The following is a 67,672-nucleotide window of genomic DNA, read 5'->3' on the forward strand; positions in this document are numbered from 1 at the left end:
AGCAACAGAAACAATTTGCTGCAATGTATTTCCCCCAGCAGCAAAAGCTGCATTTTGGTACCTGGAAGAAGCCAGACCCAAGCGAGGAATTTCCACCTGAAACAGCAGCTGATGATTTGATAATATTTGGGCAAACAGTGCCACCAAAAGGAAACGTGATAAACTACCCAGCCAAAAAATACCTTTTATTGGTGCTTTTTGAGCAGTTACTATGACTACCCTCCCTCCACAGACCTCTGCTTTGTTCCCCTGTCAGCTCCTCAGATAATGTTGAAGTGCATCCATCTCTATCAGAAACACACACAGCCCTCCTAAGGCTCTGGGCTTGAGAAAATATGTTTTTAGTCATTCAGCTAAGGAAGAGTCTCTTTTTAGCCTAGCAGCTGAAGATTCTTCCAGCCCTATACAGCACAATCATATAAAATTGCTTGAATACTAAATTGCAACACATGGAGAAATCTTATTCTTTGATGGTTTTTAGACAACATATTCATTCCCTTATATCCTGAAAAAAAAACCACTTTATTTACTCCAATTTATTTATTGCTGCAATACTTTTATCATTTTTTTTTCCAAAGCAGGCACTACCGATAAGAAATTAAACATTTCAGAGTTTGCCTGGGTCTTTAAAGTACCCATTACTGTAGCTGACTTTGCCCCAGGGTGCAGCTTGGAGGCTGAGCCTGATCCTGGTCCATGGCCCAACTCCGGCCACAGCTCTGGAGCATCACAGCCCCATCACAGATGAGACCCAGCTAAAGCCTGGATCTGCCGGACAGGGACAAGGGACTTCACATCCCATGTCCTTTACATCAAGCTGATGTCACAACTGCAAGTTTCTCCTAAATTAATGGCAAGCCAAAATAATGATCTGCTTTTATACAGGAAGATGGATTAAAACACTTCTCCGAGTCTGGGTTGTCCTGAATTTCTCTGCCGGGGTGGCTGCAGAGGGTGCTGTTATCCTGCATACACCAGCACCCAAATGTGGACTCCACCAGCAGGACAGATCCTGCAGCTGCTGCAGGCACCGTGTGACTTCGAGGGGGATATTAAGGAGTTTTACTATTAGGATGACAATTCAGGCTCTGCACAGACCTGTCTGCTACAACCCCACCTGACAACTTTAATATGACAGGGAAAGGCTGGGTCCTGTTGGCACATCCCATCCAGCTGCCTTAAGGTTGCATCTTGGAAACAAAGTTGTCATCTGGGTCCTGTAGGTCCTTGCTGGGTCTTGGCACACCCTGGGTGTCCCTTGAATGAGCAGTGGTGGGTTTGAGGGGGACCAAGCTGGCCAAGGGGGGTTGGTAAGACGAGGCTAATTGCTTAGAGCAGAAAAGATTAATAAGCTTCACACAAATCATATTTTCTTCGCTGGTGGGGGGGGATGTGTCTCTGTATTTCTTTTTAACCTGACAATGAGGAAAGCATAGCTTGGCTCTGCTGCAGTGCTGAAGTGTAAAAATACTCCTTTATCTCTTCATGGCCATCCCAAGGATCCTTGTACCTTGCCAACATTTGAATTTCATTACCAACGGCAACACAGTTGTTATTTATTTTACCAAACTAAAAATACGCCCTTTGTTTGTGGGGAATGGGCTGGGCACAGTTGGGCTGCGTCAGTCCTGGCCTTGGGGCTGAGTTGTAGCTTTCCTACAGCATCGCGTCTCAGGAGACAGTAAAAATTATTTCAGTCTTTTCCTCTGATTCAAACCTTTGTTTTCTGTTTTCAAAGGTATCTTCTTGCCCTAAGTAATGATAAAACCAGATCGTGCTGCCACTACCTAACACCGCCTTCTAACCTTTCCTTTGATTTTTCCTAATTTAGAGGAGATCGCCACTGGGCTGAGAGCATGCTGCAGGTTTCACTGCGTGCTGGCAGGGGGTGCTTCGGGACAGCGACAGGGATGGGGATGTGGATGGCAGGTGACTATAGGGGCCATAGATATCCTGGAGGAACTTTCGCAGGACTCAGCAGCTGAGGTCATTTTTTCATGATGGCTTTTAAATCCATTTCATTTCAGCATTCAATGCACATGCCTTACTCATCATCAGCTACACGATGATTTTAAAAGCTGGTTTCTTCCCTTAAAAATCCTGCCATGATTTTACTCCCGGTTGCTCTCGGGTTTCTTCTAATCCTGCCTCTCTCTCGAAGGCAGCTGCAGCTCTTGCATGCCTCCACTTGGATGCAGACCACCTCGAGGACCGTGTTTTTCATCATTTGGCTCACCACCTATGCAATTATTTTCCGTTCAGTGAGTACACGCAGGTGCCAGCTAGCAGATGCAACCGACAGACTGGTCTGAACGGGCCAAGGATGGTGAGTGGCCTTTTGAGCTGGGACTGTGACATTTTTACATATGGAATATTGTTACCTTCTCAGGTTTTCTGGTGGTGTTGTGTGTGTGTTGGTTTGTTGTTTTGGTTTGGTTTTAAATAATAGTTTCAGCATCATTTCTCTGGCTTTCTGCCTATCCATATTAGGAAGAGTAATGTCAGAAGAGTCAGTCCAAAGCTGATTGAATTTTTTTAATGCTGGATTTGTGGAGGAACAGGCACTGGGGAATGCAGATACTCCCAGGGGTAGGCTGGGACTGTGCAGGGAAGAAGCAGAAAGCTCCTGTTTCCAGCCTCAGCACCCTTCAGACAGGGCATGTGGCACCCAGCCTGGGCATTTAGATTGTAAAAAGCAGAGAAAAAAGACAGAAGGGGGTAAGATTCTCCCAGTGAGGGTCTTATAGGAAACAGCAGAAGACCAGTTCCCATAGTATCCCAAGACCATCCCACTCCATCCACTGTTACTGCTTAGTGGAAAAGCAGTGAAAAATCACATCAAAAACTAGTCTGGAGCTGCTGTGCATGAAAGCAAACAGAAACTTTCAGCTTGATTTATTTCCCCATAGCTGCTTGCCGCTGCACAGTGGTTTTAGTGTCTGTGACCCAAACCTCAAAGCCACACCTGTAGGCACCGTGTCTGGATGTGCTTTGACTTCGTCTCCATCACCCCTCGGACAACCCGGCTCCATCAGCAGAGCTGCTCTGGAGAGCCTAGAGGGAAATAGCTGCAGCAGGTATTGCTGAGGCTTCTTGCTGCCAGCCCCAAAGTTGCTCGGGGCCACTTTTAGCAGAGTTAATGCAATTAGTGCAATTAGCACCATTAGTGTTGTTAGCACACACTGGGGCCAGGATTGAGCCACCCGAGCTGTTGCTGCTCCCTCCCAGGTCACCTCCAGCACAGACCTGCAGCCAGGCTCCCCGCCTGTGTTTTCTCCTTTCCTTTTCCTTGGATGTGCTTTTTATGTTTTATTAAACTTTATTGTTCCTTGATGGTCCATAAGCAGCATCATCCTAGTTTCTGTCCCTTGTTTCCCCCATGAGACAGCAGCAGTGATTACTGAAAAAAAGAAAGAAAAAAAAAAGGCCATTTGTGTTTTTCTACCCAACTATTTCCTTGCTGGTGATTCAAGAGCACTGTAATTTCCCTTCAGCTCCTCCGGAGTTTTCAGGAGTTGCTTCTCCTGTCCATGTTCTGTGATAACTCAGTCTGAAAAACATCTGCACCCCATTAGGAGCAGCTTTGGGTGCATAAAACTGAACACAAAGGGTAAAAAAATGTTTGATGGCCGCGTCACACTCTCATCCAGGAAGCAATCTGGCAATCGGCACAGAGTCCCTGGGGTATCCAAGCTGAAAAACAGGCTCGACCCTTATTTCTCACACATCACTGAAGCTACTTACTCTATTGGAGTAGTAAAGCTGCTATGAATCATACCTAGAGCATGAAGAAGCTGATGTCTTTGGTGTCACCTAGCAGTGTTAGCTTCCTTTTTAGTAAAAATTACCTGGTGAAGTTCTATTGTAGTGTCACCATCCTGAGAGTGGGGCTTTGTACCCACTTTCTGGCTGCTATAGCAGCATTCACTTGAGGTTTTCTCACAAGCCGGAACAAATGGGTGCTGGAAATCTGACTCACTGCCAAGGGGTTTCAGGTAGATGTGATTTTGGTAAATTGGAGGCTATTTGGCAAATTACCCATTGGACAGCAGTGATTTGCCAGCTGTGCTCTGCAGTCATTCTCAGTCGTGCATCTAAAGTGAGGATGGTGCTTTTCATGGGCTGCAAGCTCGTCATGGGACCAGTGGGATACATCTCCATTGGACTTGAGTCCTGAGATCCTCTTGAGCCAACCACCTCCCATGGCTGATGTTATGCCCTGTCTGCTTGCTGTGGTCATTTAAGCATGCCCTTTGCAATCTTTTCTCAGGAAATTAAGAGCGATTCTCAATTTTGGTGATCTCCAGGTTTTTTGTGCTACCTGCTGATGCCCCATGATCCTGTTCTTCTTCAGATGACCAGCACACTCCTCAAGAGCTCTCAGCCCATTTTCTCTTGAGGCATATATGGTTTTCCTTCTCTTTCTGGGAATAAGCAGAGTTAAAGGTGTTTAATGGCCATTTGAAGATTTATTTTCCATTTGTAGTCTTCTGGTTTGAGGCTGTTTTGACTGTGAAGCTCCTTCCATGCCAATTGCTGTCCATAGCAGACTTGTTGCTGTCTGCTGCAGACCCCAGAGGTGGGTGAATCTTCTCACCATTTCTCTGGGCTGGATGTGGTTGTGCTGGGGAATTTCCATCAATTCCTGAAGAAAACTCATAACTGTGCACACAGCTATACATATATATATGTATATATTTTTTACCTATAAGCTGTTTATGCTTCCTCTGTGCCCACATGGTTTAACAACTTATTTTCCAAAGTCTGGCTCTAAGGTTGAAGTCTTTATTGGCTGAGTAATATTGTAGGCACAAAATCTGACCATATTTTACATCCTCCTCTGCTGTTTTTCTCAGTCTTTATACATGAACGTAATCACAAGATTCATGTTCCTACTTTCAAAGCACAATCAAAGAAATCGTATCCATCCAGCCAGGGTTCAGGCATGTCTGGGGAGGGCAATAAAATATTTAAAAAATGGAAAATGTTTTTCATGCTGCGTGTTGTTGCAGCTGACAGTGCATTGCTGAGAGCTCGGAGGAGATTCCTCTACATTTAATAGCCAGGACTTAGACGGATAACTAGAAATAAATCAAGATAAGTATAGTCCAGAGCCAAATGGTTTGCTACACTATGTAGAGACAGGATCATGGTTTGAGAGGCACAGTGGTTAATTTGTTTTCATGGAGTAATTACCAATTAATCATTTAGCTAATGATGTTGTATTATGGAATAGTTCTGAACAGACTTCAGTCCAATTATAAGGATTCAATTAGATCATTTAATTGAATGTTTATTCTTCCAAAAGCGCTGCACAAGACTTCTTTTTTTTTTTTTTTTTTTAGCAGCTGAACACGTACATCTAACTGGAAAATGGCACACACTTAAAATCACTGGCTGCTAAAGATGCCTTAAATTACACCCTGTTGTAATTAGGAGGCTGAGCTTGACCTCTGTGATAATGCCAGTTTTTTAAGCATGTGATCATTCTTTTAGATCAGGTGCTTTTTCCTGAAAATATTAGTATTTAAGGGGTTTTTTTACTTCATCAGATAGGGAAACCTAAAATAAATATTCTTTGGTAGGCTGACACATGACAGCATTAACAATGTGTTGAAACTAAAATTGCACATAATACGCTGTTTAGAAGAATGTCCTCGAAGTTGCTGCAGAAAATACCACCTGTACATAGCAGACTAATACTTAGCAATTCAAGTTCCCCCTTGGGGGTACATCTGCCAGATATAAATACTAATGAAAGTGAATTGTGACAGAAAGATTAAGATTCATTAATCATTATTATTAACCAGCATCAGGTGCTAACGGGGCAGCTGCTTGGAGTGAGACGCCATCACCTTGACCCAGTGCGCACATTTGTGAGGATGCCGTAAGAAAAATGAGGTCTTCAAAGGCAGCAATAAGCACACTGCTGCAAGATGAGATATATTTAGGGAGCAAATCCAAAGCTGGGTGGCTGTGGGTGTGTGCCGGGTCTCTGGGAGGATGTGCTGGGACAGGGTAGGACCTGGGGCACAAGCTCAGGTTTAAACAAGTGGCATCGCAGCCGTTGTCCCCACATTGCTGGGGTGATTCCCTCTGCTCTTGCCTCTGCAGATGGGACTTGCGCTCACGCCATGCGCTGATGCTAACTCTGCTGTCTGGGGAAAATACAGCTAGAGAAACCAGGAAAAGCTGCAGCTCCTGTGCTCCAGTGGGATACAGAAGATTTCACACACTTTCCCATCTGACACGTTGTTCAAACACTGTGCAGCTGTCAGACTCCTATTGTTCAGGTTTATATTGTGTTGGTTTTAATGTCTTAGCCATTGCAAAGCTTTCAAGTGGGAAAGAGAGGCCCTACCATCCTCCTCCTCCTCTGATCCTCCATTCCCAGCCAGGTTGGTGTCTATTTTCACAGCCCTCTGATCAGCCAGACAAGCTTAACTCCTTGCTCTCCACCTCACTCCCTTTGCATTACACATATTGCCACTTGCCTTCAAGTCTTGCTTCAGCAATAGTTTCCATGTTAGCTGTTTGCATTTGATAATTTTGCTCACAACTAGCCATCACAGGGTGTATTTGCTCCTTGGTGTAATTGCAACAGAAGTGGTTTTGTGCCACCTCTAGTCTTTGGCATTATTTATTTCTTAGCTAATAACACAAAAAGGTGCCTCAGTTTCCTCCCAGACTGCAGGAGATTGCCATACACATTGCTGTGCGCCATGCAATAGCTGTTACACAAGAACACCGTGCACAGGAGGTAGGTGCTCAGAAAAGCATAAACACAGTCATTGCCCTGTACAATGGGTATATGTATAAATAAATAAATTGAGAAACCAATTCTCCTCTGAGGAGTCCCAGAGCCCAGGCAATCCTGTTGTAAGGCTGTCCTGGGAAACTGGTTTCTCCATTTATTTTTACCAGTAGCAGAAACTAGCCCAAGGACACCAGCCTTGATAAAAGACTGCTAACTAAAATATGCACATGCAGTTTTCCACATATGAGACTAATGATTGCTGCAGAAGTCGGTAAAGTAAAGGTAAAGGCTGCATAACTTGGATCAGGTGCTAGCATTTCTGCCTTGCCCACACCTGCAAATCCCATCAGCTTGTGGCCCTGGGAAAGGCAAAAGTGCCCCCAGCAGCTGGGAAGCCTGGAGGGAGTTAATGAGAACTGGTAGCACTGGAGTAAGGACAGAGAGATTTATGGGGGATAACGCAGGTCAGTGGGCTATTAGCTCTTTTGCCATCCATTCCCACCTGTATTCTTAACTAAGAAAGGATTACAGACAGGTCCAGCCTATACCTTCAGTGCAACGTTTCTCATCATGTTTTGGAGAACAAAACTTCTCTGGGCAGAGACCTCACCTGGATTATATACACATTTGTTCTGGTGAGAATGAAGATATAGCTCGATATAGATATAGAATCATAGAACCATTTTGGTTTGAAGAGACCCTTAAGATCGTGGAGTCCAGCCATAACCTAACTCTGGCACTAAACCGTGTCCCTAAGAACCTCATCTCCACATCTTTTAAACCCCTCCAGGGATGGTGAGTCCACCACTTCCCTGGGCAGCCTGTTCCAATGCCTGACAACTCTTTCCATGAAAAAAAGATTCCTAATATCCAGCCTGAACCTTTCCTGCCACAACTTAAGGCCATTTTCTCTCATTCTGTGTCAGGATAAACGAATCAAGTCAGTTTGAGGGTCCAGGTGTGATGGGGAGCGCCAGCTGCTTTCCCTCCTGATGCACCAGCTTCCATGTGGATCCCTGGAGCTTGTATTCCTCACTTCTTCACTCCTTTGTATTTATGTTTATTCCTGCTGATGATTAGCATTCAGAACAGCCCTCTGGCACTACCTTAGTCGACGACGATGACACAGTGACGCAACGGCGACAACACGATGATGCATTAACGCCAAAGCAACAACAATGACGCATCGACAATGATGACTCTTTGACAATGGCAACACAATTATGACAGCGTCACGACCACCACAACAATGACGAGGACCATGACAACACGAGGACCACGACGACAATGACCTGATGACACTGATGACATAACAACATGATGATGACAACACGACGATGCAATGACGATGTTGGCAACGCGACGATGAAGTTGATGACATGATGACTATAGCATGATGATGACGATCACAATGACAAGACAACCATGATGGCGATGACGTGACAAGGATGCTACGATGACACAACGACAACGACATGGCAACAACGACCATGACCTTAGGACGATGATGACATGACGACAATCACGACCATGACAATAAGACAATGACATGACGACTACCAAGGGAACATTTCAGCCTATTGCTCTGTGTCAGATGGGGAGTCTGGAGCCCTAAGCCTCACATTACTGAGGCTGAAGGAGTTTTCTCATTGATGTTGGGATGCTTTGGGTCTAGATCTTAAGGCCTGGAGTACTTTACTGAAAATAACCTCTCATAACTGATTTCAGAGAAAAATTCCATGCCCTGCAATGTCTATGTGAGCCTTTTCCTCAGCTTAGGGGGAGGTTTTTCCCTGGAGATACGCAGATTAACAAATATTGTGACTAAGTTCTTTCCCCCCTTTCCAAATGAAATCTAACACCAGCTGTTGAGAAAGAACAACCTGTATTGTATCAAATCCCTAAAGACAGCTATGATCATTACCAGTTTTGTTATTAAAGGGCATACTTTTCCATAGTTTGTTTGGTTTGTCTTATGAATTAAGTTTGTGAATTCATGAGATTAAAAGCTTAAATGGGATCAATGAAGACTACACAGCATGCATCAAAGTAATTGTGGATTGTTTTTCAAACTCTGGAGGACCACTAGTATGTAAGTACTAAGGGTTTAGAGCAATAATTATGAATTTTTCAAATAGATAGATGAAAGGAAATACATTATCAGTACACGAGGCTGAACTGAACCGTTTGTCATTTCCAGCTGACTAGGACCTCTCTTGGGGTAAAGGTACGTGATGTCCTCTCTGAGGTAGCAATCTGATCCATGGAGCACTTTGAGAAAAATCATTTGCTGTCTGTGTACAGGATGTTAACTATGTGGAAAAGTAATAAAGCAGTGTAAGCCTTTGAGAGAAACACAGAAGCTTCCAACACTCCATCCTTTCCTTTTTACCTCTGAGCAAGACTGTATGGAAAATATATTAAAATCATGAGTTTTGTTCAGCTCCCATTTCCAGATGGCAACATATGATAGGATATTTGCTGGCTTTTGATTAAAATTAGGTTTTTCTGATCCAGAAGGGTAAAGCTTGTAATATTCTCATCTTCCAAATCCTTGATTTTTGATGTTCATTGTTCCCATAAATTTTCAAATATAGCCAATAGAAAGCAGCTAATTTCTATCTAGTGAAAGTCAGGCAGATTTACGGATTTGATGTTACGTAGTTTGAAGTATTTTAATATGCCAAATTTATGGAAATGTTGAATTTAATATTCTCAGCACAAACCACACCTGATTTTCATACAGATTTCTCTCCCTCCTCTGCCTGATCCCTTGAGTTTGGATAATCCCTCTATATTTTGCATGGCTTTCTTTCAGCATACCAGAGATGTAGGCCCCCTTCATGCTTAAAACCAGAAGCTGTTTCATACATCCTGACTCAGTTCCATCAGAGTCTGATTTGTCTTATTTTTCAGTGAAAAACTGGCAGAACGATACTGAGGTGCCCACGGGGATGTGGGGATGCAGAAGGAACGACAGCTGTTCTGGTCACATTGCTGGTTCCAGCCAGGGCAGCTGTGTGGATATTGGGATGAATTTTCACCAGTTTGGCTGACTCCAGGTTTTCTGAAACAAGGGTGATGCATCACTTCATCCTGAAGAACAAGGTCAAAGCTCCCATCCTCTGGTGGGTCCCAGTATCCAGCCGAAACCCTTCCCTATCTGTCAAAACCACCAAAGTGCAGAATGGGCAGAAATTGTTATCCAAGTCATCATGTACCTAAGATGATTGTAGCCTTCCTGGTCTCAGTGTCACACTTACCCACAGGAAAAACTGGTCTAAATATTGAGGTGAAATAGCTAAATATGATGTGTTTTGCTTCTTTGACTGTTAAGAGAAAATAGGTAACAGAGGTACATTTAGCTTCAGGCTGCTCTCTGAAGACAGCTATTTGAAGCCATTGATACCAACGTGCAATTACTACAGAAGCACACAAAGATCAATAAATAGTTGGAGTAAATGCATCTATTTTGAACAGAGAGCATCTACGCACATAGGAGGAATGGGAAAGAGCCGTTTTCAATTAACTTCTGTGGTGACTCAAAGAGGTGACATAGTTGGCAGTAAGGAGAGCGTTGCAAGACTTCACAATTGCAAAGGAAACACCGAGCTGACGTTTTTTTGGTCAGATCCTCATCTGGTGTAAATTGGTGAAGCTTTACCAAAGCCAAGTTGTTCCCGGATGCTGTTTCCCAGTTTTCCAGAGTCAAAACGGATGTTTTATAGAAGCTCATGGTTGCACATATTAAAGTAATCAGGAATATTTTCATTACTGACTGTGCAAGTGAAATGAAGACAGACATAATGGAAATGTGTTCAAATACTTTATTGACAAAGAATTTAAATAAAAAGGGTTTTTTTTCTCCTGTGTATGACTGTTGTGCACAGTAACCAGGTCTAACAGATGCCATTAATACAATAGAAGGATTGTAGTGGAGGGAAGAGGAAATGTATTTCCCAATCCCTACTGGAAATTATGTCTCTGCTTAATTCCTCCAAGCAGCTTAGATTTAAATAGTTGTTCGGTTTTTTGTTTTGGTTTGTTTTTTTCCCATTGACTATTTCCCATAGCTGCACATCCTTCAAGTGAGCATCTAGCTTGTGGGATTCACCACAGAAAAACGCAGTCTGAGCTGCATTCTCCTCCTTCGGGATGTTTTCTAGAGCGAGTTTATCTGGATTCCTTGAATTCAGGCATTTTCCTCTCTTTTCCTTTCTGCTGTCATTACACAGTCTGGGCTATCACTTGTTTTGTTTGAGGGGAGGAGTATTTTAATTCCATATTTATGCAGATTTTCACGTTGTTGTAGTTTTCAAGAGCTTCTCATTCACACTTGTGTTGACTCAATCTTTTGCTGACAAAGACAACCCCCTGCTTTGTTCTCAGCACAACAAACAGTTGCTGCTGAGACTCCAAGTATCTGTTTCTCCCCTTCCTTCTCCCTCTTTGATCACCAAACCTTCTATCCCAGGGAAGAACGTGTCACCTAGAACTGGACCGGGACAGAGCTCTTCCTCTGTCCTGTAGTAAGGAAAGTATCCAGTGGAGGGAAAGGGCTGATTCAGACCTGGCAGCCCACTGAAGAAGAAGATTGTTGATGAGCAATGTCCAGAGGTTCTGTCTCTTAGGAGATGGTGAACTCTTGGCTCTTCATCAGTCATAGAAGAAAATGCCCTCTTTTCCAAATCCAAACTTGGTGGGATGGTCTGAAAGAAACAGTGCAGGACCAAAAACTAAGGTCTCAAATGCATGAAAAAGCAGGGCTGACCCATTGGAAACCATGCTTTATTTGGGAATGCAGCAGTCCTCTGCAGCAATGGGATGGATCTCATCCAGAGCCAACCATGTCCCCACACAGCAGGGGTTTGCGGTCCATGGTGTTGTTTCAAGGAGCAGGGACCTTGCCAGGGCTGTCTCAGGGGTATCCTCCTTGCAGATAGCTCTACTCCTGCATTGTGTTTTCAGAACACAATTCATTATTGTGTTCTTAAGGGCCTAATTTTGGGGAACAGTACAGTTTGTGATGTGCCCACCTCTCATCCTCCTTTCCCATCCCTTGCAGAAAGATTAAAAGTGAGTTTCACCTCACCTAATTTGCAGATATTTAACCCAATTCAACCACATAGGCTTTGAAACAGTCTATGCAGGATGACAAGCCCTCCTGAGGGGCAGCTTACATGATAGAGGGAGGTGAGACGCCTTGCTTAGACAGGGGGGACATCCCCACCACACACACCCCTAAAGGCAGCTGCAAGGGCTTCCACTCTCGCCTTTGGCTTTTTTGTTTTTCGCCCCTGGTTATGTCTCTTCCTGCTCTGGAAGTAGGAGTTTGTGCAAAGGCACGGCTTGCACAAATGCTGCATTTATTTGTGCATGACCTCAACTAAAGAAAAGCGCAATAGCAATGCTCAGGCAAAGCACACCTCAACATCTGATTCACCTACAATGCTGGTGCCATCAGAAAGGCACTGGAGAGGCACCAATTCTGGTGGGGTCGGTGGTCCCACTCATGGTGGGCAGAGCATTCCCTGACTGTGCAATCTCAGGGAGCAATTAGCAATTACCCTTGCAACTTACTGTCTCACTATCTCCTTCGCATTCAACATTCCCATCATTATCAGGTTTTTTTCCCTCTGCATTTAATCCAAATGTGAGCGGCTCACAAAGAAGCTCTCCATATGTTCTGAAATATGGAAAATATCCTGTGGAGGTGGCTGAATAACTCACTGTCTCATCCTGCTTAGTGTTAACCTTGCCTTCGTTGAAGCTTTCTTCTATTTCTGTGCTGATGTGTGATGCAGCATGGGAAGATGGGCTGATAAAGATGTAAGACGTTCTGTAGTAGGGCAGGTACGCAAGCGCAGACACCAGGTAATCTGGGACTGACTGGTCATTGCAAAGTGAGAGTTGTGAATTCAAGTTTTCAGGACTGTCCTTGGTCAGCAGAACCTGCTCCAAGACTCCTGGGCTGGATGGTGGGGGAGTGATTTCATCGCTGGTCTCCAGAGGCATTAGCGAAACCAATCACCAATGTTAATCAGTTCTCCTGCCCACCCAGGGCACGGCACATCAGCTGCTGCAAAGAAATAATGAGGTTGATTAGAAGACTGAGGATTGTAGGGATTTGACATGATCTTTCAGTTTGTGAGCTTCCTCGAAAAAATTCCAGGCCAAAGAAATCGGATTCTCACAAGCTTGAGCTATTTAGGGTTATTAATGGCCTCCCGAAAAACTTAGTAGATCTTCAGCACTTGTGAGCATTTTGGATATGGAAGAACATTAACATTTTGGTAGAGCCTGAAAAAAATCTTGACAACCCTCCTCTCCTCCAGATATTTACTTTTTGATTTTTCCATGCAACTAAAACTGGCATATGCAGTTCAAGGTCTTGAAAGAGTCTGGATTTGATGATTCAATTCAACTCCAGTTTTATATCTCTCTATTTGAAAAGTCTATTAAAACTACTATTTTTGAAAAGTCTGTTGAAACTACTATTATAAGACACTATTTCATTGGAAAAGAAAAAAAAAGATAAAAAGTCACCCTGCTGCTGTAGATAAACACAAATATATATTTCCCTACTAGAAAAATTGTCTACTCCTTAGCTGTTTGCTGCTCTGGTGCTGTTAATTCCTGATCCACATTGACTTTCTTCTGCTTTTTCCTGTTCAAGAGACCTGTCTCTAAGGTTTTTTGCATTTGAAGGATACCTTACAATTATCTCATTTAAATAGGCCCGAATCTACACATTTGGGTAACATAACTGCAACCCATCTGTTCACTGGGGTGAGAGAAAGGATATTTTCATAGTTACCAGGTACTCAAGATGTATCCAAGAAGAGAAAGCCAGCGGGGAGCCCGGAACCAGGAGAACAAGGGCAGCGCATGTCCACCTGGCTGCCCGGGTGATGGAGTTCCAGGGCAGCATCACAAATGGGGCACACCCCCCCATGGCCCCCAGCTCCCTGCTGGCAGAGTTGTCCCCTTCCTCCTTCCCAGTACCAACTTGTGGACATCCTGGTTTTACTGGGATGCTTACAGATGGCCTGGCTTCCTTCTGAACAAGTATCAGTTGCTTTTATCCCTGTCAGTGAAATAACAAACCAAAGAGATAAGCTCAAATAAACCACCGAGTCCCAGTTGTGGTGTTAGTCCTGGTTGGGGTGTTTCAGTTGAGCCCAGAGAGGACAGGCTTCTCCACCTTGATCTTCACTGGTGCAGGAGAGCTTGTTTGATGGACTCCGAACCAAGCAACCAGCAGCCAAAGTGTCACATTCAAAAGGATAAATTTCAACAGAAATAAATTAGTGCTTTTTTTTTTTTCATATTCATACTAATCATTGTGAAGGCAGTGATATGGATAAATTTCATTTTACTGTGACAGAATAATGCACCTCTTTCTGGTTTATAAACGTAGAAGAAAGCACAGGAATGCCTCAGTTGTGCTTTTTAAGGCATTTTCAAAGCCATATATTTCCATACTTTAAGAAAATAATATATCCTGTAAATACATAGGAACAGACAAAGACTTCTGATATTTCACATTGAAGTAGTTATCATCTATTTTTCTCCATTCAGACTTAAAATTTTCTTTTTTTTTAAATTACAGGTGATTTTTCTTATTAATGCATCAACATGTATGTATTTCAGAGCTTAACTGGCAATTGCAATACAGTGGAGCAGCTCCTCTGGCAATACATTAAAAATGCTCATAAATACCTGGGTAAGAGAGAAATTCAAAATAAGATTAATTCCTGCTTAATATTTGATCTATTTGCCAAAATTCCAAAACTCCAAAGCATGGAAGCAATTTTGAATGGATTATATTATTATTCATCCCATTTATTATCCTAGTTGCTGCCTGCAGTATAAAGTGGTTTATTATAATGTGATTTCTCAACTGCATCACTATGGTATACCAGCAGCTAATGAAGTGTTCAGACACCCAAAACCCCAGCTTCATTGAAATTCATTACCACAAAGATTCTGCCAGAATTAATTGCTGTCAAAGCTGCTTATGCATATGTCTTGGTTTCATTTCACAAAATGACAGAGCTAATGCTGATACAAACCAACGTAAAAAAAACCCTCTGGCCTGCAACACATCCCAGCACATTGCAGGAGGTTTCTCCAGGGAGCTGACACTCCTGCAAAGCCAAGAACAGTCTGACGGTTTGGTTAGTTTTTTTAAAATTGAAAGATGGCATTTATGTGCAGAGGTAATAATAGTTGAGTATGGGAGGCTCTTAAGGAAAATATGGAGAAGTCTCTGCTGCCTCCTACACAACCAGGATCACTGGGCTTTGGGCAAGGCCTGGGCTTTGGGCCAGAGGAGTTAAATGAGTTTGAAGACAGGAGAAGGCAGAGGTGAGCACCAGTTGAGGTGCAGATCTTCCGTATGCCCCCAAATTCACATCCACTGCCACAAAACCAGACCCTCCTTCCAAGTTGCAAATGCTCTTTTGCAAACTGAGCGTTGCTTTAAAGACACTTTTTCTGGTGAAAAAAAAGTAAATGCAATTTTCCAGGAAGAAAGGGAGAGAAATTTGCGAGTGCAGATGAAGTTTGTGAACCCCAGGACTTGCTTGAGCAGATTTGCTGAACAACTCCATTTACATAATGTTTGCACATTCCTGTTTCAAAAGTCAGCCTACGCGGATCCCTCCAGATACGCCTTGCCAAAATACTTGGGACTGATCCAAGAGAATGATCCTGACTGTTGCAGGTGGGTTATGGACCCCCCGAGAGGTGCTGGAAGTGTCAGGGAGCTCACTAATTAGGGCTCATTATGGCATGTAGGGGAAGGATGCTCTCAGCACATCAAGTCAGGGTGATCACGCAGGACACCTTTTCAGACACCTCCTGATGTGGGCAAGGGCTGTGGGGTTTTCATTTTAACCCTCTGGAGTTGCATTTTGCTGCTGAGATCGTTGGGAGCAAAGCTGCCCTTTCGTGGAGCCTTTCAGCATTTTCCGTAATGACTTCCCCGCTATTTCAGCCCTCTGCGACTTGGTCAGTTAGTTTCAACAAAGACAACTTTTATTATCTTACTGAAAAGCCTGGATGTGCTGGTATGTTGTACTTGCTACATACACATTTTCAAGCATTAGTCATGCCATAACATCTGCTTTTTATTGGTAATTACACTATCCCCATTTTAATAAGAGGTAATTCTTAAATTTCTCATAAAATATATATGACTCCAGGGAAAGAAGGTGAAAGGGTTTGCAAGCCTCTCACAGCCACAAGACCAAAATGAGTGGAAATAAATCCTTTCTGAGCATAACTTGTCCAGCCGCTCACGACAGCACGTCCAGGGATGCCTGTGCAACTTGCCGTCCCTAGTTCTCCTAATTGTTCATGCTCTGCAGAACAGACCTGCAAAGTCTGTGCGCCATGGCCCTTCTGGGTGCTATTAATGTGTTCAAAAATGGGGACATGGTCCTAAAATTGCACGTACATGGATATCCCCTCCTGGGTGTAACCTGACTGGAATTAGTGGGAAGGGGGTTCTGTGCGATCAGGTCCGAGCTGGAGAACAGTAAAAGTTTGTGGGCTGTTTCCAAGTGGTTTAGATGCTTTAGAATTGCAAATAGGTGTCCTGATTAATGGACCGTAACTTGTTTGCGTTCGTATTTGTTGCAGACTCGGTATAAACTGAGTTGAAATAGTATATCTGAAAAATGAGTAACATCTGAAGTGGAAGACCAATATCTAGATAAAGCATCAAGAAAAAAGCTTTGGGGGCTCCATGAAAAGCTTCAAGTTTCTTATTTCTCACTGTCTCTCTGTAGATAAGAGCTGCTGCGCTGTTTTGGCAGTGCAAGAGTTGGGCTCTGTGATTCCATAGCGTGTTTCCAGGGATTCTACTAGCAATTCTGGACAAGGCAGTGACAAATGACATTTTTGCAAGGTCATCTCTAAATCTTTGAAAACCAGGGAGCTTTTTCAGTGGCTCCTGCCATTCACTGAATGCCAGCAGCCAAGCCCATATGGAGCATTGTGTGCTGAGCTCATTGTTGATGCAAATGCACACAACTAGTTTTGATTAAGAACAAAATGCAGAATTGACTCAAACTGCTTTTTTTTTGTTGTTTGAAAAGCTTCAAGCCTCTCATTATCATCAGGGTTTCTTTCAGGGCAGGAAATTGGAATTTCCATAATATAATGCTGAAAGGCACAGGGCGAAGTCAAAGAACATTTACATTCCTAATGAATGGAAGGATAAACACGCAAAACAAATTTGGGGACACTCAACTAAACATTTGGGGGCATGTTATGGCATGGGGATTGTTTAAGTTATTCAATATATATTAAGCAGCCACATACACGAATGGTAAAAGGACAAAGCAGTGGGTTTAAGAGGGGCCTTTTCCCTTTGCACGGGAACTCACAGCTATCCACAATGTGATTATTGTGTTGAATAGCTAAGGAGGGTTTGTATTGTAGTGTACCTGGGCTGCATGGCTTTCACATGAACAAGGAGCTCGTTCCAGTACAGAATCATAGAATCATTTCAGTTGGAAGAGACCCTTAAGATCATCAAGTCCAGCCATAACCTAACTCTAGCTCTAAACCATGTCCCTGAGAGCCCCATCTACATGTCTTATAAATGCCTCCAGGGACGGTGAGTCCACCGCATCCCAGGGCAGCCTGTTCCAGTGCCCAGCAACCCTAGAAGAAGGTCACACAGCAGCATTTGTATCCCTGAGGTCACAGAGGTGGGTCAAAACCACTTTTTATGACCTTAGGGTTGCTCTGTTGTGTTTGAAAATGCTGGTCCTTGGAAGGACTTGCCGGCCACTGAGCATGCAGGTGGTCCAGCACCATTTCCCATCCTTGGGATGCCCTGGCTGATTGGAAAAATCCTTGTGCCAAGGGAAACTGGAAAGTGGCAACCACATTCTCCACTCTTTCAACACCCAGATGAAACTGGCAAGATAGTCTCTTCCTTTTTGTGGGGGTTTAATTCTAGCCAGGGCTGGCAGCGTTCCTTACAAAGAAGAGTGGTATTTCCTGGTGCAAAATCAGGCTGCTCCACCTATGATACTGCGAGGCAGTTCTGTGTTTTCTGGAAGGATGGAAATAAAAGGAAGGACATTTTTGCCAAGGGTGACATTAAAAAGCTATGTTGCAAAGACAAGCTCTCCAAAATTAGAAAACTGGGGAATCGAATCTGCTTTGTCCATGTTTCTCTGCATGCCTCATCATGCAGCTTTCAATAATAAAACCGGTTCCAGTTTCCTTGTGTTGTCTGCCTGCCTTCCCAGGTCATCAGGGAGCTGTGGCATGTGGAGTTCAGGTTCATTTGATGTGGCTGGAGAGAAGGAAAACTATTTTCATGGTGCTGTTTTGGAGAGAATAAACTGCTTGTGCACAGACAAGGATCTGGGGGATTGGATTAGATGACATTTGAAGGTCCCTTCCAACCCAAACTATTCTATGATTCGCTGATTCAAATAAAATATCTCTGTGTCTGTGCAGGACAACGTCAAATGAGGGAAAATTATTACAACATCAAGGCAACATCTAGAAACCAGAAGAAGCCTAGAGCAGAGAGAAGACATGTCAGGGACTGGCACCAGAACATTTTCTTATAACAAATCTATCTCTGCTTTCCCACTGGTAGGTGACAGTGGAAAGAAAACTCATTGTGTGTTTAAAAAACAGGTTATTTTCAAGCAACATCACAGAAACCTTGAGCAGACATGAGCAAACAGCCCTGGGGGAATAATTTATCTTTGCTGTCAAGAGGAAAATTAAGACTCCAGGGGCAGAGAGGCTGGGTTTGATGGATGCTTGCAGCAGAAGGCAAGTGGGTCAGCATTCCTGTCCACCACAAAATCAGGTTCTTTCCCTGGAGAAAAGTGACTGTATCAAGTGCACACCTGTGGGGAGGGAAGAAAGGATGAAAAGATAAATGTTGGAAAGTCCCTAAAAAGATAAGTGTCTTTTCTTGTTTGATATTGACAGGAATAATCTCTCTCAGGGAAAACAAACTGGATCAACATGAGCTGGGGGTTGTTTATTGCTGCATGAACATATATTAGTGGCTACAACTGCATTAGCTTGAGCAAACAGATCTGAGAAGCAAATGTCCATACTAGATGTTTTCAGGGGATATCAGTCCTGAGAGTGGGTGATTATTAGAGACCCATGCATTTTGGTGAGCTGGAGCAGATTGTCTGGTCTCATGCTCTCCGAAAAGCATCCAGTTCATGTGCTGCAGCACCGCTACATGGTGCAAACCAAATTGCTGTACGTGGAGATGACTGGGATATTTGCTTGAAAATTCCTGATCCTAGTGACAACCCTCACATAGATATACCTGGATAGAGTACCTATTGGTTAGGAGAACATTCCTGTGATGGATGATGCCATGCAGCTCTCTAACCCCCAACCACACAGTATGAGACCCAACACTGAAAAGGAAGAAAAAATGTGATTTCTGTTATAGCCAAAATTCAAGGGAATATTGCCCCATGTATGTCCTTGGAGCTCTTCTAGATCAAGGATCTCGTCATCCTCATAGAACAAACACACACACACAGAGAAGATTAATAGCCTCAATCCGTCATAGTGGACAGACTCACCCCAGTCAGCTGTGCAATATATATTTCTACTTCAAAATAAAATTTGACTCCTATAAGCAACCTACTTCAGTCAGTGAGGTTATGGTGAACCATGCTGCTAGTTTTACTGATTGTTTTCATGTTTTCTAATCAGATTTGTTTCAGCCATAAAACACAGAATCTGGTGATTAATGTTCAGTAAATTTCAGCTGAGCAATATGTGGTCTTGGGTTTCTAATATATTCAAAACAAATAGGAAAAACTTTTTTTTATAATATTTTGATATTGATAACTGCAAATGCTGAAGCTACAGACAGGCTCCAAGTCTTGAGGTCATCTTGAATACTATTTCAACTTTTTAATTATATTAGAGATTCTTATCTACTTTCTCAGTTTAAGCATTGAGGATGTACTGAAGCCTTTAAACTTAACTTTTCTTGCAGTTCTCACATAATCATGGGCTGCAGGAGGGGGAAAAGCACCACATATAATGAGACGTACTAGTGAGCTGCAGTTTGGCAAGCACAGAGATCTCTAGAGGGACTCAAGGTGTTTATAGGCGTTTTGGCCACAATAGATCTTACAGACTAGGCTTTAAACTGTCAACATCTGCAGCCATTTCTGAGCAGGTAGAGAAGAAGAAAAGGTACTGGTGACACAGGGGTAGGACTGGCAAGAGTTACCTGGACCCTGAGACCAGTCCCTGAACATGATGGTCATCTCCATCCAGTTAGTCCCCAGAAAGGGACAAGTGCCTGCTTGGCAGCAAATCTCCTCTTCTTAGTGCCATCTTAGAAACATGTTAAATTTCCATTGCATACTGTGACATTCAGCCCTGAAAGGGGAGGAAGAAAGGAAAATGCTCTTTGAGTTGCCAGCCTCACCGCCATCTCCGTCCACACATGGAAGCAGCCAGTGGTTCATACTTGATGGTCTGGTTAACCATTCAATTTATTTTAGGGAAGATCTTCTTCATTTGGCATCTGTAACTGTTTCCTATCAGGGAAAAATTCATGGGTGCAGCAGCTCTCTAGTTTTGCATTTGCTCAAGCTTCAGCTCCTTTGCCTCTGGCAACATTTCAATGGTGCAGCTGGAAGACAGGTCCTCAACAGCCCTTGGTGTAGTCCAAGATAGTTTCACACTGTGGGTTTTTAACATGGGTGTCTGATCCACACACACTATTTGCTGCAGCAGCAGCTGCAGACAGCTGTGCTCCTCAAAAAGAAAAAAATATAGGTGAAAAGAAGGTCTTGTCTTTTGGTCCTGGTCCTCCTGTGACTCTCCTGGTCCTCAGCGCGAGGCTGTGCCTTCCCGCAGAGCAGGCTTGGCCAGCCGAGAGATGGAGTCTCATCCCAGCAGGACGGGTGAGCGGAGGGAGGTGGATGCAGCATGTCCAGGAAGCACATTCCCGGGACATGACGGCACATCCCAGGGGCTGCACTTGTGCTGGGAAGAAAGGAAGGACTGGGCTTGCTTTCAGGCTCCCCTTCTCACTCGGGAGCATGACTCCAAACACATTTTCTAAAGCCACTTCTGTGTTTTTCCCAAATTTCCTCCTCAATACTCTCACTATAATTCAGAAGGAAAAAATAATCCATAAGTAAGGGTTAGCCTGCAAAGTGCCAAGGACTCATGACATGGCCAGAATTCTCGCCAGCCTCACTTCTTCCTTGTGTGTGTGCCCATACCTCCCCATGCTTTGGGGAAAACCTCTATGGAGAAAGGACATTTAGTCCCACAGCAGCTAACGTGGGGACCCCAGGGAGCCATGGCATTCCCAGACAACAGACTAACACATTTATAAAACTCCAGTAACATGCATGGAGGATGTGCCCAGCTGCAGGCTCACCACGCTCCCAGCCCACACAATATGGAAAGGAGACAACATGGGGCAGCAGGACACCCAAAGGGGACATGTCCTCACCTTCTGTCCTGTCCATGGTCATCATTTCAAGGATGGCAGGTACAGCAGGACCTGAATATCCAGCCTTGTTTTAGCTGGATATGCTCTGTCCAAAGTTGTGCTCACTTTTGCCCAAAAAGGTGCTTTAAGGGAGGGAATTAGTTCACCCACACAATGTTCACATGAGATGTGAATTCACTTTCCATGGTCTTCTTGCACTAGAAATCTGATTTTAATATTCACACTTATACAATCCAAGACTAACAAAATGTGGCATTTGTTCCTCTCCACTGAACTATACTGAGCAGCACAACCAAACTCTTGAAAATTATGAAAATGAGATAAATTATTTTCAAGTCACAGATAAATCTGAGTACATATTAAAAGCAAATGACAGAATCATGTACCATTGGAGGGAGCCAAGGCAGAGCACAATCGTGCCGAACAGAGATTTGGAAATATACCTTCTAAATCGATGCAGGCTTCCCAGTGTTGATGGGCTTGCAAGCTTGCAGCAGAGCTCTGAGCCTGGAATTTGCTCTGAGGGAGCTGTGGTTGAGTTTCTTTTTGTCACTATTGTTTTGCAATGCCATAATAAGTGTTGGTGAATTTACAAATCATAAAAGCATGGGCCAGGGGTGGGTGCTTTCATCCAAAGACTCAAACAAACATTTTTGGTGTCAGCTCATTCCAGAGAGATTTTCAGCATTATAAATTACAAACAACAACAACAAATTCTAAAAAAAAAGTTATTTTATTTTTTTTTTAAAGCTAAACAAGCAACAGCTGTTTGGAACCAAGCCCTAAACCTGAAGAATGGCGTTCGGGCAAATGCTTAGACACAGTGGCAAGAAAATGCTCAATGCAAGAACTGCAGGGTGATTTCTAGCTACTCTGCTCGCCAATTTTTATCCAGCCACAATAAATTAGCCATCTTCAGTGATGAGAGAGGCTTTGATGGCAATGCCAGTGCTACCTGTGTCTACCTGGAGGACGGGACTGGTCAGAGCCCTCGGTGACAATGGGTGACAACTTTGGGATGTCCCTGGTGACTGCAGAGGGATGTGGCACAGCCTCACACAGTAGATGAGGAAACGTTGAAAATGGCTGAATTAGGAAGCCGTCTGTAGAAATTTTAACACTGGAGATAATAAACCAGAAAATAAATATCAAAAACCCCTGCAATGCTGAACAGCCTCCTATAATAAGGGGACATATATACTCTCTGAGATGAATTATGAGTATTAGTTTGTTTGGAAAGGTATTTGCCCTTTGGACAGCCATATTTGTGTTTTGAGCTTCAGAAACATAAATTACAGTCATTTAAACCCCAGGCTTACATTTTACTTCAATGACGTAAATGAGTTCCCAACTTTCAAAGGCCAGCTGTCCCTTACAGCAAGAGGTAGCAATTATATAAAATTCTTTTATTACATTGAGGTATTTTCAGCCCTTTAAATTTATGTGCCCCAGGTGAAGCAATATAAACAAACTATAGCTGTCACAGTTGTGTTAATAATAGAAACTGCATTTGGGAAGTTTTAGGGATAAAACCTATAACTTTATACTGCTAAGGTGTCAAACCTTTCCAATGTAAAACAGAAGTGCAGCTGTGTAAGGCGCCGAGAAAGGTTTCTGAAAAGCCAACATTCACAGACTCTTTAGTTATATAAAGGCAGTTACTTCCAAGCCACAGCTGTTAATAAGAATTGCTGGGGAAAAAAAAAAAAAAGGTTAAAAATAAATTTAAACGGCTCTGGGTTTTTTGTAAACTTCAGATACCCAGAGTTAAATCCACCCCTAATCCAGACTCACTGAAATCCATATTTTACAGACGTGCCTGTGCTCATAGCTGATGGCAGTAATGAAAAACTGAGGTGCGGCATGAGTGTGGACACACCAGAGTCCAGCCTGGCTCTCAGCTCAGGGAATTGCTCCATTGGTCCCGCTGCTGGAGTTTCCCATTGTGGATTTTTGATTGCTTGGCTTACACTTGCAGGCAAAGTAATCGATTGCAACAGTGCAGGTAGTTGGGTTTGCCTTGTTTTTCTCAGCCTCAGTAGATGAACAGAGAAATGCCACTACCTTAAAAGAACTGTTTGAAGGGTCGAAAACAAGAAAAAAACACACCAAAAAGTGCCATTGTGCCTATGGATGGGTCTAATTTGTTGCCCTGTCCACCCCGAGAGCAGAGCGAGGTGCGGCAAATGAAGCACACGGCATTGCCAGCTCTGCACACACCTGGACCTGAGCTGATGCTGCTTTCCAGCTTCTCACTCATTTTTGTACAACAGTGAAACACTGAGCTACTTGGATGACAAAAATTCTGCTCCGTGGCAATTTTTCGAACCAGTTTTCATCCTGCATTCAGAAATATTGCTTTCCTTTCACCTTTCTTCAAGCAGAACATGGGAAAGTTGGGCCTCCTGAATCAATGGCAATGATGTAACCACCGTGCCGTGGAGCTGCGGCCAACCTTCCTGCTCCGAGGAACCACACAGCACAATGCGCACACAGCTGAGCCAGCATCACGGGTCACTTTCTTTGCAGGATGGAGATGGTCCAGGAATGGTTCACGGTCAGGAACTCACCAGAGCTCCTCCGCACCGCTGTAGGATGGAGGAGGGACATCACCTCCTGGTGAAAGCGCTGTTGAAAGCAATAGGCTTTCAGTGCTACAGTTGCAGTGTTGATGTATGTACTCATGAAAGGCCTTTTACAACCCGCAAAATATATATATATATATATATATATATATATATTTTTTTTTTTTTTTTCTCCTAGCAAGAGCAATGAAAAGAAAAAAGTACATTTAGTCATCTGGTTTGATTTAGGGACAGAAAATCCAAATGCATTCACATCCGGAGAAATGAATTCACATTGGAGTGGATGTCCAAGCTCCTCTCTCCTGTTAACCTCCCTACACTTTCAGCTGTCACCTGCAGAGCTAGCTATTTTTTAACACAACTTTTTCTGACCTTGTCCCATGAAAAAGTCACCGCATTTACTATAAGGTAGGCTTCCAGCAAGGCAAGGTAAAGGTTTGAAGCAGAAAAGGGAAGGTTTGGATGCAGTTCATGTCTCTTGCTTGGTGAACTGACAAGGCAGAGAATTGAACTTCAAAGGCACATCTGATGACATTTAGGAAGAAAAGGAAAATTGCAGCTTTTTTAGGAGATTTACAAATGCCATCCACGTCCATGGGTGTAATTTTCCATTAAGGAAAAAGGATTTCAGAAGCAACATATGGACCATGCAGTAAAGAAGTTACCATAGCAACCAGCCTTCTAAAAATCCCTCTGTATGTATACAGAAATCAAATGCATGCAATAATTAAGGCCACATGTGTAAAGTCATTTATAAATCCCATCTTCCTAGCTTTTTTTTTGTCTATTAAAAGTCTAATTCATGCTTCAAACATCAGCTTACTGTGCTGCCTCTTGAACCTGCACACTTTTCGCAAATGAAAGTGAAAAGCATCATGACTGACAGTCACTGATAACATAGTGAAATCTAATTTAGCTAATTCAAAATATATGCTGTAAGCATAAAAGTATGGTTATGGGACCAGTACGAATTAAGCTCTGGGAATACAGCTGAGATGACATTTATGTTCAGAAAATCTTAGCTGTTAAAAAAACAGATGAAGGGGTGTGAACATCAGAAAAGTATTTCACAAGTAGGGTGTTTTACCAGGGCAGAAGGGAGTTGAGGGGGTTACATCTGCTCTGTTGTCCCTGCGTGGGGACAAACGGGTCTTTTAAAACCATTTTTTCATCCCACCTGGCTCTTTTTACTGCAGGTGGGAGCCATCTCTCTGTATGCTGTGCCAAAATATGCACTCCTGTTTGTGGGATGCTGCATCCCTGATGTACAAACAAGATTCCTGCTGTCACAGGAGCAGACGGCCAAGGAAGACATTCACTTCCTTCTCAAAACAATCTGAGATGTCAAGTGAGTACCTGCTCATTGCTGGAATGCTTCACAGTCCCTCCTTCCTCCAACTGCTCTTCCCCTTCCTGCTCCAAGCATCGGCTGCTGCAGACTCTGCAAAAGGAGCCGAAATGAAGCCTTGACAGGAATTGTCCATGTTGCCTCCACTTGCATCCTTTCAAAGCCCTTCCAACTGCTCATTCTTTCACCCTTTCAAGGTGAGATGAGCAGCTGGTGAGATGGGGAAGGGTGAGGTCCTGCAAATGTCTCTTCTGAGGGAATGCCTTGCTAATGCTCTTAAATGGGCATTTAGCCTGCACTGAACATGGATAGAAAGTTAATAAAATCACATTTCTAAGCCCCTGGAGCACTCGTGCTTGATGGGAGTTATTTCCACCGCAAGCTTTAGCTCTCTCCCTCTGGCTAATTTGCAGCAAAGTTGCCCAAGAAAAGTCTGAGCCATGATTCTTCTTACATGAGCAAAGATGTATTTGTTCTCCCTGAGTGGAAATCAGTGTTTTCAGAGAGCCACAGGAAGACCTTGGCTGAATTTAAATCCTTTATTTTAGTGTGAATGGATATAAAGCTAGATTTTGCTCAAACGTCCTATCACTCTTCTTTTGCATAGACATTTGATTCCATAAGGCACTGCCTGTTTTCTGCAATGTCTCATGGGACCATAACACTTCTTTCCTGCCTGCAATGGGGACCAGGGTTTTTCTGCCCAAATGAACACTCACTGTTTTTCCTTGATTCTGTTCTTCTGCTTAAGTAACACGGCAAATCCTCCTAAGCAATGAGGGTACAAAGTCCACGTCACATATACACAGGACCAGAGCAGCCTGTGCCTTGTCCGCTGGGGAGGAGGTTTCAGTACATTATGCTCAGCATGACAATCCAAGGCTTGTAGCTCCTGCCTGAGAGGGAAAATGAGGAAGAGTCCCGAAACTTGGTGGTTACAGGAAAGTTTTCCACCTCATTGCTTTGCCTGGTGCCCACAGCTGGCAGCCCTGGTGCCATCCCCTGGCTCCCAGCCTCAGCCTCATAGGGGTTGTGTTCCCACAGCGTGTGGTAGAGCAAGGCACTGTCTACTGGGATGAATACAGCTTGTTGCAATATTTTTTTCTAGCTCACATGAAATAGCAAAACAGGTGGCTTTTGGGAAATTTGGGCCCATGTGTCCATGCCATGGGAGGGCCACACAGGGGGATTATGGTTCCACCGTTGTCCCATAGAAAATGTGTGGCTTTATGGATGATAAAACATTTGGTAAATGTTTCTTCGAAATGACTGTTCTTCTTCCTTATGAACATATCGTATTCCTTCTGGTGGCCACACACAGAATTCTTTTTCTTAACACTTTCCCCATAAAAAATTCACTTAACACAGGGAACTCTACATGCCTTTAGGACTCTATCTGAGGAATAACAATTCTCAATAGGGTAGAATCACAGCAGCCTTTTAATGTCTGGCAACGACAGCAAAGCACCAGCAACAAGAAAGCGGCCATGAGCAGTGTCTTGGGGCTGGGTATTTGATTTCTTGCATTGCAACAGGCTTCCTGATTGATCTTGTATGAAACACCCCTCTCTTGTGTCCCCAGCCTCACACCTTTAGGAAGTAAAGATCAAAATGTGTATATCACTGCATCCCTTCTGCTTCTCAGAAGAAATTTCTGAACACACAAAGATGACAGGGTTTTATAAATTCAGTCACCTAAAGATGAGGTCTGCAATTTGCATGTAACATATCAAACGTGAGGACTGAAAATTTTGTCTCGTGTCTGTTCTTCATATCCCAATTTCTCCTTCTGAAGGGGAATTTGCCAAGGCTGATGCTGTGATCTGTGGGCTGTATGCTGAGAAGGCAGCGTGCAAAACCTGCTGCCTCCTTCTGACCTGCTGGGCAGAGTCTGTCCATCCTCAGAGCAGAAAAGCCTGAGGGTCCAGACTTTCTGGCAGTATCAGGCTTCCTGGGGCTCATTGTGTGCTCATGTCTCTGCCCAAGTCACTGCAACGACTTATGTCACCGCTTCTGGCTGAAATTTGGGAAAGCATCTCCAGGAAAGGACTTGCACTCTCTTGAAATGAGGCTGCAACACATGCTCAGGTGCCTCCTTGAGCAAAGATATATACGCACACGGTGAGAAGGTGGCACAGTTCACCTGGCAAAGAATAAGTAACTTTCCTACAAGCTGGCATCTTCTCCTCAGGCCAGCATCATGGTGCATCAGATCCACAGATTTAGCCCCTTGGGCTTGAAGAGAGGCCATTCATGGGACAAATTTCTGTGACCTTTCCAAAGCTTTCCCGAGGCTAGAGATGCCAGGCTTGAAAAAAGTCATTTGCCAAATGATTTCTTAATGTTTGTGTCTTCGGGTGAAATTTCTCATTATTTTAATTTATTACAGAAGAAGAGTGGAAACATGGCATGCTTTATGATTTGTAAATGTTCTAACATTTATTCCAATGTTTCAGTTTCTATTACAATTATGTTTGTGGCGGAGTAAATTTCTCAAGACCAGAGGTTAACATTGCTTTCAGCCATTAATGCATTTTCCATAAATGTCAGAGAATACTAAAACTCCTTTCACTGTTTTAGAAGTGAAAAAGAGCCTCTGGCACGAGTGTGCAACATTGCCACTCCTTTTAGAAGTGAGCACTGCTCAAGTACACCTTCCTTTTGCCATCCATTTCCCTTTACTGGGTCATGGTTTTCCTCTGTTGATTTTCTCTTGAGCTGGATTTCTCTCTGAAGGCTTTTTAATGAGCATTTTGCAAAAGTCACTTAGTTCTTTTCAGGCTGGTGTGTGAAAAGCAATCTGTTCCTTTCACACTGTTCTGACCAGAAAAGCTGAATATGCATCTCTTGCAACAGATATTTTCCTTTCCTGCAAACACATCTGTAAGCACCAAGTTCCTTGTTAGTGCAAATCAGAATGGTACCAGCAGTAGTACCAGTGATGTGAAAACTGGTGTCATCAGATGGTCTGGATCTCATTTCAAGGCTCTGCATTCTTCCATGTGACATCTGAACCTCAAATGAAATTTTTAATACAGTCACTTAACTCATGATCGCTGGATTTCCTACCTCAGCATTATTGATAGCTTACATCCACTTCTGGCATTATATGATACTTATTATAATTGGGGAGTCACACAAGTAAACAGCTGCTTCTTGCTGCTCTGTGAACTCCTAGAATATTGTGATCCCTAATATTATAAGTTAAGATGTGACTATATTAAATAAAACTAACACATACAGTGTTCTCAGAGATGCGTGATGCAGATACCACATCTTGGTTGTACTAGATAGGGCTAAATGTCTGTACATGTGCATTAATTCACAGGCAGCTGGGTGGGAAGGAGCCTCCTGGACTGGGATGTGAACTTTGATCTGACTCTGTCTCGTGGTGCGGAGCCTTTTGCTGTGTTTGTGCTCAGACGCGCTGGACCTGCTAAGTAAGATTTTTTCCCAGGCATGTGTATTGGGATAGATGGTAGGAGGTGAAAACATCAGTCTTGTATGAGTCCCGTCATGCAGATAAAGAAAATAGTGACTAACAGCAGAATAAAACCAGCAGAACTCTGAAGGAAGAACAGCCAGGATGAGGAAAATCAGAGTGGGAAAATGTGTGTCCTCCTTGCAGTAAGATAAACAGATTAATGTAAAAATGTAATAAAAGCTACAGTGGGCCAGTTTGAAGGTTCAGCTATCCTGGGAGCCCGTGGTCAGCTGTAGCCAACACCACATGTCTAAGGACCAACCACTGACCAGGAGCAAGGCGAGTGTATGCCACTCTGGTTTACTTTCCCAGGTTGCAGGCAGGATTTTTTTTAATTATTATTTTATTTTATTTAAATACTCCACATCTGTTGCTCTCAATTTGCTTCTCTTCTTCCTAAGATCATTTTATGTCCCTTCACACACCAGGAAAACTCAGAGGTAGGATGACCAGCCTGGCCTGGTCACTAAGCCCATGCGGTACAGCACGGAGCATCCAGGCTTTGGTCCCTGTGGCTCATGGCAGAGGGAGGGAGCTGTGGGATGCGGGGATGGTAGCATTAGTCACCTCCATACCAAGGCCCTTGGAGCTGTTCTCTGTTTGTTAAATGTTGCGATGAGTGTCTGGTTTCTACTGGTGACATAAATCAATCTCGCTGCCTTGGCGCCACTTTTCCAGAACAAAGAATTCCCAGAAAACGGGAACCCCGCTGCTGGTTTGTATAATACAGATGTATGATCCTGTTGGCCACATGGTATTTCCAACACTGGATGTATTTTTTCCAGGATACAACCAGGATGCTAATGAAAACAACACATGGAAGACCTCAGGATAAGCCCCAGTGTCTGCTGAAGAGTACATAACTCTGGTCTGGGTCCTAAAGCAAACACAGATGCATCTAAAACAATTATCAAAGAAAAACAACATGTGACTCAAGAAGGAAAGTCTATATATGCCTGCAAGACTAATGGCTGGCTGCTCCAGGCTGCAGGATTAACTTGCAGACTTTGCATATGAAGAAGTAGAGTCTGGTAAGAGGAACAGGAGCTGAACATACATGCGGCCATGAAGGGAGTGTTGAGTGTTGTTTCTCCTGCTTCATTGTCTGGTGAACCAGAGTCTTTCTGCAGGGAAAAATTCCTTCTTCCAGGTTAGATCACAAAAAATGCCAAACATTTTTCTCAGCTATAAAGCTGAATTTTTCATGTAGCTTTTTGATGGGCACTGATCACAGGTGATACAATACAAATATCCAGAAACTGATCCAAGCAGACAGATGAGGAAAAAGTGTGATTTTGGGGAGGCAGTTCATTCAATGGAGAAAGTGATGACTGAGCACAATACTGCAAGAAGAAATTTTAGAAGCAAGTCCACAACTTAACAGAAACCTTCCAGCCCAGCTTCACGCTATTCAGTGTGCTGGCTGGCACACCTACTCCTGTGTGCTCTGGTAGCATTACTAATACAGCATTAGTTATATCAGTTGGTTTTGATTCCTGACATTTTTCAGAGGAAACAGGAATTATTTGGTTGAGAGGTTGGAATTTTTTTTCTTCTTTTTCTTTATTTCTGCCTCAAAAGGTCTCTGACACAGATGTGCTGGGGGAGGACAAGGGCTCTATGCACTTGGGCAGGAGATGTAGGTGTGCAGCATCCTCTATGTCACTGGCATAATCAGAAAATGACAAAAACTGGCTTTTTTCAAAGCTTCCAAAAGAGTCACTTATTCCTCTGCTATCTGCATTTATGAGAGTCATACATTATGGAAGTCGAGCATCCAAATCCCTGGGATTTGCTAATGCCCCACAGTGTGTGCACTTTCTGACCAGACTTTGAATATCTAAAATGATGTAATACCAAGAGCAGGGAAGTGGGTTGAATAGAGACATCCTCGCCTCATAAAAGTCCTTCCTATGCCTAAAAATTCTATTCCCATATTTAGGTTCTTCTCCTCCTGTGAATCATACTCAGATGATTTTGAAGGACCTTTCATCCTCTCTCTGCCTCACATGTTAATCCAAATCTCTTTTCTTAATTAAAGTTTTGCTTTACAAAAGTCTTTAACCTCCGTTTCCAAGTGGCAAAATCAAATCCAGCTCCTCTTGATAAGGAAAACTCATTTCTGTTTGATTGACAAGTTTAATTAAATACCAATATTTTCATTTAATTGCTAGATTATTACCAAGGCAGTAGCTTCAGGGATTATTATGGATGCACAGGGGAATAGTACCTAAAGACGGAGCTGCACAACTGTTTCTTGCTTTCTGCTTTCCCTTTCCCAGAAGGGGTTCAAGGTTACCTGGAAAAGCAGAGTATGGGCAGGCTCCAAGCTCTGATCACACTTAAGGCCACTGACCTTCCTGTGCTTAACTGTGGTCCTGAGCATCCCTATAGACTTGTATACGGTCCCTCTGTCAGGACACTGAACACCCCCTTCTGCTTGCTGCAGCCTGCAGCTCCATCAAGTTTGCTGGGACTTGAGTTTTATACTTTGCTGAGATAAAAGATGTGAGCAGCCAAGCCATGCCAAGCCTTGGTCCAGATATATCTCTGTTTATGCTGAAAATTGCAGTTAATAACCGAAAGATGGCAGAATGGAAACTGCATTATGAAAAACATCCCGTCCACATTCCTGGGGCTTCTCCATATTACAACACTCTGTGGTGTTGCAACACAATGTTCGTCGCTGGAGAAAGTGGAAAAACCTGGTTATGGGTCTATTGCACGACTGTATGTGCCAATAACTATTATCTTTCCAAAACCATCGAACGTCTAGAGAAAACAGGGTGGCCATCACAGACCAGGGATTCTCTAATTAATTCAAACTTTATTCGTGATGAATCACTGCATATTTTGGTTGCAGTCTGCAAACAGACATAGGAGTAATCATGGACATATGTGAAGCCTCGTCTTCAATTAGTTATTCTTGACACTGATTTTAATAAATTATTGGTGAACAGCAGGCAATTACAACTATCTGTTTGGGGTTTTTTGTTTTTATTGTTTGGTTGTTTGTGTTGTTTTTTTTCTTCAGGTAGCTACACTTTTACTTTGTTAGATTGTTATTACAGAAAACAACCCAACAATAATAAAAGAAGCTAATAGGTCTTTCTTCCAACACACAGCTAAGCCCTCTCCCTGTTGTACCGATGTTATTTGTGGGATATGAGTCAGACATTGGTTTTGTATGAAAAATAGAGGAGCAGAGCTGAATCACATGAAAGGTATCATGGTAATGATCTTGGTGACAGGATAAAGCCGCAAGAGCCAAGTCAGAGAAACTTTCCTAACAAGACCTTCCACTGTCCTCCAGAAACCATATCATGTGGCCTCAGATAGGAAAGCTACTAAAAAACTCTTTCAAAGAGCAATTACATCCCAAGGCTCTCTACCTTGAACAAGGTTATTGTCACGATGCCAAACTATTCATCATACTCTATTAAGACGTCAAAGCTGGAAATTCTCTTTGTTTATGTATCTTAGGAAAATGTTTAGGGTTTCCCATCTATTAAAGAAGCACTATTTAATATGTATTAATTGGGCTGTAGTTTTCATTTAGTCTTTACTGTAACTTTGTTGATATACAGGAATGAGATGTGTTGCAGGAATCCTGATCACTGGTCAAAGAGATGGAGAGCCCTTGCCACCTTTCGTAGGCTTGATTCTGACCAGTCAATTAAAACATCCAACCATAAGTTCACTGAGCTGTGACAAGGTTAACATTACTTATCACTAAAAGCAAAAGGCCTTGACTCTCTGCCTGGTTCATCCTGACACAGGCTGGCAGAAAAGGGCAGTATTGTGTCCAGAAATACCATTCAGAGAGCCATTCCCTTGTATATACCTTTGAGATTTACTTCATTTTTTCTACACATATTTGAAGGATCTCTTAACCATAGATTTTCAGTTATGATTCTCATTAGGCACCTTCACCAAATTTGCATCTGCATAACAATATATGACTCTGATCAGATTATTATTTAATCTATTCTTCCTTCTCGCAAATAAACTTCAACTCAATGCTGGCAAACAATTCAGATGCTCAAATATTGAAAAACTAAGTAGTCTCCTACCCTCCTCCTGAAATCCTAAGACTGCCACAGCCTCTGCGTTATTTCTCCATGTCAGTATAGCCACAGTTCAACCCACATTATGCCAAGCAAACACCACAGGCCCAAAGTGCTAGTGGCAGTGTTTTTATAAAGTTAAAAACAAAATCGCTGGCCATTGATAGTTTCCACAAAGAACAACCTTGACACCATGCAGAACGTTCCCAAGGCAATGTAAGGGATTTCAGATATCACACTCTTATTAAAATTAACAAAAGCCATAAGACTGACTCTCCACATACATCACAGACTTTAAGATGATCCAGAGGCTCAAAATTCAGCTTCAGTTTAGGTGATTTATTTTATGACATATTCCCCCATCACACAACTACATTAATGTGCTGTTGGTTTTCTGTTTCATACGCATTCTGGGCTAAGCCGTTAAGTATTTCAGAGCATGAGCATGTATGACATGCCAATAGGGGTAATCTTCCTACAACCAAGCTGCTCTTCCTTTTTTCCAACAGACTTGATTACTCCTTCTCCCATATTTAAAATTTCCTTTTCATTACTGAGAAGGGACAGGCTTCAGCATCTCAAGATCCTTTTTCTCATCCAGCTTTCCCTGTCCCATTGGTGATGCAGCACTCAGCACCTATTCCTCAGCTGGCACCTGGGGTGTGGGGTCCCAGAGACCCATGCTGGTCCATGGATGCCTGCATCCTGCTCCCCATGGGTGCCACCCCCACCATGCAACCTCCAGCCAAAGGCTTGTGCACCATCTGGAAGGGAAGAGGGTTTATTCCCACCAAGTTGGAGCAAACACTGAGCTCTTGCTCAACACTGCAAGCACTGAGTGTGTGAGAGCAGTATCTGATACACTAATTAGGGAAAATTGTTTCCCTTCCAACATCCTGTTATTTTACCCACATGGTGATTTACTGATGTTAAAAATTAGGCTTGGCAGGTAGAGTCTTCCTTGCTGTTAGTAACTGCCAGAAAAGCAGGTGTCTTATTTCTGGTTTTAAGAGGCTTTTTGGTTTTCTTTGCCCGGATACTTTTTTTTTTTTCTTTTTGAATATACCTTCCCTTCCTTCATGGCTTTGTTCTTTGCAATTCTTTTTTTTTTTCCTAATCTCTGATTTTGGAACATTTCCATATTTGACTGTCACTGGTATTTAAACAACTTCCTAATCTCTAGGATTTCCTTTTGTCTGTAAATCACCTTTAAAAACCCAGCAATCCCTTATTATTTCCTCTTTCATTTTCATTGTTTCATCTATAACAAGCAACATTAAATCCAAAGAGCATTGAAGACCAATTTCAATTTCTGCATGAAAAACCCCAACATTTTTTGAAGCCTGAAGTAGAGATTTTGCCAGAGGGGATATTTATTCTCTCTAGTAACAAGGTGACATGATGCCAGTTCAGTCTAATTTCACATGGGGCCAGGAAAGAGACATTTAAGTGTCCGCTATCTTCATTCAGCATTTCTTTCAAAGAGTGTCCTAAATAAAATAAGAGCTACATGATGTCCGCTGAGTTGTTTCCTTCCTCCCAGGGAAATAGGAGGACTGTACTTATTTTCACAGGTAGTAACAAAAGAGGCCATCTGCTTGGCTATTTTATAATCAGCTTATTTATCTGCATGTGGCCACTGCAGGAGGCTTCAAACATGCTCCCTGAAGCCGATGGCCGGAGGGGAGTCGCGATGTCTTCATGTTCTTTGGGATGAGGACCAGTGTCTGTCCCTGCATTTTCCACCTCATGAACCGTCCCTTTGGCTGCACTTGTAGTCAATGTTATTTGCCACGCATCATTATTTGCAAAAGCTGGGCTGAGACCCAAAAGGGCAACGGGTGGGGTGAGAAATCAGCCAAGTGGGCATTGCAAAGGGAAGAGAAGGGGGCAATGGGTTTTCTTCACATTTAGCTGCCTGCCGCCCTCATAGATGGAAGGAGCCTGGCAGTGTCAATAATTGCAGTAATCAAAGTAAATCATATCTTGACACTTGCCTAGATGACATTTTTCTCCCTGTGTATGAGAACAGAGATGAACTTACCAGTTGCATTTGATGAGGATGATTTCAGAGATTTTGCAAGAGGATTAGTTACACATTTCAGCTTTCAGTGCTGGAAAAGGAGCTAGTAAGGAAAAGAGACATTTGGAGCTTTTTGTAAGATTTTGAAGAATGCTATGGAGAGCTGGACATAAGTCAGAGTAAAAATGGACCCCATGTATATTGGATTGTTAATATCTTTGAAAGAGCAATTGTGCTTTGAAGTACAATAGGAACATAGAGATTTTTATCTTGATGAGGTATAAAGATAATTGCACTCAAATGCTTTAATCAGCATGCTTCAGATTTAAGCAGATGGATACAGAGGGCAAATCTGTGAAGGATTAATTATTTATTTTTGGCACACTAAAACTTTGTCTCTTAAAGGTCATCGAACTTTCAACAGAATTGACAAAGTCTGCTGCATATGTGAATGCGATTAATCTTCTCATTAGTGAGAGGCAACATTTTCTTTTGAACTTGATATGCCTGGTAGGGGAACAAAAAAAACAGAACAAAATCATTTATGGAAAAGTACATCTGAAGAGCATCTGTTTGTCTTACATCAGTGGTTCTGCCCAATTGCTTACAAAAAAGTTGAACTGGAAACCTTAGAGCAGAATAATATGTTCTGTTCAGTAGGCACAAATATTTAACATATCAATCATTTTAAATAGGATTATAAAATTAAATAGCCCTCAATTAAGCAGCAGTTATCAATTAATATGATGCCTCTTTAATGGCTGTCTAAGGGACATTGGTGTCAAAGGCAATAAAAGAGTCATTTACACCCTGTACCAGAAATCAGCAGTGAATAAAGAAGTGCCATTGTTCATAATTGACTTCAATGAGACTGCTCACATGAGTAAGCTCAAACACATGCAGGAATGGCTTTAAACGATTTACGATATTTTGCATTTAAATCAGACATGGGTCAAAACTGGGGCCCCAGCTTGAATTTATCCATCTGGATCCTGATCAGTGGGGCCAAATTTTCATTTCTGAGATTATGTTGCATTTCAGATGACACAGGATGGTTGTCCATAGATGGCTGGGACCACCGTTATGCTGCCAGCCCCCAGAACTGGAATTTCCAGGGGAATTTTGCATGAGTGAACTCAAAGCAAGCCCACGTGCCAAAGGGATTTGTAGGCAAAGGTGATTCACACTCACCCTGGTCAACACAGGGAATCAATAAAAGAAATAAAAAGAGAAACTGCATTATTAATTGAGTTAAATAAAGATAGAAAGGCTCATGTTTGATTAAAAGTTGTGTCATTTGGTGAAAGAGGTCTCCAATAGGTACAACATAATATGGGACCACAGACAGGAACATTATCAATAAAAATTTGGACAAGACATCATGGTGTTTACAATCTGTTCCCTGTGCTGTTGGTACCCCAGAAACAACTGAAAAACTAATTTCATGATCTTTCCCTATAAAATAGGGATGATAATTAACTTTCATTTTTTTTAAGGACTTCGTAATACACAGATGAAAAACTCTCAAGGCGAATTTTGTGGCATTAGCTGTTTCCAATAAAAAGTACTTTCTACTACTTTTGTTGAAGAGTAACTTATTTTAAAATAGATATTATCGTAAAAAAAAAAATTCTATGTGATTGCTTTTGCATAAAACTCCTTTAATTTATTTGCAGGAGGCAGAAAATTATCTGCAGTTTTTCAAACAGCTAAATGACCTCATTAGGGACAGGACAAATGTTACTCCATCAGGCTTCTTAGTGCATTACAGTAATCCCAACATTCAGGCCATTTGACATGAATAAATGCCTTAAGAAACCCTTCATGGAAGGATGGAGAGAGAATTGGAAGAGCTGCACAGGTGTGGGCATCGCTTTGCCAGCAAGAGCCACTAGCTGGGAATTTGGCCCTTTTTTCTGGAAGACGTGACCAGGGCTGTGGAGCAGCATCCTCCCAGTTTGAGAGAGCACTTTGCTCTGGGCACCAGTCTGCTCATTAATTCAGATCTGCCAGTAAAACCAGCGTTACTGGAGGTAAAACCAAACTGGCTCTGCAGATTTTATGGAAAGGTGTTATCTCTTCCAAAAGAATAAATGAACAGGAACTGATTTGGTGTCTGGCTTTCATTTTACTATTTAATTCCTATACAAAGAGTAAATGCTTAATCCTCCCAGGCTAAACCAGAGCTGACCTCCCTATCTCCACCTTCTACAAAACATCCACCAGATGCTTCTGAGAGGGGAAGGATGAGGACACACAGTGCAGGCAACCAGAATTCAAAAATACAGATAACATCTTCATGCTACTGTCGAATTAAGGATATTATGTTACTAATGTGTGTGAAAGGGGGCAATTAATTTAATCAAATAACTGATAGCGCTTCTTAACATTATATTTCTTCATCTTCAATAGGAAATTATAGTCTAATGTACCTGAATATTAAAAAGTCAGAGATTCTTGTAGAATAGGAAAAAAAACCTGAGATCCTGGCAGTTACTGAGATGATACAGTTATTGAGTTAATGACACAGACCTGAGTTAGTTTTTACTCTGGAATTTGGGCCAGAATAATATTAATGGTTACTTTTGCAACTCTAATAACAGCACAGAGTCTTTATTGTGCCCAGAAAAACCAAACATTTTAAAAAGCTGTACCTTCTCTTTAATTGCATGGGCCACAGCCTTACTACCTCAAAGCATGGCTTACACATGTTTGAATGTAAGTTCCTCTCTGCTCAGGAAAGTATTTCAAGATGCACTAAAGCACCTTTTTTAATCAGGAAGTGAGCAACATGAAAGGCTACGTCTATGTGCCGGCTTGCTTTTCACAAATAACTACTTCACAATAACTTCTTAAATATAGTTGCACAAAAAATGGGAAACTGGTCTGAAAGGTGGATGCTGAGCATCCTCCAACTTGGAAATCCCTCAGCCCCATAGCAGGGCATCAGGTCAGGATCTCCCTCACCACTGACCTGCCCCGCGATGATCCATATTTATTTGCATCACAAACCTAGCACAGAAACACTCAAAACTCAATCTGAGGTGCTGCACATCTATCAGGACTATAGCAGTGATTAAAAGACTGGAAGATCTGCTGTCAAATATCAGAGTGTGGTGTTATTTTGCACAATGAGAGCTGAGCAAAGCAAGCCTCAGAGGCTGTGTTCCTTGCAGAGATCTTCTTTCTTAAGAGAAGATTGTAACCAAACTACCCTGAGAAGAAAAGGGCCTTTGAAAAATAAACTTAATAAAATCCTAAATATAAAGTTAAACACACACACAAATCATTTACGAAAGTTTATTTCATTTCACAATGGGAAAATCCCCCTTCCTTTGGTTAGAATTATTACCTTCTAATGGGTACCAGAAGATTTACTCATTGCCATAATTTTTTCCAGGATTTTTCTTCCTTTGTGTGTCCACAGTGTTCCCCTGTTTTGCTCTTTCCAGTAGTCCCAGGAATGTGCCCCATATTCACTGGGACAAACAACTGGGTGTTTTCAGCAGCACCTGAAATTTCCAGGCAGAGATTTTAGGCTGGAGATTAGAACTAAGGTAACTAAAATGGTGGGGGAGGGACAGGAGGTGTAGAAAAAAAATGCTAGAATTGTCATGATTTTGCTATTAGTAGTAATTTTTTTGATATAAGGCACTGCACATAATAGAGAACGAGTTTATGATTTATTGGCAGTTTGGCAGTACCACAGCTGGGATGTCTGATGTTCTTCTCTTAAAAAATAAAGACAAACTGGTGTGACAATTTGTGGACTGAGGTGACATACAGCTTATGATGTCTGGTTGTGCTTTTAGCAGAACCACTAGGAAATGTGATGTGTTCCTGGTGTGGGTGTGCAGATCCCCACACTGGAGAAGACCTTCAGCCCCTAGGCTGGGAGCCAGGAGCAGGGAACACTGCAACAGTCCCTACACCAACGAGGGGCTGAGCTGGGAAGCCAGATTGACTCAATTTATTGCACAGACAAGGTCTGGAAAGTGGAAAATTACCTGCTTATCATCTGTCTGACACAATATTTTTTTGATCAAGAAATTATTTTTAAATCACCTTTTTTTGGTCAAGGCTATCATTGCTTAAAAGCAGCAGTTTAGAGATTGCATTTCCAAACCCTTGGAAAATGGGCAACAGGAGTTTAACAGTCTGTAAAGAACGAGTAAATGCACAGGAACCTGTTAAAACAGTAGGAAATGAGGAATTCTGAACACATGCCCTGGCAGCATCCAGAAATTTGTTCTTAACCTCCTTTCATCCATACGGGCGAAGCCTGGCTGTGCCCTGGTACTGAACCTTTCCGCGCTTGCACGCAGCCGCACCGTGGAGGGAGAGATTTATTTATTCTGCATGGGAATAAACTCCCACCCCTGCTTTGATGTCGGCCGCTCTCGGCACAGCCGCGGAAGCAGCTCCCACAGCCCACATCCCTGCAAGACGGAGCAGTCGGGGATCTGGAGATAATCTTCTCTGCCCAGGCCCACCCCTGGCTTCAGGAAGAGTTTGCAAACGTGATGTCTTTGATTTTATGTACCTGTTTTCACTTTAGGGCTGTAAGAGAAGAGGATACAGAAAAAAGCCTTTCAAAACTCCTCAGTCTCTTTTCATGAGTCAGGTAAATATCAGAGGGTTACCTAAAACTGTATCAGCCTAACAACAAACAAACAAACCAAAAACACCAAACAAAAACCAACCAAACAAAAAACACCCACCACCACCAAAGCCCTGACCATACTAAAACAAAAAACTCATATGTATATTATCTGTAGTCCAGCATCAATGTTTCTACTCTCTGTCAAGCTGATGTAAATTGAATTTTTTGCAACTAAATTATGAGAGAAAAATAAATTCCCTACAGGCACAAGCTGTATTCCCAAGCCTGGGAGGGAAGAAGCCACCAGCACTTAAGTAGTCTGTGATCTGGCATCGGAGAGAAAAAGCTTAAACACAGAGAGTGTCCAGGTTGTGAGTGAGGGACAGCGCTTAAAACATAATAACCACAGTGCTGCTCTAGTGTAGATGCTGACGTTTTAATCGTTGCTGGGAACTCAGTCACTGTTATTAAGCAACCGAAAAGACTGAATGACGCTTTTCTTAACAACTTTGAATATTCCAGAACAAACCTGTTTGGGGTATATTATTCCTACTGAGCTGCCCAAATCCTTCAGCTATTGCAGACTTGCCGGCAGCCTGGGAGGGTACAGCTAGGTAACCTCAAACCCAAGCACTGAAAAAAAAACCCAGGTGATGCCCTGGAAACCACATGAGCTGCTTGAATGCATGAGGGTTTCCTCTTGCAAGATGACCCTGGCTTTTCAAGAATTTAGAGAAAGCATTTCAAAGCCCTTTGCTACTTTATGGTCAGAGGCTTAATGGGAAAAAGTAAAATGCACTGAGGGAGTGTTTCCCCCAGTAGCCGTGTAGGGGAGAGGCAGCTTGTTGCTTGTTCCTGTGGCTCCATTTGTAGGAGATATGCCTGAAAAAGCAGGCAAGGAGAGTCAAGGGAATGGAGAACACTGCAACCTGTGCAGACCAAAAGGATCTAAGAAACACATGGAGCCCGAGCTTGGGAAGCCCTTCCAGAACTGTGATGTCTCATAAATAACCAGGGGTTTAATGGTTTAGGACATAATCCACAAAACAGCTTCTTTATCCTGTCTACAGAGCACCATGTTCTCTCCATGGCTTTGGAGAGCTGGCAGCCCAGGCTGTCGGAGGAGGCATGTTAGCAGAAGGACTGCACTCAAAACATATTTTCCGGAAAATTATGATTCCCACACGGTCTCAAATGCCTGGGAGAAGCTCCCACTCCACCTCATGTGCACCGATAGTGCTTGCTGGCTTCAGCATGGGCAGCACGGAATGCTGAGGTCCCATACCTCCTTTCAGGACCAGGATGAGACCGGGGAAGGAACCAGGCTGGTGGCTTCTTTTGAAGTGAGGCTCTTCTAAAAATGAGCATATAGATCGAAGTTGGGACGTGGGACACAGCAACAGGACCACAGAAATGAGCAGCCTACATTTCTAGCACAGCTGTTGAGACGCCTCCTCTCTGGGAAGGTGATGGGGAGGAATCCACAGCTGACATACACATCTTTCTGCTGGAGCATTTCACGTCTTTTCTCAGGTACTGTGACTAATTATGTGAATTTAAAAAAAATAAAAAATCAGATTTTGCCATGAGACATTAGACTTAAAACTAAAAGCAAACTACCAGGGGACAATTCACATGACCAATCAGAAAGAAATGGTAAACAGCTGTGCCTTAACATCTGTACTGCAGAGTCACACTCTGCAAGAAGGAGTTAATCAGCAGAATAAAGATTGCTGATAGCTCCTCTGTTCAAGCCCAGCAGCAGGGCAAATTTTCTCTCAGACCCTTCTATAAAGGGTTTTGAAAATAGACTAATATGTTTGAATAATATCTTTATGTTTGTTTAGCAATATTTCTAAAAAAAATCAAAAGTATTTGCAAAGCTATGTACTTTGTTTCAGCATTTTCTAAAAGAAATAGGTTATGTTTTTAAAAGAAAAAAAAATACTTTTTCTATTTGAAACTGTTGAAAACTGGGGAAAAAAAGACCCTATCGTTTTCAATGCCGGGAAACAATTTTTTTTCAGCAATATTTTAGATCTTTCAGCTACGTGGAAAACTTGTTATCTCGTCAGTATGACTCCCTCTGGAGAATGTACTTTGATATCATTAATTTAAAAAAGGGACTGAAGAGCAGACCACTGAGCTTGCCTTAAAATCTCGGCTTGCAGAAATCAAAGGAGAGCCATAAAAAGGGACTCTGAGGTTTACAAGAACTGCAAATTCGTCCCATTTTTGCTATAAATATGTACACCAGAATGTCATGTACACTTTCACATGCTAATGGCAGTGTCGTATTAAATGCTGTGAAATCACACTTGTGAGCCGTGGAGACTATAAATGTCAGCTGGGTAAAAGGATTTTAGAACAGAGCGCGTAAGATTTCAAAACTCATTTTTGGCTGAAGGATGAGGGAAACGGGCAGTCCTTTACACTTTTACTTTTGACTACCCTGTTAATACTGACTTGCTGTGTCTTATCACATAATGCAGCCAGTGAGTCTCCAAACCCCAGTGAAACCAACTGAGAAAATCACCGTGAACATTTCACGGCTGGAATTTTGGTAATGAATATTTTAAGCTCATTTGACATTTGTAGCACTCATTCCAAGAGCAGAGATGGATTTGAAAGACAAGTTAAGGATCCTGATGGGGTCTGACATCACTTGAGTTGTCGTGCTCAGCAAAACTATTGAATTAAATGAGCACCAAAGTCCTCCAAAACCTGCTTTTCCTGCAGGTTGGAGCTTAGGTGTAAGTCTCTTCAGATCATCTCGGGCTTTATATTTTGTCTGTAGTGATTTTTGTTGTTCTGTCTTGATGTATTTAATCAATCAATCAATCAATCAATCAATCAATCACCTTAAGTGCTCTTATCTTCCATTTAGATGGAGCTCTTTTGTTACCAGATGTGGCTGAGCTGTGTTGCTCTGTCCATGAGCAGTGGATGAAGGTATCCAGGTATCCGAATTTTGACTGTTTTCCATTATTCCATTATACCAAGGGAAAGGACAGCTGCATCTGGACCTTGGAGATGGTCTCTGCCACAGCACAGCTGATTGCCTTGGTAAACCTCCATTGTCCCCAAAAGGGACACTACGTTTGATAAACCATGGGCTTTGGCTTCAACCCCAAACTTTTACCAACTCTTACACCATTTTTCATAATCATGGTTAAGTGCTTTTTTCCCCCACTTTCTGGGCCTGAAAGTAGGCACTTCAATATATATATAAGCATGAAAAAGCATGGTCTGATTTTCAGAGGACCTAAGTACTACAATCTCCATTACTTTCCACATTAGCTCTCTGAAAAATTAGGGTCCAGTGTTCGTGTACTATTGGTTTCTCATTTATCTTATTTAAGAGTGAAAGCAAAACAGAAGGGGAACATTCTTCTACTTGCATAACAAAACCTGGTGGAAGTACCTTTACCATATTTGCGTTGACCCTGCCATGTTTCACACCTTACTCATATTTACCATGTTTGCATGGACTTTTCCTAGCCGAATGCTCTGCATGGTTCCCAACCCATTAACGTGCTGGCTACAGGTAAGCATTCAGGCTCATGAACATGTGTTCCCTGGTCCTCCCAATAACATGGAGTTATCATTCGGTTTGTCATAGCATGTCACTATAAAATAGCAATGGGAAGACTCAGAGTGGGTGAGGTGTTTATATCTTCTGAGCCTCAAACAAGACCAAAAAAAGAAAATGAACTCAAAATAGATCTTGAGATGTTCCTCCCACAGAGATGAGAGATATTCCTCCCTGCAATGTGGGAATCATCTAAATGTGAGGAAGTGATCCTGCACAAATCTCTAAGGTTGGAACTAATCTCATATTTCAACTCTGTAATCTAAGACCATTAAATATTTATACTGTTGGGATACACACAAAGAAAATTAATACCTGTTCAAATGAAAAGGATCAGGCTGGGAAGGAGGTTAAAAGCAAAAGAGAACAAAATATCAAGTTGGATTTTCTTTCCATTTTTATTCTCAGCTCTTCTGCTAATGTGTTATTTCACCCTCAATACCTCTGACAATACCAGCTGCTTTGATCCCTAAGGCTTGTTTGCTCCCTAAGTCAGCAAGTTTGCAATAGCTTAAATAAACTCCAAAATGTTCAAAGCCCAACAGAAAGACATAAAATATAATTTTAAAAGACATGAAGTCAGGAAGGCATGTGTTCCTTAATGACTTTCCTGGAGGCTATCTCTCTTCTCATCCCCCCACTCCTCCTCCTCATCTACCTTCCTTCTGTTTCCTGGCTTAAATTAGACTGTAAGATCTTCTGGATAGTGAACACATCCTTCCTGTGCAATGGGCCATGATCTCCACCAAAGCCCCTGATCTACCCTGAGACTAATTTTCCATCTGTTGTCAAGGGTACCTCTTTGGTCCATTAACAAATAATAAAACAAACAAAGCAAAAAATGCCAGTTCACACATGATGTATTAGTTCTCATCTCCACACTGCTCATTTATCACCTCTGGAGAATCCTTCTAAAATGCAACAGGTATTTTGCACTCGTGCCAATGTAGTGGAGAGGCTGTGGACAATCATAACAAGCCCAAACAAGTTATGGAAACTGCAAGGACTGCTTTCATACACAGCATAATTTATTACCTGTTGCATTCTGCCAGTGGCAGGATTACATCTGTCACAGCCTAAAAGAATGAATAAGGAGGTGCCACACAAGTAGGATATCACACAGGTTACTGAGTGTCCTAAAGCTGCAGTTGTATAAAGTAGGGAAGGAGGAACAAATGCATTAGAGATGAACTGATTTTCTTTGAACATAATGAGGATTTTTGTTTGTGACAGCGGGGAGATCAAGGCCATGTTTTGCCCTGAGTTATATTCCCTTTTCACCCTCTTTTTTTGGATGATGATACCAATACTGCTTCTTCCATATGCTGCAGACTTCTGCCCATCTCATGACTTTCTCAGAAGTTAAATGCTAAAGGCATAACAATATAGCTTTGCCAGGCTCCCTGGACTTCAAGAGCCTCCAGCAAGGCCGCACAATTTTAAAACATTACTTCTCCATCACCATCCTTCAAAATGCCCAGGGAGGGCTAATGCTATGAGAATGCTGAGACTGTAACTTTCCCACTAAAGGGTGGGGTGAGGGGAAAGAAGCGTTGAACATTATATTTGTTGCCAGTTGTGACAGCAGCCTGGCTTAAGCTGCCCATCCCACTTTATCACCTCCCTGGCATGAGCAGCACGGGGACCTGCTGTTTTGGGCAGGGTGCACTGCAGTCCCCACCCAGCATCACCAGGCGAGCAGTGAGATGCCAACATGCCATCATCTCCCTGAACCCCCCACTGGCCTGGCTGCAACACAGTCCACTCTCCTGTTTCCAGAATCTGGAGAATCTGGTTCAAATTAAAATAAATTCCATCAATTTTCTCACTAGTAGCTCATGCATAACTCTCTATTTTCTTTACTGGCAGAACAGGGATTGTTAATTTATAACTGTTTGCATTCCAAAGAAATTGGTTTTATGGGGAGATGTATCTTCCCTTCTCCTTCTCCTTGTGGCTTGAGGGGAATGATCTGGGGAGTCACTAAGTCACCTCATCTGGGGTCCAGCATTTTGCCATTTAGCTCTGCCCACACACATTGCTGGTTACTACTGACTTTGATTCATTTCATATGTAATTTCTGGTCATTCAGTTTGCATAAAGGAAAAACATTGATGTGTGAAGTTTTGGCATGCAGGGCAGGGGGAGCTCTTGAGAGATGGCCACAGGTGGGATTATTTACTCACAGGACAGTTTACAAATGTACAAAGAAATCAGCAGCCCCCGCCAACACCAATACACACCTGGGACCAGTTATACACACCAGGATCACCCACTTAGGAAGTATAAATGGGAGTCAGGTTGTGATTTATCTGTCTTGTTTGTGTATCTACTTCAAGAAGACTGAAATTGCACAAAGAAATATTTGCTTCTGTTCCTAGATTACAAAACAAGCTTAAAACACCAAGGAGGATGGGGCATGCTGTTATTTGATCAATTGACTCCCACACCATCTCTCAGTTTAGGTGAGAAATGGCCATGTAACTGTTGTTTACATCTTTAAAATGTTTCCGCTGCACACTCTTTCTCCTCAGAGATCAAGGCAAAGAGCATCCAGATCACTGACAAAATCCAGTCCACTACTGCACAAACTACAAAACAACCCAGAATCTACAGAAAATTGAGAGTGCTTATATATATCTCTGCTTATACCCACTAAGGGAAAACCCACAAGCCAATTTGAATTCACATCCCTGTGTGTAACCTGCCTACTTCCAAGCATCTTGATCAACAATCATATAAAACCTTCTGCACATCAAACACTGTCTCTCTTCTTCTAGAAGCAATTCCCACAGTTGATCTTAATCCAAGGCCTTCCAGCAGTAGAAAGTTAGTGTGTATTAGAAACACATGTAAATCTTTGGTAGATTATGTCCAAAACACTGAGAACAACAAACATGCACATTCAACCAGTAGCCACCAACTTTTTTGTAAATATTTATGTAGGAAAACAGGTGCAAAATCTCTGTTTACTGCACAGCAAAACTCTCAAAATTAAGGAATTTTGAAGTGTATATGCAGCATTCATTAGCTGAAAATCTGCACTTGAAGTGACAAATCCTGGGTCTAGTTACAGTCAGTTTGATTCTTCTGAGCTGAATTCAAAGACTGTGTCTTTGCTAGCAGCGAAGAGGAGCTCTCATGGACCATTCCCAACAGTGGCCGTGTAAATGCACTACAGACTCCCAGTTGTACATATATTAAGCCAAAATGTGACTGTACAGCTCCAGCTTTACCCAGCCTCATTCCTTGTTTTTACCTTGTGTTCACATCACAGTGCTTCAGAGCAGACCAAAAGGTCTTCATTGGCAAGACCATATCCTCTTGATATTTTCATGACATGCTTATGCATTAAATTAAATGTGGATAGAAATAATGGTCCAGAATTTAAAGGGAGCCAGAGCCAGCAGACAGTTTGCATATTTTCCATGTGCATTGCATGGCCTGGCTGCTGGAGTGAGCTCCCAGGGTGAACTCGGCTCCTCAGGATCCTGTTCCCTCTGGTTCATGCCATGAGCTCCCCTTCAAGCCAGGACCCCTGGGCTTGCCCAAGGCATTTTGAGAGAAGGGGCCAGCCACACCTTCACTTGCATGGAAGAAGAGGAAAAGTCTGAGGACCCAAGTCCTGATTGCAACTTTGCAAAGGAACTGGAGATCAGTCAGGGGAGAACAGGAGATGGGCACCTTCTTAACAATACGGAATCAGGAATAAATCCTTACCAATGTCTCTGGGCTTTGTTGGTTTCTATCCCTTTTCTCAGTCTGTTGGTAAAACAGAGAACTTTGTAAATTTGTTTTGTTTTATTGTTGTTGGGGGTTTTGTTTGTGTTTTTTTTGTTTGTTTGTTTTTGTTTTTGTTTTTTTTTCTCCCAGGATCCTCAAGGAGCATTAGACTGGGGGGCAGATATAATCAGCTTACCATCCACCAACCAAGTAAACACCTAGGGAGAATGAGGACTAGAAATCAACACACAGATGGGCAATTATTCCTTGAACCATTAACATTTTCATTACCAGGATCATTCCTACAGCAATATACTTTGGCAGATCCCAGCTTTACTTCCCCAAGCAATGGGTACGGGTGCATGCTAAAGCAAGAAGAGCGTGTCCTTGGGGCACAGGGACAGTCACAGCCAGGGTGATCTGGGCAATACCCTAGAGAACCAGCTGAATCAAGAAGTTAGACTTCAATGCATTCAAAATTAATGGGCAAGGGAATATTTGTTAACCCTTCATTTATAACCACAGAGTGTCTTTAAATGAGTTTCTCCTGAATACTCTTCCCAGGAACTCAGTCCCTTGGGAAGAGAGGGAAGAACGCTGATGAACATCTTATCATGCATAGGGACAAGCTAAAAAAATCAAACCTTGTTCCAATGGAGCAAACAATGAACTGTAAAGAGCATAAAATAAGCTGCAGATGATCAAACCTGGAATATTTCACATTGTATGTAAGGAGACAAGGTTAGCTAAAGCATTTAACCTTTCCTCAGTACCCTGTCCTACCTACTCAGTTTCTTTATTTCCTTCGGATTTCATAAGCTTGATGATTTCCCATTTTGGATGCAAAGAAACAAGTAATAGTCACTTAGGGAAAAATGTATCATACGTAGGAGAGGATTTTTTTTCCACTTCTGCTGCTTAATAACTTTAGGAATGTGTGTCAAAGTATTTATTTCTCTACTTCTATTACATTAATGACATGGAAATTTTAGAGAGGTCTATTCCCCGTGTTTCCCAGTATCTTTCTTTTTAAATCACATGAACTAAAGACAATCTTTTTTGGGACACCCCCAAACCAGTGCTGTTTACTGCCTGGCAAGGGATTAGGTCATGCTTTGCAAAGCTCTTTGAGACCCTCAACCAAAAGAATCCCTCAAATCTGAGGCATCACCTGCCAGTCATCCTTCCTAAGTTCATGGTCAGCATGGGGTTTGGGACTCTGTAATTTAGTATTTTGTCCAGGAAAAAAACTCAAGCATCCAAAAAGCAGAAAGGCAGCAAAAGAGAAAAGAATGTCTCACCTCTTACAGACAGTCAAGGAGCATATGCAGAGGGTATCCCAGAGGTACCATGCTGGAACCCCAGGCACCCAAGGGTGCTGAGCAGGGTGGGATCAAGCCACAGGCTGCTTCCCCTCTGCGAGGCCACTAGGGCACAGCCAGATGGAAAGAGAACCCCTTAAAATCATGCTTAAAAATTAAGCACATAGGATTAAATCCCACCCTTGTAAGAAATAGCTCACATCTCCTTATATCATTCTGTAGAGAGCCTTTTCTATCAGAAATATCTACTAATCCTGTCTGCTAGCCAAAAGGGTAAAGAAAGAGCTTGAATTAAACCCAGCTCTCAGGCTAAATTGAGCCCTGGTGCAGAGCAGCTGCATCCACCACATGCCTCTGCTCAGCCTAACTCCTGGCCCCCTCCCTGGCCCCCCATAAGCCCCTCATAGCAAACCTGGCACAGACAGCTTCATCCCCACTCCATCCCACCTGGCTATGGCCCATCAGCACCCATTGCCCACCCCAAACGCTTCTTGCAGATAAAAAGAGAATTGCTCTTACATTCCCTCTCCCCACAAATCTTCATGAGTAGTGGCAGAGTGGGAGTTGCAGGGAGTGTTCACTGACTGCCTTCAAAGCCAGGCTTACAGTTACTGAGTAATTCAGTAAGTCTTGGTCTGATCTTTGAGAAACGAGATCTGGCCAAGTCCTTCTGTGGTGGTAACAAGATGTTAATGAAAGGATTATATCCACAGCTCTCGGGTTGTCTCTTTTATTTATACTAGAAGCTGGAGATAGACGTAATTACACTAGATTAACTTTGGCCTAGTTTCAGCATGAAAACAATATACCAGGGCCAAATTTTATTCCAAATATAACATATCTATTTCCCTGCCTGCGTTTCTGTTTATTTTGTTTGGACGGACAAACTTTAATTCAAAGAATGTAATTACAACATAACTTACAACTAGGTTTTTTCGAGACTATATTATTCATTTGAAGGGAAAGTAAGTTTACTTCTCATTGAGTTTAAATGTGAAGGTTTATTTTCCTTGAGCTAAAGGAGTTTGGTTTTGACTTGATTTCTATGCATCTGGGGCAACCAGCACAGCTGTAAAAATTTAATTGCTCTCAGAAATTTAGGACCACTCATCCTCATTTTCAAAATTGCTCTCTCTTTTGTATGCTTTCCTAATTTCAGCTCTCTGAAGCAGCTGCTGATTAGCTACCACAGATGCAATCCTTCTGGACTGTTCACTATCTCCGACTCAAACATTTCCAACTACATTCTCATCGCAGAAAATAGCCTAATTAGAGACAAAAAGCTGATCCATTAAAATAGCAGAGAGCCCGGCAAGAGAAGCAGGGAGAGTTATTTGTCCCATCAAAGTCAAGAGGAAATTCACTCAGCATCAGCAGTGAGAGGGCTGCCCCAGTGAGATGCAGGGGACATGCAGCACCCAAGGTGTGAGATGACAGGAGTGAAAGAATGGCAGAAAGTTGTTATTTATGACCCACAAATACAACTAATAAACATACAGCAGCGGCATCCCTAGGACCTCACCTCTTTGCAGCCTCCAGACAGGACAGAGGCTTTTCTCTACAAATACACAGAGCTGAAGCAAAGCCCCATAGGGGTGCCAAGGCCTTGGGGGATGCACTGGTGAAGCACAGGGCAGTGTCTGGAGCTGTGGCTGTAACAAGCACATACATCATACCTAACGAGCCCCTTCACTGGCCAGCATGTGTGGGGGACAGCGAGCCTGGCCCACGTCCGTGGTGGCCGCTCGAGAAACACTTCAGGTTGCAGTGAGCTCAAATCACTCTTTCACACGTCTGAGCAGATGTTACTCATTTTCTCCTCATCTGACTGTAAGATTTGGCTCCATTCTTTCCCAGCTCCCAAAGCCCAGCAGTTGTCCTAGAAACCTCTCCCAGTTTGTCCATGGGCAAGAGGCTACCTCAGCTATTCAGCAGGGGTCGGTGCACATCTGCAGGCATCCCACCCCTCCAATTTCTCGTCTGAATTGCTTCTGTCTCCCCCACTGAAACTTGCCTCATCTACTGGCCATTTCCGCTGCTCCACTGCATGTGATGTTATTCATCGAGGTGCTTGTCCCTTCTGCACAGTGACAAGCACTCCAAAATACTTCAGGACATTTGCAAAATTTGGATGGAGGATAGTAACAACAAGTAGGTCCAGATGTTCAGTGGGAAAAGCTAACGATGCACCTCTGTAACACGGTGTCTGAGGCTCAGCCCTGGACCACAGGAGGCTGAAGAGCAGCCAGTGAGGACAGTGTGGAGATGCACCAGGGCAGAAATGACTTCCCAAAATGCAAAAATAATTCACTTAATTTGGATGGGTTTGCCTGTGTGTAGATGCACTGACAGAATTTAGGTTTGTAGAGGCTACCAGCATGTTGTCACCAGTGTGCCCACTAGAGCAGGTGCCTTCAGCGTGTTTAGTCCCATTGGAAAACTTCTTTTTATGGACAAAACCTCATTCTGTATTCCTCCCAGTTCTATCTGCTGCTTAGTTTCCTAGCTCTGTGTGAAAATCAAAACATCTTCTGCACAGTCCTGGCAGCATGTGGGCCATACTGCTTTGACTAAAGAGTCATCCATGTGAGTAGAAGTCTGTGATTCACATGATACTTTCTCATAAACTACATTTTAATTTATTCTGAGGATACCAGAAGAAATTAAAAAGCCTCAATAGATGCTTCATGGTTTTTGCCATGTCAATATTTTCAGCTGTATTGCACTTTGTAAAGGAAAAAGATAATATGACCAAATTCTTGGAAATTGATTCCTGACAACACATGTGTAGGTGGCTTTGCTCAAATCTATATACCAGTTGTGCACTGTAAGACATAGAAGTCACTAACCAATCTGTAACTCAAGAAAAATTACATTCCCTATGGATTCTGCTTGTTATATTAAGCACACAGATCATCCAAAGTCACTTGTCACCACCAGCAGGCATTGACCTAAAATAAATCATCAGAGAGAGCTGCAGCGCTAAGACTGGGAGCCCAGGCTGGGTGGGAATGGTGCTGAGTCCTCTGCATTTCAAGGACCATGTGTTTGCCTGACTTGGTCCTTGGACTCTCCATGCTCCTCACCAACAAAGTTGAGGGGACCTTCCCAGCCCACAACATCCCAAGCACGTTCTCAGCAATTCACAATTTCACAAGAAACCCTGAAATGAAAATAAACTTCATGGTAGAGTGTGTTCATGAGAAATACAATTAAAACATTGACATAGAAGGAGTAAATCCCTCATGCAAAGTATGTGTTTTACTGCACCTTTAGGTTCACCAAAGGCAAGTTTAGAAAAGCCCTGGGCAGTAAAGTAGTAAAACAAAAGTAACCACAACCAACAGTTGGTCAGTGCGTAACTCGGTTTTGCAGTAGCGTTTTCATATGGACGAAGAAGCTTACGAAGCCATTCAGTGTTATTTGCTGCACACTCATACGAATGACAAAAACATAAATCAAGAATAGCTTCAGGTAATCAAACCTCAGTCATCAGGACTGAAAGCTGACGTGTCCAACCAGTGATTTGTTTTCCTCTGGGAAGAGATTTGTGGTAATCCTTGACACAAGAAATGTGCCCATCAATTACCGGATTTATGAGCGTGCCTCTGCACCATCAGAAACCCTGCAGCCACCAGCTGAAGGACAGCATGCTCAACTATCATCTGTGTGCTGTAGTTCAACAAGGAAAACACTGCTCAATGCCTTGTGGCTGTCATTGAAAGAAACCTTGTATTTTGCAGGCAGCGTAGTAGATGTTGGCCATGCTGTGTCCACTCTCATCACAAGCCCAACAACTAAGGGTGCAGGGAAGGTGAAAGGAGCCATATACAAGAAAGTTCACAAAATTTCCATGTATAATTATGACTGCTTTGCTCTGAGAGCACCAGTTTTTGATAGCGACTCTCAGCTCAGCTGTTGCCTGTAGAAACTCATCATATCTGATCCTGTTATCACACCAAGGTGCATTTTTCAGGGAATGCATTTGCCGCTGTCCCTGTGGGTGCGGTGGAGGCAGCTGCAGCCCGAGCCGAGGGAAACGCCAGCGATGGAGCCGAGCTCCAAACAAAGTGAATTAAAAGGGAATGATTTCCGCAAATGGAGGCTGGGGGAAATCATCAGAAACAAATTAAAATCAAAACAACTTTTCAGCAGGAAACAATGGAACAGATGTAATAATATTTATTACTGGAAACTGCTAAACATGCCAATTAATTTTGAAGGAACTTAAATGGATTAAGCCCTTTTTTTACTGGAAAATATGAAGGAGTCATGAACCACAGCAATACCTTCAGCAATATAGATGTGTTTTCCTGCAAGCTTCTTCAGAAATCAAAGAAAAAAAAAATCTGAAAAGTCCCAAACTGGACAATAATCTTTCTGTTTCATTGACTGTATCAATACCTCCATTACTATACCTGGAAATATCAGCGGGAGACAAAAATCAAACCAATATTTCCATACATCAAGTTGGTCATTTCAGTCTGAACCAGAAAAGCACTTGACTGGGGCCAAAATTTGCCACATAAGCAGTTTGTGATGCTCTAAGCACAAAAATAGTTTTACGTTGATTTAGATGATGACAACTGTACAGATTATTAAATGCTGACATAGACCAGGGCATAGCCCACTCCTGTTACTATACAGAGGAATTCTGTTATTATTAAAACCAGAAAATAAGCATCCATCTTTATTTATTTTGACACAAGAACATAGAACTCCTTTCCCACAAAAAATGTATAATGTTTAAAAAATGTTCATCCTACATTGGGATATAAAGTAAAACATGAACAAAAAATATATTTACTAAGCCAATTCCATTTTAGGAGCACCAAGAGTGATTTTTTTTTACTGGTTTTTACATGCTCATTTAGAAGACCTTTACCCACATCGGTTCCTGACAGTATGCAGAAAGAGAATTGAGAAGTGCCTTTCTGATAAGACTAGAGAATCAAACTGATTTTTCTAAAAGGAAATCAAAAGTACTTCACAGCACTGAAATTTGCCCATTTTAAATGTTCATTTCACAAAAGGACATTTTCCTCCAGAAAACTGTCCAGAAATATTCTGCTCAGCTTTACTTATCATCATTGCCTTCTCTTCCTTTCACATTTTCTATAGCACTCCATGTTTTCTTATGCAAAATTGTCATGTTCCTCCCAAAATAGTACTATGTTTAGAGGCGTTATAAGAAGGTACAATGAAATTGTAGTTATTTAAAGAGTACAAGATAAATATGATACACACGCTTGCACAAATAGAAAGCAGCTGGAAGAATACTAACAGCGTCAGGGTTATGTGTAAACTCCATTTTCCTACCAAAAACTATGGAAACAGAAAAAGAACTGAGAAAAAATTCACTGTTTGCTTAAGCTGAGATTATTGCTGCTGATTCTGGATGTGGCTTGTACAAGAGACAAATTTATTCATGTTTCCAAGCTTTGCTATTCTGATCTCAGCCAGAAAGTTTCATTCTAATTTCCTCCCTAATAGCTTAAATATATTTTCTTTGGCAGATTCATTGCAACTGTGAAAACATTTTGTCCCTAAATGCGAGCAGGTTTTCTCTTCCACAAAGTGACCCAAACCCCTGAGATTTTGACCTGTTTGTACATACTGAAGAGTAGTTCAGTGGGAGCTTTGACTCTGTAAGGAACCTAAGATGACACTGCTTCAACAAGAGCATGGTGGTATTTGACCTATCCCAGTGGAGTCCTTCAACAGGCAATGGGGAGAGAGAGACACTTCCAAAAACTGATCCATCCTAGAGGAGTTATTTGAGAGGAAAGGATGAGAATGTGCCATAAATTCAGTCTGATCTTGCTCATCCCCATGTAAGGCCATCCCTAAATGCCAAACATTGGCATCATGCAACAGCCACAGGACCCATTCTTGTGGAAATGGTTAAAAAAACCTCTCAAGTAATGAGAATTGAGCTGCCTTGGGGCATTTCAGCTGCTGAAGTGCAGGTGTCACTTATGGAAACCTCACAAAATGCAATCTTTTTCCTTTTTCCTACCACCAATACTAAAGCCCACAAGGAATTGCTCTCACACTTACAACCAGATGCTGCAATCAACTGCACTGGGACAGCGGTGGGAAGGACCCGCTGATCGCACAGGGTGGCTTTCCTCAGGTGGAGGATGCACGGAGCCAGATCACGCTCCCAGTGACACCAGTGACACCAGTGACAGACACCAGTGCAGTCACTGTGCTGGAAAGTGAGTGACTGTGCTGGAGTGGTACCAAGGATGCCGGAGCAGGATCTGGATGCCTGTCTCTTGCAGTAAGTGGGAGGCCATCGAGCCAGTCATATCCCTTCCTTGCTTATTAAATATTTAATTATTAATTCTAAATTCCTTGCCTGAAGGGACTTTTTTCTTTTAACTTAAACATAGCTCAGGTGTAGGAAACACTGCCAGTGTGGTACATTGCTCATTGCCTGCTTTCTCTGGCAATGCTCTGTTTCCCCTGCCTTACTTCAAGGGAGGGATGAAGCCTACAACATGCAAATTAAGTGGTTTAAATACTGCTTAATACTGCTGGATGTAACATCACTGAGTGATCAGCCCCTTTATGTCCTCCCGGGGTACAAGGCATAGCAGGGCACTGTGCTGCATTGGGCAGTTCTGTCCCATTGTGGAAACTCAGCCTCCATGGCCAAAGCCAACACCTTCAGATTGTTTTTTTCCACAGCTTGCACTGCCCATGCATAGAAACAGCCCTGCAGGGCAGGCTGGACACTGCTGACCTCGCAAGGGAGGTGAGCGAGAGGTTAGAAAACTGCTTAACAGAGTCTTCCAGCATCCAGCCATCACTTTCTTTCATCACTTTGCCAGGTACTTCCTGGAGCTTTAATCTGGACCAATATTGGTAACAGCCACATCTTCACAGGTCTGTCCACCTCCACTTCCAATCCATTTATACCCTAGTGACCATGACTTCTCTCCTTTATGCAACAGGTACAAAATTAAAACGAATCTTTCCATTTAAAGCAAACTTGTCTTTGTGTGACTCAAGCCCTTGTATTACAAGAAACAGGAATAAAGGGCTCCCCTCTCCCTGTACTGCTCCTGACCCAGCCCTCGCTTCTCCCAGAGGATTTAGGAAAGCTGCATCATCACAAGCCTGGAAACCCGATCACAAAACCTTTGAACTTGCTCACAGATTTCTCCCCTGGTCAAGGAACAGGTGTGTGTGCTGTTCAAACAAACACCCCAGAAAAAGAAAATAATAATAATTCCATATTAGCATCTTCTCACTGGATAAAAGTATAACACAGCAGATCTCAAAGGAATTAAGGAATTACTCCGGTTGAAAACAGTAATAATATTCATCGCCACAAGCTAAGATACAAACTGATATTGTGGTAGAGGCAGTAAGGCACGAGCTGTTTCCAGCCCACATTTCTCAAACCAAATATGCAGGAAGGAACACGCTGGGGAGGAGGAGGAGAGGCTGAAGGTGCCCATAGCCCGTTGCTCTCATGTGGTATCCATGCAGCTGGTGCTCACAGCATCATCCCCTGTTTAAAGGAGGGTCATATCCACCCCAAAAACCTGCATGTACGTGGAAGAAAAGCAAAGCAATGTGAAACTCGTTTGGCTCAGTCCCTGGAGAGGTCATGTTTTGCTAAATTAATAATCTATTTAGATCTGTTCGGCTTCAGCTTCTTAAGAAACTAATCCAGACAAGCCCAAAAGTACTAATAACATTTCAGTCTGGGCTTGAAGAAAGATTAGAGAACATTTATTTTGCTTCCAGTATTTTCTGATTGCTCCCGACCTTTCCTTGCACAAGCATCTAAATGAGGAAATATGAACAAAATGTCTAAGTAGTCAGTTTTATGTTGAATTAAATTCCACTGGAAAAAAAAAAATCAAGCCAATCTCAGTAAAAATGATCCACTTAACATTCAATAAAATAAATACACAGGAACATGCTTGGCTGTGCATGTAGAAACTGGAGATTTATAGGTCCATATTTCAGAACTACTGCAATGAACTTATTTACCTGCCACTTAAATCTTAGCTCCCAGCTCACCTGAAACCCACAGAAAACTGTCATACTTGAAGTTTCCTGCTTGCTTTGTTTTCAGGGTTTTTTGTTGATCCCTCAGCATGAGCACATTGATCTACGTGATGGAGAGAACCCCCTAATCTGGACTTTTTAAACGATAGGCTAAAACTCAGCTTTCTCGTAAAATCCTATCTTTGGCCTGATATCCAGTGTAAATATAATATCAAAGCAAAGTGGGAAGGCTCAGAAATGCAGATCTGGATTTCAGATTACTCTGACCACGCTGCCTGTGCCCATGGGGCTCAGGGAGAGGGCAAAGTGTTTTATTACCCACAGAACAACTTATGAAAGGAGGGTGGTTGTACAGGAAAAGTCTCAAGGTGAAAACAGCAAGTAGTAATGGCTGGGGAATAAAAATAAACCAGGTTCATGGAAGCAGAACTGGGGTGAGGTGTGTTGGTTTTAAGCATCACTGCAAAAATATATTGTTTAGAAACTGCCTTAGCGACACAGATAGTGCCTGGAAAATCAATACCAGGAACCAGTGAATTCACATTACCCGCTATTTGGTCTTGCTCAGATTTATGGGCTGATAAGTGGGTCATGCATAGAGGTATAAAACCATAACAATATTACGTGTGAATGGCAAGGAGGTTATAGTCTATAAGGAAGCACCATGCAGCCCAGGAGAAGGCTCTGGTGATTAATGGCAGCAAAGGCACTGCCGTGGTTTACATAGTGCTTGGCAGTGTGACAAAATGCAAAAGCTGGCTGAGGTTGTGTTAGAGACATGAAAATAGAGACGTGGGGCGAGTCTCACTCGACCTGCAACAGAGATAAATTATGCCTGTCAGCACACACCAGGCCCTAGTACTAGTGTTACCCCCTTGATCCTCACTCAGTTTTCGCCTTTGCTGGTTCCTGCTCCACAGCCCTGCAACCCAGAGCTGCAACCACTGCGTCTCATGGGGACAGACACATAGTGCATGGAAATCCTACCCACCAAGAAAGGAAAGCTATGATTATTGGGGCTACTGCATTGATTCAGTAAATTTCACCCTTTTAAAATTATTTCAAAGCCTTAAAAATCCACGGTGAGATTTTTAAAAGAACCAGTTGTGTGATTTTTCTTGCCTCAAGCCCATGGTACAGGACCCAGGGGCACTTCCCAGCCCCAGAACAGGGCTGTGTCACCTTTGCCTCCCAGTCCCCATGCACCTTTTTTCCCAGTGGGAAAGAAACACAGGCAGGTGGGTTGGAAAGGAGCTGTGATACCTACATATGTGTGTATATATGTTATATTAGAGTATTGTGAGTCTGCGTCTTGGGAAACAAATGTTTACTTGCTCTCGTATGAGGAAGGTTATGGTTAATTCTAGTAATTATGTTGAATATTCTTATTTACATAGATATATATATGATAATTTACAATCTTTGTTTGAACTCATTAATCCTCCACTTATTTTTGGAAGTGACTTGGCACTGTTAATTTACAGATGGGGAGAGAAAGACAAGAAGGCAGCACATCATTTCCACACTGTGCCCCAAGCTGGGTTTGTCCTGGGGCTCTGCTCTGCCAGCCCTAGACCCCAGCTCTCCCACATCACGTGGGCTGGAAACAGCCCCACGATCTTTGGGAACCTGGCAGTGACAAGGTGAAGACAAGCAAAGAAAGTGCCAACGACACCACCCTGAGAATAGAAGGAGAAAATTTTTCTTCAGGGGCAGAAAAGCATAAATGAATGTAGAAATATCTTTAGGGCTTTTTTTAGCTCTTACAGCCCCCATCTCTCTAAAGGAAGGCTGCAGGTAAGGCCACAGGTTTCATGTCAGAGTCCTGCGCAGGTGAATATCTGGATGCATAGCATAGCAGTGTTAAACCTTGTGTCAGACCTTTCCCACCTCCTGCATGCCATAGAAAAAAATCACGCAGATACAGGTGCCCAGCCACATTACTTGTAACCATCAGAAATTGCCTGTGATACTAGTCCTATGTTAAGCTTAGCTGGAAATAGGTATCAAGCTTAAATATTTATTGTGGGAAAAGACAGAGACAATGCAATCACATAACTTCATTTCTGTAAGAGAGATGATTAAAACTGCTCATATTTTCAGGTTACTAAAATGCTGCCTTGGTGCAGGATGCCTTTGTCATTCCTCAAGTAATTGGACACCTAATCTACTGAAGAGAGGCAAAATTTATGGAGGTGTTTAACATAGCTGACATCTGTCTTACTATATTATAAAGCATTTTTTAATAAATCAAATTCTTCTGTATAAGACACAAGTCTTAACATGAGAAACAAACAGCCGAAGAAAGGCATTCGCATGGACTCAGGCTGAACATACATCAAACCCACAGGATCCTGGGCAACAATAGCCAGAGCTATCAGCAGCCTACCCATTGTCATAAATAAAGTTGTGACAAAAAGGAATACAGAAAAGGATTTGTCAAGTTAATTTTCCTTCATGGGTCAAAGTCAGGGATGATTTATAGAATGCATCTTGAACGAATTAAGAAAAAAAGATGCAAGATTTGGCCACTGAGTTTGTTAAAACTATGCACTGGAAAGAAACAGAATATTCTGTAGTGGAGCTTCAACTGTTGGAGTTATGCTGACTTGTATGTCCTGAACATCTGATAGGTGGTTTATACTGTTCAAGGTGTTCCCAAAATGATGTGCAATACTCTGTGACTCCATCAATCCCACATCCAGCAAACTCCACCATGGAAATCAGAGAGAGGGAATTGTTATTTTTCTTCTACTTTTTTTGCTTAGTTGGCTTCCACTGGCTTTCAAGCAAGAGAGACTACTGATGGTGACATCAGAGAGGCTAATATATATACCTAAACAATAAATGACTTTTAATGCTTATTTTTATCTAGTCCTGGTAAGGAGCAGTACTGAGTAATCTCCATGCCTATCAGAAGCCAGTATAGCTGGAAGTGCTGTGTTTTGGGTATTAAAACGTTCAAGAGCAGTAAAGCAGAACACTACAAAGCAAGAGCTGCACTGCAGAAAACATTTGCTCTTTTGCCTTTAAGCCTAAAGAAAACAAAGCAAAGGATATTAAGCTCAAGGCTACTGTAAATCCCTACCAGTTTCTTCTTATTTATCATTTTTTTCTGCCATGACAGGGAATCCTTTACATTTGGACCTAATGTGAATCATGGTTGCTTTTACTAGAGAAAGACTACGTGCAAAATTCAGCTGCCTCACCCTGGAAATTGTCTCCTAGCGGCACAAAACAGAAGATAAAGAATGCTAAATATTAACTTGTCTTATCATGCTTGAGCCCCAGATGGATTTGTGCAGACAGAGGCACAAATTATACCTTAAAACAACAGGTTGTTGACATTGAGAAAACAATTACAGCACTTTTTTCTCCCGTCTGGTCTCATCAGCCAAATTCCCATCTCTGCAACTTCAAGTGTAACACCCAATGGAATTGTACATGGGGCCAGGGAAGAAGCAAAGGTCTGGAAAGGAAATCCCTAAGGTTTGTTGTGCTCAGGGGACAGAGGCAGGCCCAGAGGCCTATGAAAGTTATTATAATGTAAGAGGCTTTAAAAGTGACGTTGGTGTGCTATATCCTCTGCTGTCTGCTGCCACTGCAGCCAGCTTACAAAAGGAACAAAATGGAAATTTCTGAGAAACTCAACATAACTGGAAATATCCTTTGACAGAATTATGGGGGTGAAGGGAAGGGGGGAAATGCTCACTTAGCTTGAACTGGACTGTTTTAAGAGTTTTTTCAGGAAAAACATGGCTACCCTGTCCTACATATATGAGTCAAATTAGCAATTACATTCTTGGCTGATATAATCGTCCTGACAAGTGTGACCACGGATACAAGACCAGGCTAGTGTTGTGGAAAAGGCAAACCTACCCTGATTTTTTTCTTTCTGCAGCCAGCCTTACCCAATAGCTTATCTGGAGCTATTTGCACGTTAAAGAAATCAGCATGTTGGGTATAACGTGGGTTTGTTTGGGTACAAACATGTTGAAAGGCTGTGTGGGCTGCTTCTTGTACTCAGAAACTGTATTTTGCTATTCAAGAGCATTACAGAGTTTGATTTTCACTTCCGGAGAGCGTTTCCCAGGCGACTTTCTTCCGCTGCCCTGCTCCGGTGAGGAACATCAAGAGCCGCTGCAGATCTTTGAAGAACTGGCCAATAATTTCAGCGTCTCCTTGGCAAAAACAGACCCTGCAAGGCGATCGTCCCACCTGAGAGCTTGGGAGCGAGGGGGTGGTCTGCATGGGGAGTGGGGGCACAGCTGCATCCACAGCAGAACAGCCTTTCCCAAGACAGGCACTAAATACAATTAGAGAAAACAGGATATCCCAAGTATAAGATATCAAAACAAAACGCATTCAAAGGCTTCAAACTGAGTGTGGGGCAAGGCTGGGACTGTTTGGAGCTGGCCTCCTTTCTGCTGGCACCCACCGCTGGCAGACATGGAGAGAAATGCTGTTTAAAAGCTTTTTCTTGTTGTTCTTCGCATTCGTGTGGAGTTTCAGTTTTGGAGTTTTAACTGCCTGTTGTTGCAGTGCAGGTTTTCTTACTGCTAAAATGTGGCTCCTGTGTCACCAAAGTGTGATATCTATGGAAAGTTCGCTATGGCAAGGGGAAGAGATGCTGCACAGCATGGCCAAAGTCATTGCTAAGGGGAAAGAAAAGCCCACTGAGGTGCTTGGAATGGAAACCATTGCTAAGGCAAAAAAAGCCCATTGAGGTGCTTGGAAGGGAAACCTGTGTCTAATCTAGGTGATATCACCAGCAAATACGTGCAAAGCACCAGAGATACGAATCCTAAGAATTTATAAAGGTGAAGGAGTTAGTTACAGAGACCTCAGTCTTCACGAACTATGAGAGTAGCACAAAGATACATCATTCATTTTGGCCTCTGGCAGCAGAACAAAAAACCTCAAATCTTTGCTTACGAGAGGCCAGTGCTGGCTGGAGCTGATCACCAACCCCTGACTGCTGGTGTCAAAAGGACAGGGCAACCACCCCTTTACCCAAGAACATGAAGATTTATGTTTTTGTCTCCAATGCAGGACTTTTCACATTGATTTCCAGCTGGGCTGAAGTCTGGTGGTTGCAGAAGCAGCCATAGGAGTGTATGACACATGCACAGCACAGCAATGCCCCAGAGCTATGGAGTGGGCACAGCAATCTACTTTAAAAGAAGAAGAAACAAGATCATATCTGTCCTCTGGGGAAATGTGGGGACCAGAAGCTACTGCTGGGGTTGAGGTCTCATGGAAAGTACTTCTTTCTCTGAGGGCAAGTCAGTTAGAAGATGGAATGCCAAAGCCCACTGCAAATCTGAAGTCCCCAAAAGGATCTGTTTAAAGGCATGAGGATCTACGAGATGCTGATATGGATAGTTGCTGTAGCTGTTATGATGTGTCTGGACTCACGGCTTCCATAACCCAGGCCTCGCACCCTGCGGGAAGCCACGCTCTGGCAGACACTGCAGCTTTTGGTGGTTTCTGAAGAGCTCCAAGGGAGGGGACACCCAGCAGTGTCCCACCGCTTGTACCTGAAATTGATTGTTTCTTTTTGAATCCCCCTGGAGAATGAGCCTCTATCATGAGTTTCATCTTTGCAGTCATGAGTTACCCAGCTATGCTGAAAATATAAGAGAATATTTGATCCCCTGAAGGGAAAATTTCCCAATTCACCATATGAAATAACCTGTAAAGCAGCCTGTCCTTTGATTTCTCATTTGCTTTTATTTTTCCATTGATCTCATCACATTCTCTCATTGTCTCATAGTGCGAAGCAAGAGGACAGCTAATCTGTTTTCCCTCTGCCCTTCTTAATGTCTTCTTGATTGAAATTCACATTAACTCTCAGGTACCCGAATCTCAGAGAGCATCTATAAAGCCACATCTGCTTCTATAAAATTCAGCTGCTTTGAAGCTTCTCTTTCAAGCCACTGAGATTTGGACAGCTCTCAGGAATGGGGCAGATACTTTCATAAAATCCTTAGCATGTAGCCAAAGTGCTGGCTGCTGAGTTTCTCCAACACTTTCCTCAGGACAGAGCGATGATCCAGCACAGAGGATGAAGGGAAGGACAGAGGGGTACTGCATGCCCATGAGCCTCCTGGCTTCTCCTTCCAAAGGTGAGCTGCTAGCAAAAAGCCAGCCGCACCCATGATGGGGACAACCCTGGGCAACAACCCTCTCCTGCAGCATTAGGGCTCCAGAGCATCACTTCTGCTTCCAAATCGTTGTAGCAACAACCTCCTGCCTTTTCAGAAACAGCCAACTGCCAGGAAAGGCTGCCAAAGACCTTTGGAAAGAATCATGAGCTGGGCATATTTTTGTCCCCATGAGTGAAAGAGGCAAATCCCTGAATCTGGGGGAGACACCTAAGGCAGCTCACAGAGAGCAGAGGCTGCACCACCAGTTTGCCAGTCCCTGTCCAGGTCCTGCTGCTGATGTGAAGCCCAATGATATCATTGTATTTGGCATTTATAGATTTTAAGAGTCCTGCCTTGTTCTCCAGGTTATTTCTCATTTAATTTCAACAACAGAAACCAGTGCTTCTTCACCACATTCTTTCTTCAATGTGCCATCCTTGTGTGATTTTTTGGATTAATAATAATAATTAAAAAAATAATAAAAAGCTCACATCTACTTACTGAAGGATGTGACAGTGCAGTAAAGCACAATGTGAATTTTTTGTGCTTTAGCTGTTCTTGGTGCAAGCATCCTCAGCAAGGACCAAGCAGGAGGTGGTTACCCACCGTACAGCAAGGAGGGGGATGCTGCTCAGCACCGCTGCTCTTTCTCTCCCCATTCTCATCCTGTGATTATCCACAATCCTGGCCAAATGACTGTGCTTTTAGGGAGTGATGGACTTAAGAGCATTTGCTGGCAAACTGGGCTATGAAGTACTTGACCTGTGAAAAGAAGAAATGTCAGGAATAGGTTTTCTGGTGCCTGAACATTTGTGGTTCTTGCTGCCACAGCCCTCCCTCTTGGTAAGAGCTCACCTGTGCCCAAGTTAGAAACTATTCAGGAGCTGATCTCATTTGGTCCTATTCTGCAAAAGTAAAACACCTTGTGGTTTCCTTTTCAGAATCCTCAGGCTTTTGAATGTAGATGGGTTGGCAGTGGAGCCACATCTTTTCAGAGAAGCAGCATTAATAGCGCAGAGGGAGGCTGCCTGTAGTTATTACATACAGTAACACCCTATTCCATCCCAAAAGCCTTTCAGCTGAAAAACTGGCATCCACAAATGACCCGAAACTACCGACACACAAAAAGAGATATTATGAGCAAATCAGGATGACACAATTTGTTTCCAAGCCCGGGGCAATAAGAAAGGTTTTCCATTCAATTGCCCTTGTGTTATTCAGCTGGTATAATGTCCCAAATGTACATATATTGAGTAACGCAGCATCCCCTCAGTCCAAGACCAAGGATTAAAAAACAATCAGGAAAGGGAGAACACAATAACAAGGGAAGGACAACCATGCCATCCCCATCCCAAGGAGCTCTCACCCCACCCACCGCCACAGAGACTTCTCAGGGCTTTGGCCAGTACGACCAGGAATGTGAGTCAGATCCAACAAACTGCCTTTCTTTCCTTCGCATTATTGCCTTTACACTATAGCAAATATTGGGGTGGGTAGCAAAAAAGGCATCCAACTGACTGCGTGATTAAGCACAAAATAAATACCCACAACCATCCTCAGCTTAGACACCTATCAAGAAAATCATATAAAGTGTAAACTGTACTTGCAATTGAAAACCAATGGTAAGTTGTAGCACGCAAGGAAATGAGTCAGTAGGAAATTCAACACAACTTACTATTTTCTCAACTTAAAAAGCCATAGGCAGGATTAATTCTTTTGTGCATATCTAAAGGTGATTCTCAGATCACCTACACAAAGAGTCAGTTCTCCGTTTTGCCATGTTATTGCAGAGCTTTTTAATGATTCATGACAAAGAGCTTCAAAGAGCTCCAAGCCCTGAAAACAGTCCTGGATCTGACCTACTCGTTCTCATCTCAGCAAAAAATCCTTCTTGGTGAATAATTTAGGTCTATGAAAAGAGCTGCCTTAAAACTATTCCCAAGTGAAGGAGCAGTGTCTAGAATTTAATCTCATCATGGAAATAAAAATAAAAAGAATATCAAAAGAAAGCAGTGACTGCAACAACAATACAAGCCTTATTTTGCAGAATTCATCTGTTGTGAAACTCCACAGAAGGGACCACAGCTGTTTTCCCTGAAATATGTTCCACTTTTCCAGAGACCAAAGATGAAATCCAAAGCTTTGACTTTCAACTTATGATAGACAAACACATGCAAGGATGACACAACTACTGTTCAGGGCTCTTGAGGAAAGGCTCTTGAGGAAAGAAAAAGGCCATTCAGAGCTAAAGGCTAAAGTCAAGACTTGACCACAGCCTGTAACACATCCTCTGCTGACTAAGGATGGCTCTGTGGGTACAGTCTTGCAACAGCCTCTCAAAATCTGAGGCAATTCTAGCCTCACTTCAAGCTTGGGATTTAGTTTTATATTTGCTCTGTTGCAAGGGCTGAGGGCCCGTGTGCTGCAGGAGGCTCACACCATCTCTCCCATATAGAACATGGCATCTGGTGCTGAACACAACATAGTTACAACTCCAAAAAGGCATAAAAAACCCCTGCTCCAGCAGGTGTATTGGACTAGATGATCTTTTGAGGTCCCTTCCAATCCCTAACATCCTGTGATTCTGTGTGAAGTGTGACACCATCCCCTTCCCCCCCAAAAAATGGAATACAACATACATGGCATCTCTGCACCTCCACCTTAATGCTGAATTTTCTAGTGAGCATTTAAGTCTAATTCCTCTCCCAAATTCCTGACGTGATATGCAGGGATTATGTCACATCACTTCAAACCCTTAATCTTCTCCTCAACGGGCTGATTGGGATATTTTTATAAATTGAACTCAGATGAGCCATTCACATCACTTTGCCTCAACAGCAATAAGTAGCTTCAGTTTCATGGCCATTTTACAAAGATTTCTCGCAATGACTGGCATCTTCATCTTCCTTGTATGAAACACTATGGCATTTTGAAAGAGAGTTAATCCAAATCACAGCTCACTCTGCACTCGAAATAACCAGCATAACGAAAATCAGAAATACTGAAATATTTCTAATAATGGTAACAATTGTAATAGTATATCTTCTGGTCCCTGAGATGCAGAGAAATTTCCAAGGGACTCTCTCTGTGTGGTGGGTCAGGGTGTTGTGTGCACCCTCAGCAAAAGGAAAAGCCTCACCTGAGGGTGTCAGAGCATGGACCCCATCCAAACCTTGTTTCAGCACAAAGACATAAATGCCTTTGCAATCCCAGACCCAAGGGCTTGTCTGGAGCTTTTCAGGCTGACACTATTAATTCTGGGGTGAACCTCTGTTCCAATAGCTGCCACTTCTAAGGGCCTCCCCGATGGCAGCGTGTGTCTGGGGTTTGTCTCCATGCCTTAGAGTGTAAATGTTTTGCTGCAGCTCAGCTACATGTTGTGCTTGGCATGAAACATTTCTACTTCCAGGTGGCTGAAAATGGTGAAGATTCTGCTTTGAGTTGTAATCCCATTGCTAAACCTCTTCCTTCTTATTTTAGGATGAGATAACCACAAACCACACCCCTGGCGGTGGCAAATCCCCTCTGTTCCCACCAGGTCTTACCTCAGAAATAAAGCCAGGGAGACTTATGCTGGGGCAGAGGCCTGACAAGCATAGTTAGTAAGATTAAATGACAGAGCTTTCACCAGTGACAATGCCCCTCTAATTAGTGGGACAAAGCGGGTGATACACTCGCACAGGTATGGTTGTGCTCCCCTGGGGATGGGCACAGCTCCAAACAAGTCCCATCTGCAGAGCTGAGAACAACAGCTACACCTCAACGACTACATCTGGTCTGAAACGCTCCTTTTGTGGCAGGCAAAACCCAAGCCCTGATTAATTACGATGCAATCAGGTGGCTTTGTGAGGGCTGAAAGGGATGCTTGGACTGGTGCTCACCCCACGGACCCAGCACAGCCCTCCCCAGCCTCATGAAACACCAGCTGCTTCCCAAAACACATTTGCTGGGGCTTAGCAAGTCTGCTGGAGATACTGCAGGCACATGAAGCACCAGCATATGCTGAGCAGCTCAGCATATGCTTGCACAAAGCAAATATATTTGGATTATTAGAGTTTTTTGGGGGGCAGACTCTGGTGAATTCCATACATGTTTCCTTTCCTTCAAATCTTTTGCTAAAACTTCTTCCTCTTCTGTGTTCATCATTTTGAGATAGAGCAGGTGTCAGAGACAGCTGTACATGGCCACCAAAATCTGTCACACCAAGAAAAGGATACCTTTGAGCTCTCAGAAATAATTACTATCAAAGCCAGCACTTGGCATAAAGACACCAAACTGCTTGGGCACATAGCAATCAGTTACTGTATTTACACACACCTCAAATATATCCATTTCTACGTGTAAATTGGAACTAAAGCTGAATTTCACTTATTCAATAGCTAATAAGCTTGGTTCTTTCAACATGAGCAAGAGTCATACAAGAAGAGAGTATTCGCTTCTAGCAAGCTCAAGAATTTCCTTCAATTTTTCTCTAGCCTGTACATGAATTTCCTAGCTTGGGGGAAGTTCAAATTGCTGTCAGCTAAAGCTGCACCCAAATTCTTATTAGCAAAGGGGCAGAAAAAATGGCTTTCCTTTCCCACAGTTTCCCCCAAGACTGTTCTTGAGCACAGTGGAGAGGAGGCTGCTGAGGAAGGAATTACTCTGAGCCGTAGCAGGGCAGGATTACAGCTCTGGATGGGATATGGATGAGTTTGTTTAAGCCAAGTCTCCCCAGTGCCCAGCGAGCATCCTTATCACCCAGCTGATAGTGACTTTGAAATGAGCTTTTTCTGCTATCCTGCAGTTTTTTCCTTCTTCATAAAAGGAATTGGATAAGGACAATTTCTTTCAAGGGTTTGAACCAAGATCTGCCATGCCTCAGGTACATGTGTTTATCACCAGGATGCTGAACAAACCTCTCTCTTTCATCGTGTTGACATTTAATAACACACACCCCAACACATCCTCAGAAGGGTACAATGGGAGCCTCGGGAGCTGATTTAGAGCTGTGCAGTGCAAATGCCCAAAGCATAACAAAAATTATCATACCACCCCCCCACTTTCTTGCACCAGCAGCAGCTGTACAAACCTGCTCGGCAACGGGGCTTTCACCCCAAAAGCTCCCTGCCACGTTGGCTGTCTCCCCCCTCCAGCCTTGTCCCCAACGTGCCGCCCACCCCTGCTTCCACATCCCATGCAGGGCAACAGAGGCAGGCTGTTCCCGGCATGTCTGCACGTCTCGCATGAAACCCAGGGCCAAGAACAAGGCAGCTGCCTGCGCGCAACGTGCAGGCTGTGTGTGGTAGGGCTGTACTCACAGCCTGCCAACACCCGGGCCGGGAACGCGGCGGGGATGGCCACTGCCAATGGGAGTCGGCAGGAACGAAGCCATGTGGGAAACTTAAAATGCAAGCGGAGCTGGGAGTGCATGGCGTGTCCTTCCCAAGCGCTGCCTGAACTGGCAGGATGGCTGGTTTCGGTGGGATTTAACGTGGAGGAATGGGGA

The 67,672-nt window shown here is 42.8% G+C and overlaps 1 long non-coding RNA gene across 1 annotated transcript; it reads right to left on the reverse strand.

Moving 5' to 3' along the window:
- Positions 1–35,112: 35,112 nt before the first annotated feature.
- LOC136107588 (uncharacterized) lies at positions 35,113–48,670 on the reverse strand. The gene is made up of 5 exons (XR_010652304.2): positions 48,524–48,670; positions 47,984–48,109; positions 46,680–46,721; positions 38,117–38,276; positions 35,113–35,271 (listed from the first exon to the last, which is right to left on the reverse strand). It is a non-coding gene; the product is annotated as an uncharacterized lncRNA (long non-coding RNA).
- Between the last annotated feature and the right edge of the window lie 19,002 nt (positions 48,671–67,672).

This window comes from Patagioenas fasciata, chromosome 14 (assembly GCF_037038585.1).
Source record: "Patagioenas fasciata isolate bPatFas1 chromosome 14, bPatFas1.hap1, whole genome shotgun sequence".
In the NCBI taxonomy this organism is placed as follows: domain Eukaryota; kingdom Metazoa; phylum Chordata; class Aves; order Columbiformes; family Columbidae; genus Patagioenas; species Patagioenas fasciata.